The sequence below is a fragment of the Spinacia oleracea genome, chromosome 3 (assembly GCF_020520425.1).
Source record: "Spinacia oleracea cultivar Varoflay chromosome 3, BTI_SOV_V1, whole genome shotgun sequence".
NCBI lineage: Eukaryota > Viridiplantae > Streptophyta > Magnoliopsida > Caryophyllales > Amaranthaceae > Spinacia > Spinacia oleracea.
This window is the reverse complement of record NC_079489.1, coordinates 65271231-65343319: the sequence shown is the minus strand read 5'-3', so window position 1 is coordinate 65343319 and position 72089 is coordinate 65271231. Positions and strand designations below refer to the sequence as shown.

Genomic DNA, 72089 nt, shown 5'->3' with positions numbered 1-72089 from the left:
TTCGTCTAACAAGGCTCGTCCGATGCTAATTCGTACGACACGCTTCTGATTAAATTCCCGATTCCGGAATTTATTTCCGATACGAACAATATTTCATATTTCCGATTCCGGAATTAATTTCCGTTTCGAACAAATATTTAATATTTCCGTTTCCGGAATTATTTTCCGATTCCGATAATATTTCCGATTCTGACAATATTTCCGTTTCCGGCAATATTTCCAATTCCGGCAATATTTCCATTTCCGATAATATTTTCCGATACGTACCATGTTTCCGTTTCCGGCAACATCTACGACTTGGATAATATTTATATTTCCGATACGATCCATATTTCCTTTTCCGGCAATATCATCGTTTCCGGAGTATTCATTTCTTGATGTTTTGATGACAAAATTGAAATTTTGTTGATTTGCAAGAATGGTTTACACCTATTGGTTGCAAATTGGTTTTAAGGATAAAAAATATCAAACATGGAAGTGTGTCTTCACACAAAGCTAGATTAGTTGCTAAAGGTATCAAGAAAATTCATGGCGTGGATTGTGTTGAAACCTCATGCAAAATCATAATGCTCCAGTCTATAAATCAAGCAATGATTGCATATTGGTACATATGGAAATTGGATGATAAAACGTATTCCTCAATCAAATGTTGGAAGAAACTATGTACATGACATGTCATAGGATTTGTGGATCCAAATAAATACTTGAAAAGGAAAGCTAGCTTATGAAATCTAAGTACAGATTTAAGCAAGCAATTGGGAATTGGAACTATATTTTAGTGAAGCTAATAAGTATTTTAGTTTCATATAATGTACATGATTCTTATATATGTATAAGAAGTTTAGTGGGAGTACATAAAACTTAATTGGTCCTATGTGTATCACACACATATCTCTCTATTGTTAAATAACATTCAAATGCTAATGACTTAGATTTGAAATTATTCATCAATGATGGACCAAGGCGGAACTTAGTACATACTGGGTATTATGATCTATTTACTGTTAGGTTATTATACATATGACAATTCATAAATCATGCGGAAAAACCATAAAGCCAGGAAAGCATATTATTTACACATAATCATTTAGCATAGTTTAGATGCATACTCTTTGTTGCGTGCCTTCCCTAGCTGCGCCCGAACCGAACAAGAACAAGTCTTTAGGACTCCAAGTGTCGTCCCTCCGTAGATAGTCCACAGCATGTCCGGATCCGCCTTAAGCTTGACCAACTAGGATCGCCCTTAAGGTACTTAGAATTTTCGGCACTTATAGGCTATTGTATGACTGAATTTTTGCTCTCAAAAATCACTTTGAATACTTGAATACACTCTGTAAATATGTGACCCTAGGCACCTATTTATAGAGTTATGGAAAAGGATTTGGAATCCTATTAGGATACTAATTTATTTAATTATAATCCTACTAGGACTCTAATTAAATAAACTAAATCTTTTAGGATTAGATTTAATCATATGGCAAATCCCGGTAGCCTTAGGATTCGAGCAACACACTTCGAGTGATACGCTAGCACCGCACGCAGGCCTTGCGGCCCACGCACAGCGCCAGCCCACTTGTCGCAGCCCCGCGCGCGCGCCAAGGCCATTGCTGGGCCTGGCCTTGCGCTGGGCCTGGCGTGGCTGTTTGTGCGGCGCGCTTGGCTTGCTGGGCGATGGCCTGGCTTCGTGCTGGGCCTCGTCCGGCAGGCCTCGTCCGATGCTTATTCGTACGATGCGCTTCCGATTAAATTTTCCGATTCCGGAATTCATTTCCGATACGAACAATATTTAATATTTCCGATTCCGGAATTAATTTCCGTTTCGAACAAATATTTAATATTTCCGTTTCCGGAATTATTTTCCGATTCCGGTAATATTTCCGATTCTGACAATATTTCCGTTTCCGGCAATATTTCCGATTCTGGCAATATTTCCATTTCCGATAATATTTTCCGATACGTACCATGTTTCCGTTTCCGGCAACATCTACGACTTGGATAATATTTATATTTCCGATACGATCCATATTTCCGTTTCCGGCAATATCATCGTTTCCGGAGTATTCATTTCTTGCCTGTGACGATCTTAGCTCCCACTGAAACCAAGATCCGTCGGTTCCGAATATTCATAGATGGAGTATTTAATGCCATTAAATACTTGATCCGTTTACGTACTATTTGTGTGACCCTACGGGTTCAGTCAAGAGTAAGCTGTGGATTAATATCATTAATTCCACTTGAACTGAAGCGGCCTCTAGCTAGGCATTCAGCTCACTTGATCTCACTGAATTATTAACTTGTTAATTAATACTGAACCGCATTTATTAGACTTAACATAGAATGCATACTTGGACCAAGGGCATTATTTCCTTCAGTCAGGACCAGTCCGGTGACTAAGAAATGTCTATCAAGTGAACTTGAATGTAAAAAGTTGAAAATGGTCCCTGGTCGGAGTTTTCTATAAAGGTGGACACATAGAAAATGCTAGACGACTAGAATGCAAGATGACTAGTAGTTCTGTTTCTTGAACTATGTGGACATATATGGAAATGTCGCAATCATTTGCATAGATACTTACTTTGAGAAGACTATATCGGAAACACCTATGAAACTTTACTGTAAGAGATGAAAATCTTTCATAAGTAAATTTCGTTACATTATTAGACACTAATCCTCAATACCTGGGTGATTTGAGATTACTTGTTTGAGAACTGGTTACTTAGATGTTGTCAACCGTCACACCGTAAAAGGATACTATCACGGCAACGCTCGGGTAATCACCTATCAAACGAAGTCTAACCTCAAGATTACAAGATTGGGATTGTCCTCCCATAAATCGGGATGAGATGCTGAAAGTTGTACAAGGCCACTCGTAGAGCAAGAAACTGAAAAATGCATGGCCGTGCTCAGATGAATCATAGGCTATGGTTATCTGTTTATTTGATCAGTTGAACTCTGAAAGCGAGAAATACCTCTGGACATAATAAGGATGACTACTCTTACCTTATGTTCATGAGCAAGCATCAAGCGACAAAGGAATTAGGCAATGCACACTTGTCCCTAAGGACAAGTGGGAGACTGAAGGAAATAATGCCCTTGGGCCAAGTATGCATTCAATGCTAAGTCTAATAAATGCGGTTCAGTATTAATTAATTATGCCAGTTAATAATTCAGTGAGATCAAGTGAGTTGTATGCCTAGCTAGAGGCACTTCAGTTCGAGTGGAATTAATAATATTAATACACAGCTTACTCTTGACTGAACCCGTAGGGTCACACAAACAGTACCTGAACGGATCAAGTATTTAAGTGAATTAAATACTCTAATTATGACTATTCGGAAACGACGGATCTCGGTTCCAGGGGAGCAGAAATCGTCAAAAGGCAAAATATGAATACTCCGAAAATGATGATATTGCCAGAAATGAAAATATGGATCGTAACGGAAATATAAATATTATCCAAGTCGTAGATGTTGCCGGAAACGGAAACATGGTACGTATCGGAAAAAATTATCGGAAATAGAAATATTGCAGGAATCGGAAATATTGTCGGAATTGGAAATAAATTCCGGAATCGGAAATATTAAATATTTGTTCGAATCGGAAATAAAATCCGGAATCGAAAATGTTAAATATTGTTCGAATCGGAAATGAATTCCGGAATCTGAAAACGAATCGGAAATCGAACCGGAAGCGCGACGTACGAAACGATCGGCGGACGAGCTTGCTAGACGCAAGGCCCAGCACGAAGCAAGGCCCAACGCCCAGCAAAGCCCGCGCGCGTGAGCAAGTACCAAGGCAGGCCCAGCGAGCAGCGCCCAACATCATGGTCCGCGTGCTGCCAGCGCCCATCCCATTGGGCCCAGCCGAGCACCAGCGCCCCTCGTGGGCTGCGTGGCTGCGAGGCTTCGTACGACCAAAGCCTTGGTCGTTTAGGATTGCTTGCTTAATATCGTTTTCCTAATTCTACTCAAATTCAATGTTTTTGTTAAATCTGCAACCCTTAGGTGATTGATTAAACAGTAAATTCTAATGATTTAATTTAACTAGAATCCTAATGGATTTAGTTATTGGAATCCTAGTAGAATTCTAATTCCGTTATTTCCACCCTATAAATACCTGGTTCATAATCACAATTTATATGACAATTCAATAAGTATTCAAATAGATTAAGTTCAATTGGGAATTTAATAATTTGCCTAAATTAATAATTAAGCTTTCCGAATAAACATAAAACCTTAGATAATATTCTGGTTAATTGAATCTAAGGCGGATCCGAACGTGTTGTGGACTATCTACGGAGGGGCGACATTTGGACTCCTAAACTTTTTCTTGTTCGGTTCGGGAGCAGCTAGGGAAGGCACGCATCACACGTATGTATCCTAAATTATGATAATTGACTATGTGGCAATTAATTTGGATTCCTGGCTTTATGGTTTTTTCGCATGAAATATATTGTTTATATATGCCATAATAACCTAACAAAAAGAACTCTAGAAGCCAAATTGTCATGATCCGAATGTAATCTCCACGCTTGCTTGAACAACAACGAGTTATTGAGGGGTTCAATGGATCTAATACCTATGCCACCCATCAGCTTTGGCCTATTGATCACTTCCCTTCGAACCCAATGGATACCCTTTTCTTTTGACCCTGCCCACCAGAATCTACTAATAAGGGAGTCCAACTTGTTTGCAGTTGAGCAGGGAAGTTTGAGTCATGACATGTGAAGAAATGCTTAGAAGCACCGCTTGGATGAGGATTAGCTTAGCTTCTTGGGGGATATGGATACTAGACCAATTCAAGATTTTCTCTTCTACCTTGTCCACTAAAAACTGGAAGTTGCCCGCTTTCTTTCCATGAATATTAATTGGAACTCTTAAGTGACTACCCATATGGTTAACTTGGGGCATATAAAGGATGGATTTTAGGGTTACCTTATGCTCATCTAACATTGCGGGGGAAAATTTTACAAAGGACTTGTTAAGGTTTAGGTGTTGCCCTGAAATTTTCCCAAACCTCTCTAGAATTTCAGAAACCGAAGTACAAGACCCTTGATTCCCTTTAAAGAAAAGCATTGCATCATCCGCAAAAAACAAATGCGTGAAAGAAGGAGATCTCCTAGATACCCTTAAACCCCTAATCAATTTGATATCTTCCGCTAAAGTCAACATTCTTGATAGGATATCCATACAAAACAAGAAGAGGTAAGGGGAAAGAGGATCACCTTGGCGTAAACCACACTTAGGTCTGAAAGGGGGTGATGTTTTCCCATTCACCAGAGTCTTAAACGAAACCGTACTCACAAATTGAGACAATAATTGAACCCATTTATTTGGGAAACCATAGGCATGAAGAACCTTGTAGAGGAAAGTCCAATCTACTCGATTATAGGCCTTGGACATATCGAGCTTCACTACTGCCATATCTCCATTCCTTTTTGTATTTACCATATGCAGAAGCTCGTGACTTAGTAAGACATTATCTTCCATACATCGTCCCGGAATGAAGGCATGTTGATAGTTTGAGATTAGATTTGGGAGAATCTTTTTCATTCTATTCACCAGAACTTTGGAGATACATTTGTAGATTGTATTACAAAGAGTAATAGGCCTAAAATGCGAAGCCAGCTCCGAGCTTGTATTCTTTGGAATCATGACTAGCAAGGATTGGTTCCATTCCTTTAGTAAAAAAAACCAGTATGAAAGAATCGTAAGATACTCTTTGTCACCAGATCGCCTACTACCTCCCAATGAGATGAAAAGAATTTACCTGTAATTCCATCTGGCCCTGGGGATTTCGAGCAATGAATGCTAAACATGTTTTGTCTAATTTCTCAATTATTACCACAAGAAATCCGCCCCTTTCCAGGCTCGAAAACGGCTCATTCAGAATCTCTATATCCTTTTCGTTTAAGGAAGGTAGGCTTAATTGCCTCAGAGTATGATCGATGTCTACGCTATGATCATCCGCTACAATAGGGTTATAGATATCCTGTAAGGACTATGTGATCACCTCCACCACTTTCTCTTGTCCCTCTACCCATTCCCCTTCCATATTTTTAATTGAAACAATCTTATTTTTGGCTATCCTACTCTTAACCCTTCTGTACATCATAGGAGAGCTACAATCTCCTTAATCCATTTCTCCATCATACGTTGTTGCCAATACTGGAATTTCACGGAACACAATGGGAGCCATTCATTAATTTTCTCAATATACGCATTCCCTTGTGCCACATCCACCCGATTACCTGCCTTTTGAGTTAGAGAAGATGTTGTTTCCTTCCAGTTCACCCCCCAACACTTCCTGTTGGAAAGGCACCAATTCTGAAGTTTTGATCTAATATTTAGCAAATTCTTTTTAACTTTGAACATACTAGATCCTCCCCCATCAACTTCCCAAGAGTTAACTATAATTGCTTGAATCTTCTCAAATTGTAGACACCGATTCTCCACTTGATAAGGTCGCCTCACCAAATTTTGATTAGGAGAAGAATCATAACAAATTGCCGCATGATCCGACACCATTATAGGTTCATTTTTAAGCCTCCCCTTCGAAAATTCCTCAAACCATGTTGGCGAGACATAAAAAGTCAGGCCCTGGGCACTTATTGGTCCACGTAAATCTTGGTCCCGAGACTAGGACCTCCATAACATGGTTACGTAATCTCCAATCAATTAAATCATTCGCCCCCTTAATTATTGGACTGTCCCCCAATTTATCTTCTAATGTTTACTTTCAACATAAGGTAACAATTTGCCAATATCTTTTTTCTTTAAGTTCTTTATAAAAAGTTTCTCATAGTTAGTATTTTCGCAACTTTTTCTTTTCCCCTTTCCACCCTATTCCAGCTTATGCCTTACTTAAATTATTAATTTCATCAGGTAAATTTTTTGAAGATACGACGCATTTATTTTTCGTACGACAAAAGGATTTTAAGTCATTATTAAATTAATATAATTACAAAGAAATTTTAAATGTTGTTAAAAGGTTGTGAAAATTATTTCTTATTTAAATTAATCAATGCATAGTACTTTTTTCCAAATAATAATTTAGGTAATGCATATGAGAGATATGAGCTACAATTAACTTTCTACAATAAGGATTGATACCAACACAAATATTATTTTCTCCATTTTTGTAAGTTTTATTAATAAAAAAAATTTAAATTAAAAAAAGTAAAAAAAAAAACCCAAGACTCACCAGAAGATGACACATGTCATTTCTGGTGTGTATTTTAAAATACGATCGTTTAAGAAAAGTGTATCTCTTTTTAAAATACGAAGTATCAAGAAGATGAGTACAAATTTTAAAAAGTACTCCTTCCGTATGTATTTATTTAAGAGATACACTTGGCCGGGCACATGTATTAAGAAGAAGAATTGAATGAAATAAAGTAATAAAACAAATGAAGTTGGGTAGATATTTTAATAAGTAAAACAAGTGGGGACCATGTCATTGTAAGGGGTAGGGTGTAGTTATGAAATTATTTGTTTAATAAGGTGGTGGGACATATGATATATTAAATAGATTATTTAATTAGATGGTGGAGTTGATAAGTTACTAAAAGTGGCAAGTGTATATCTTAAATAAATACGACCGAAAAAGGCGAGTGTATTACAGAGGTAGTATCATACATTGTTCCAAAGAACATAGGTTCTCATTAAATCAAGTAAGCCAGAAGAAAGAAATACAATCACAAAGACAAGGAAGCTATTTATTCTCCAGCCTTGTTGCAATCTTGCCCTGATGAATCCACGCCCAAACACTATCGGTGTAGTTGCATTTCGTTAACTCAAATATTCAGATACTTGTAGCATTAACATTCTAATTTAACGCACCAGCATTCTCCGTCGTCTTTGCGTTCAGTGCACATTGAGAAACATATGGTTTGAGCTGCAAAACGGGGGGTCCAAGATCTATCAGCTAAGTGAAGGAATCTCAATGAAATCAAACTACATAGTACAAACCAGTCAGTTTAGAGTTTAGACATCATAGACCACAGCAATAAGGCTAATAGTGGCCAAAAATCAATTACAGTACCAATTTACGAGCAGAACTTGATATAAACTTGCATACAGCAATCTCAATGAAATTTCCTCGACTAAAAAAGGAAAACTACAATAGTATTTCAAAAGTGAGATCTTGTCCACCATTCAATCTATTATAAAAGAGAACCAAATTATGCATGGGCATTAATTTAAGTCCAAGTAATCACTTTATACTTCGAATATTCACATAAAGCGACCTAATGCAATCATCGACACGTTACAAACATCACTTAGAAAAGTCTGAAGTTCACACACATCTAGCCTGTGCAGATGTGTGCAGATGTGTGCAGATGTTTGTCAGGTTGTATATTTGAACCAAATTCAGTTCGATGAAGAGAACTTCAGTTGACAACCTTTCATACACAAAGTTTTGGCATTTTACCGCCCATGCTGACTTATGATGCCTAAAACTTGAAAACATATCAGAAATGTTGAAAGAATCAAACATGTCTAGATAGAAGCACGGGATTTTCAAAGATATTCCACATATATGCCTCAGGTACTGGTTCTACAGTATGTCAGTACGACTTTAAATGTTTAAAAGTGAAGAATTCTCGTCCTATAACTGCAGAAATCTAAAGCTCCCATGTTTGACCTAAATCATGCTATGTTTTATGGTCCAAAAGTTAAAAGCAGATTTTTTTCATTAAATAATTTCTCTAATCCCACCTTCCAAAAACTGTCGAAGAAATCTTGTTTTCCCTGTAAATTAACAGGGGGCATCATTTCTTTTAATAGACTTTTACAATGAAAAGCAATAGTCTACTCACAAATTGCCAAATAGAGACAAAAAGTCCCTCATCTTTCCACTCCCCTGCCCCCCTGTTCCCACAAGTTAGGCATGCAGTTGAAGGGAATCGGAAAATTCAAAGAAAAATAAGGAAGTTAGCGGTGAGGATGGGATACACTACCTTGAAATCCGTAAGATCAGGCACAACATAGATAGGCAGCTTTTCTTGCACCACAACATAGCCACCTGCAACAAAATTCATGTTACTACTCCAAACGACAGGAACCATAGACAAACAAATGACTTCCTTTTAACATTTATTTGGTCCCTTGCTAACTATAGCAGCGATGCAGCAGCTTATACAAGAAAACTTCCATTTTCTATTAAAGTAAGACTTCACAATTTTCTATATGTTCAAAAACGGTTGAAACATTTGGGAAGAAACCAAACTAGGCATGTGAAGAGAAGGGACATACCATGAACCCTAAACTTCCATTTTCAATTAAAGTAAGACTTCATAATTTCCTATATGTTCAAAAAACGGTTGAAACATTTGGGAAGAAACAAAACTAGGTATGTGAAGAAAAGGGCCATACCCTAAACCCTAAACCCTAAACTTCCATAAATGGATCGATAAATGATATTCTTGGACGCTTAAATGTGGTAAGCTAGGAGTCAAAGATGAAAACAAGTAGAACTGGAGGTCAATTAAACCTTTGTTTGTGTGGAATCCGGTAGACTTGCAATTATTTCCTTTGTAGTAGTTCCAACAAAACTAGGTATGTGAAGAGAAGGGCCACACCCTAAACCCTAAACCCTAAACTTCCATAAATGGATCGATAAATGATATTCTTGGACGCTTAAATGTGGTAAGTTAGGAGTCAAAGATGAAAACAAGTAGAACTGGAGGTCAATTAAACCTTTGTTTGTGTGGAATCCGGTAGACTTGCAATTATTTCCTTTGTAGTAGTTCCTAGGCGCCCTCTTTGGATGGAGGATATCAAGCGATGATGTACGCTTCCTACGCATTGCCCTTCCAAGCCCTAGTATCAATCCCAATGGCATATTTTCTTCCCTGACAAATTAGGATAACCAAATCAATTACTATATCTACCAAACATATCGAAGAGTCTTACAACATGCAATAGCTCATACACATAATAAATAATTGTTTTATGTTCCTCCTAGTTCCAACTACCCTCGGTTCATGCATATGTTCTAGTGTTCTACATCAAAACCCATATCCGACTTATAAAGCATGGATAATTTCAGAAAATTAAACAAATTTAGAAATGAGGCTAATTATGTATGTAGTTGAATTTAATACTTTTAGGGCCTACCTGGTATTGGAGTATTTATTACAAGGGTAAATTATAAGGGAGCAACTTACACCAGGGGACTAATTAGAGTGAGAGACTTCACTGGACTTGATTTTCATAAGGTTTGTCATGAGGGAAACAAATCAGGATCTTTCAAGTTTTTATTCCAAAAAACAACATGCATATTCTCAAACAAAATTAAAACTAAAATGAACAGAATTAGACCCAAAAGTTATCAAATTAGTCACAAACTCACAATTATGAACAGAAAAATAACTTTAAAAAAAAAACTGACAAATTTGAAGGAAAACATATGTTTAACTCAAAACATTGAACTAAAATCAAATTAAAATAAAGTAAAATCTAAATCAAGAACGAAATATCATAAAACTGAAACTGATTTATACCAAATCACAAATTCAACACAAACCAGTGTACGAATGAAATATGTAAATCAGGGGACACGAAGCTTCAAATCCAACCCACCTTTGAACAAAAATGGCTAATTTTGAAGAGAGAGAAATAGAGAGGAAGGGAGATAAGGCGTTGGGAGCTTGGGACAGTGGAGAGAGACTGTATCTTAGTTACATAATAATATCATTAATTTGCCAAAAACAACCTTTTATAACCTGAGTTTCGCGAGAAACAACCTTTTAAAAAAAATTGCGAAGACCTTAAACTAAAAAAATTGCGAAAAACAACCCAAACCCATTTTCTGACATTGACTTCATTATTCCGGCCATTGACTCGCCACGTGCAGGGCACATGTTATTACTTTTGCCTATTCACACCCAAGTTCCCTCCAAATTTCCATATTTAAGCAAATGATAACCTTAAAAAAAACTCTGGGAAACCTTCACATTCTCTCTGATATGCCAGCAATGAAGCTCAGATGAACATCCAATGAATGCTGCAAGCTTGCAAATTCTTGAACTCGAATTTAGTAAGATTTTTCATCTGAAACAATCCTGGTGGAATGCTACCAGTGAGAAAGTTATGAGACAAATCAAGAGACTCTAGGTTACTACAACTAGCTAAAATTGAAGGAATGCTCCCTTCAAGCTGGTTAGCCCAAGCATAGAACACGGTAAGCTTCGAAAGCATGCCGAGTTGCGGCGGAATCAAACCCAAAATCTGATTAGTATCCAACTGCAACTGAACCAAATTACTACAGTTTGATAAAACCGTAGGAATAGAACCAGTCACATTGTTATTACTAATAATAAACTCCTCAAGCTTAGACAAACCTCCAATTGACAAAGGAATTGAACCCGAAGTCAAATTCAAATCAACATCAACAGTCCTCAAACTAGTACAATTCCCAATCTCTTCTGGGATAGAACCCACAAGAGAATTCTGCCAAAGCAACATTTTTTCAAGCATTTACAGCTTCCCAAATTCAGGTGGGATTGACCCAGATAAACTATTCTCATACAAACGCCAATTTCAGCCAAATCGATTCAATTCAAACATTTGGGGGAAAAAACCATAACTTTCCTACATTACAATTCCACAAAATTAATACACAAAACTTACCAAAATAAAGATGTTGATAGTGGAGAATTATTGAATTGAGAAAAAATCAACCTTGGACCAGCAATTTCTACGAATTTTTTGAGCAGGAAGAGAGGAACTTGAGATTGGGGGAAGAACAGAGAAAAGAAAGAACACAGTGACTTTTTTTGGGGTTATTTTTGCTTTAGGAGGAAAATTTGGAAAACAAAACTTAGCTACTTCTGTGAATTCGCAACCAAGGTTTTTACCTTAGACAAAACCTTTCTTCATTGACCAATTTGCTGAATTCATCAATTTAGCTACTCATCGTAATTTTAGCTCATATCTGACAGAAAATGTAAATCAAAACTGAATTGAAAGCTTTACGATAATCAAGATTAAGACCAAGCCAACTAATTGAATACAGCAATCACCAACCAAAAAGAAGACACGAAGTAACAAATAGAACCCTAAAAATTCCAATTGAAAACCCCAAATTTAGAAATTGTGCCCCAATCCCACTAATGTATCCTTGTAATCGACTAAAAGAGTGCGTAAAAATATTGAAACATAGACGAAGTTGAAGATCTTACAATTTAGGAGAAGTTCTGAATTTGTTTAACAGCAATCAGGGTGCAAGGAGCAGACAGACGAGTCTGAGTGTCTGACTCAGGCAAAAGGGGTTTTGGGGGGTTTAGTGAATCAGCCCAATCAGGTAATATGGGTTTGTGATGATTTGCTCCCACTTTAATGGGCTTGGAATAATAAATTATTATTTGGGCTTGAAGTAATGTACTCTCTTGAGTATAATCTCCTTCATAAAATGAAGAGTTTATTAAGTGGTAATTTTGGATTTTCTCATTTTTTTAGATGTCCTTTAAAGTTTGTTTCATATCTTAATGTAAATTCTTCTATTTATTTTCTCCCTATCTATTTTCTCATGAGCCCACACTACCTACTCATGTGCATATTTTATACACAATTCTTAGTAACGTGAAATTTGACTTTTAGAAACGGATGGAGTAAGATATAATTGAAAGAAAGAGAAAAAATGGATCCGACTAGAGCTGATCATCATGGGCCGGCCCGACCCGAAAATTTGCGGGTTTTGGGCAGAATATTTCGGCTTGCTTTTCGGGCTCGGCCCGGCCCGACCCGAACTTTTTAAAAAATTTGCGGGCTTTGGACAACGTAAATCAACAATTTTAGTTATAAATTTGGCCCAGTCCGAAAATCCCGCTAATTTTGGCCCGAAATAGCGGGTTTTGGGGACAAAAAAATTGGCCCGAAGCTTGGCCCGGCCCGACATCATGGGCAGATTTTTATTCGCTCGGCCCGGCCCGCCATTTGATCAGGTCTAGATCCGACAAAAGATAGAAGATGATAAGTGATCAAAATTAGTGATTTGATTATTTTATAGTGAAATTACTAAATACTCCGTAAGGGAGCTGTAACAAGCCCACCACTCAGTCACAGCCCAACAACCACCAATGAGGCAACAACCAATGATGCAACAGCAAGGGATAACGGTCAGATGGGACCACGTGGAATTCTCACATACAGCAGGCGCAAGAAGACAAATTAGCACAGGCTATCCTTTTGGGGATCTGTGTATAAAAGGGAAGGGAATTTGGGGAATAGGGCATGTCATTTTTGGTTTAAGCAGACTTTGCCTGTGGGAGAGAAAGTGAGCTCTCGAAATCTCACTGTAGACTTTCATTAAATAAAACAAGAGTTTTTCCCTTCTCTAAAATTAATCCTCTAAGTGTTCTTGCTATTTCTGTGTGTGTGCTTGCTGTTTCCAGGTAGCAGATCAAAGGGAGTGTTACATTTGGTATCAGAGCAGCTCGGTCCATGTCGGGAGGTAGGCCACTGCCGCGGAACCTCGAGACGGTGGAGGAGGACAGGAATACGGAACTGGAAGCCAGGGTGGACAGGTTGGAGACTTCTTTGGAAGCCATTGTTTCGACTGCGATGAGAGATGCTATGGCCACCTTGCGACGTTCCATGACTGAGCAACTCAAGGCCGCAGCGGAAGAGGAGGCAAGGAAGAACCGCGAGCAGGCGGAGCAGATGGAAGAGAGGTTCAGTCGTTTCAGCGAGGAGATAAAAAAATTGGTGAACAATAGTAGTAGTCGTCGTAACAGAAACGGAGGTGGAAGTGACGATGACGAGGAGGTGGAAGGACAAGGATCTCACGGTGGTGGAGGTTTCCGAGGAAGGAATTGGAGGTTTCGAAAATTGGATATGCCAGTTTTCGAGGGGGCTGACCCAGATGGTTGGATCCTTAGGGCAGAGCGATATTTCAACTTTCATAGACTGAATGCGTCGGAGCAGATGGACTCGGCCATAGTAGCGATGGAGGGTGATGCCCTGCGTTTCTTTCAGTGGGAGAATCGTCGGCGGCCGGTCGAGGGGTGGTGGGATCTTAAGGATCGGATGTTGAGGGAGTTTCGTTCTTCGAAGGTGGGAACTCTCCACCAACAGTGGCTCGCAACAACTCAGACCACCACGGTGGAGGATTATCGTCGCCGTTTCATTGAGAGAGCAGCCCCATTGGAAGACGTTCCAGAAACTGTGCTGATGGGTCACTTCTTAAATGGGCTTAAGGATGATATAAGGAAGGAGATTCAAGTACTGGAACCTTACAACTTGAAGCAGGCCATGGATCTGGCCATTCGGGTTGAGGATAGGGACCGGGTTGAGAAAAAAGGAGGGTCAGCTTTGTGGAGCAATCGGTTTGGGTCGACTAAAAACAGCCCAAATACAGCCGCTTCTGCAAGTGGGCCGGCCCAATCACAAGGTAAGACCACTTATTCTGGAGGGGGTTCAACGCAAACATCGGTTGTGTCTCCCCTCAACAATTCCTTCAGATCTGGAGTAAGGAGGTTGACGGAGAGTGAACTTCAGGAAAAACGAGCCAAGGGGGTGTGTTTCCGGTGTGACGGAAAATGGGAAGCAAATCATGTGTGCAAGCGAAAGGAGTTGAGTGTGTTGTTAATGGAGGGCGAGGGCGGTGGAGAGATGGCGGACAGAGATGAGGCGGAGGAAGAAGGCGACGTCGGCGGTGGCGTGACCCGACCTGAAGTTTCGTTGTATTCGGTCGTAGGACTCACTCACCCGAAGACGATGAGGTTGCGTGGGCGAGTTCTAGGAAGCGACGTGACGGTGATGATAGATCCGGGAGCGACTCATAATTTCATATCATTAGAGGTGGTGGAAAGGCTGGGAATACCGGTGGAGGGGACAGAACAATTCGGGGTAGCATTGGGAAACGACGAGGCCGTCCATGGCTCCGGTGAGTGTCGAGCAGTTACAGTCTCCTTGGAGGGGAATATTGAGGTATGCGAGGATTTTTTACCGTTGAAATTGGGTGGTTCGGATGTAATTTTAGGGGTGCAATGGTTGGAAAAGTTGGGAGCAGTGATTACCAATTGGAAGACACAAGTGATGAAGTTTCAGTGGGGTGGAAATTCGTGTGTACTCAAAGGGGATGCGACACTCGCCCGAACCTGTATCTCTCTTAAGGCCATGATGAAGACCTTACGAAAGACCGGTCGGGGTATGATGGTGGAGTGTAACCGATTAGAAGCAGGGGAGGATGTGGCTCACGCGACTGGCGGGGACGGGGTTGAATTTCTTCGGAAATTGCTGGAACAGTATGCTGGGGTGTTTGAAATGCCGGTCGGGTTACCACCCGCCCGGGGGCATGAGCACGCCATTGTACTCAAAGAGGGAAGCAACCCAGTGGGAGTACGACCTTACCGATACCCACATTATTAGTGATCAGACCGTCAGTGAGCCCTTTTTCTAGTCCCGTATTATTAGTGAAGAAAAAGGACGGGTCATGGCGGTTTTGCGTGGACTACCGAGCTTTGAACAAAGAGACAATACTAGATAAGTATCCAATACCTGTTATTGATGAATTATTAGATGAGTTGTGTGGGTCTGTGATTTTTTCCAAACTCGATTTAAAATCGGGCTACCACCAAATTTTAGTGAGGCCAGAGGATGTCCACAAAACAGCTTTCAGGACGCATGAGGGACATTACGAATTCCTTGTGATGCCCTTCGGGCTAATGAACGCCCCGGCCACCTTTCAGTCATTGATGAATGACATTTTCAGACCATTTTTACGAAAATTTGTGTTGGTATTTTTTGATGATATACTTATTTACAGTACTTCAGAACAGGAGCATGTGGAACATATGAGGGTAGTGCTGGAAATTTTGGCTACACAGCAGCTCTATGTTAATCGAAAGAAGTGTGAGTTGGGCAAGAGGGAGGTGTCCTATTTGGGACATGTAATATCCAGTAAGGGAGTGGCTATGGACATGGAAAAGGTCCGGGCAATTATGGAGTGGGAGACACCTAAAAATCTAAGGGAGCTCCGCGGGTTTCTAGGGCTTACCGGGTACTACCGGAAGTTTGTGGCTGGATATGCGCACATTGCACAGCCTCTAACAGAGCAGTTAAAAAAAGACAACTTCGGGTGGTCAGACAAGGCTAATGAAGCTTTCCACACTCTGAAACACACCATGGCAGCAGCCCCAGTTCTGGTAATGCCTAATTTCAACAAGGTTTTTGTGCTAGAAACTGATGCGTCGGGGTATGGTTTGGGGGCGGTATTGATGCAAGAGGGTTGACCCATGGCTTTTTACAGTCGGTTGTTGGGGCAGCGAGCACAAAGCAAATCAGTTTATGAGAAAGAGCTTATGGCAGTTTGCCTTGCGATACTTAAATGGAAGCATTATTTGATGGGAAGACATTTCATAGTTCGCTCGGACCAGCAAAGTCTCCGGCACATTACACAACAAACTGAGATTGCATCTGACTATCAAAAGTGGGTGAGTAAATTAATGGGGTTTGACTTTGAGGTGCAATACAAGCCGGGAACTTCCAACCGGGTTGCGGATGCCTTATCCAGGAAGACGTGTGGCAAAGTGGAGTTAGGGGCGATGATCAGCTCACGCGTGGTGGATTGGGAGGAACTGAACCGTGAGATAGAGGCCGATGGAGTATTGGCAAAGATCAAGGAGGAATTGATGGCAGGAAGGAACACCACTGCATTTGAAGTATTGGAGGGCAGACTCACATATAAAGGAAGGCTGGTCATACCTAAGGAGTCCAAGCTAATTCCCACATTACTGAGAGAATACCATGACTCACCATTGGGGGGTCACGAGGGGGAAGCAAAGACTTATTTGAGGATGGCACAAGAGTGGTATTGGCAAGGAATGAGGAGAGTTGTGGCCGCCTACGTGAGACAATGTGATACGTGCCAACAATACAAACACTCCCAACAAACCCCAGGAGGCCTCCTCCAACCTTTACCTATACCCACTCGCATTTGGGAAGATATTTATATGGACTTTGTAGAGGGTCTTCCGTTATCTAAGGGGGTAAATTCGGTGCTTGTTGTGGTTGACCGTCTCTCAAAATATGCTCACTTTTTAGGCCTCAAGCACCCTTTTAATGCAATGAAGGTGGCAGAAATCTTTGTGAGGGAGGTTGTTCGCCTCCATGGGTTTCCGGCCTCGATAGTGTCTGACAGGGACCGAATATTCATGAGTACCTTCTGGAAGGAGCTGTTTAGAGTACAAGGAACGGAACTCAAACGAAGCACGGCTTACCATCCTAAAACGGACGGTCAGAGCGAGATAGTCAATAAGTGTCTGGAAACCTACCTAAGGTGCTTTACGGGAAGCCAACCGAAGACATGGGCAGGGTGGCTACCTTGGGCTGAATTTTCATACAACACCTCTGTACACACTTCAACTAAAATGTCTCCTTTCAAGGTGGTGTATGGGAGGGATCCACCACAACTGCTCAGGGTGGGTAAAGGGCAAACGCCTGTAGATAGCTTGGAGGAGGCACTGCAAGAGAGAGATCTGATCATTGCAGAGTTACAATTGAATCTGATTAAGGCCCAACAAAGGATGAAGATGAATGCAGATCGCAAGAGGAGAGAGGAATCATTCGAAGAAGGGGACTTGGTTTATCTTAAGCTGCAACCTTACCGCCAGAAATCATTGGCTAACAGACCCTTTGAGAAACTTTCTGCTCGTTTTTATGGTCCCTATAAGGTCATACAGAAGGTGGGAAATGTCGCCTATAAACTGCAGCTACCAGAGGATTGCAGAGTTCATCCTGTTTTCCATGTTTCGCAGCTTAAAAGAGCCATTGGAGAAGCTATTACTACCACGGCTATACCTGCACAAATTACCCCAGAAATGGAATTAGTGGCTGAACCGGAGGAAGTACTGGAGGTACGTAGTAGGAGTATGGGCAGACACATAGTGGAAGAAGTTTTGATCAAATGGAAACACTTACCACCATTTGAGGCTACCTGGGAGAAGGCCAAAGCAATTCAAGAGGAATTTCCCACTTTCCACCTTGAGGACAAGGTGGCACTTCAAGGGGAGGGAGATGTAACAAGCCCACCACTCAGTCACAGCCCAACAACCACCAATGAGGCAACAACCAATGATGCAACAGCAAGGGATAACGGTCAGATGGGACCACGTGGAATTCTCACATACAGCAGGCGCAAGAAGACAAATTAGCACAGGCTATCCTTTTGGGGATCTGTGTATAAAAGGGAAGGGAATTTGGGGAATAGGGCATGTCATTTTTGGTTTAAGCAGACTTTGCCTGTGGGAGAGAAAGTGAGCTCTCGAAATCTCACTGTAGACTTTCATTAAATAAAACAAGAGTTTTTCCCTTCTCTAAAATTAATCCTCTAAGTGTTCTTGCTATTTCTGTGTGTGTGCTTGCTGTTTCCAGGTAGCAGATCAAAGGGGGTGTTACAGAAGCGAAGGTGGTTGATTCATGGGAAACGAAGGTGGCTGAAGCCAAATCAATCTTGAGGTGAGCATGGAACTAGGCCTACGAAACATTATGATCGAAGTGACAACATTTTCATGTTAATTATTGATGATATTTTTTATTCATGTTCTATTTTTGTTTATGTCGTTTGTTCTTTTGTTAAACATAGTGGTAATAAGTTGGCAGTGACTTAGCCCACTTCCAACCTTTGGAATTCAAGACAAGAATGTGGGATGATGATTTTCTATTTTAGCTGCTTTGGCTCTTCATGAAGGTCTACTTGAAAGCAAAAACACTCAACATCACCAATTTCTTCATTGAAGGCGACACTCTCTCGATCATCAACTCAGTTAAAGGCATTTCAAAGATCCCATGAAACTTCAAAACATCATCATCGACATCACCCGTCTTCTTCAACTTTTTGATTCTTATGCCATCAAACACCGCAATTTAGAAGGTGGACCATGGTGCACATAGAGCATGGTGCACATAAAGCATGGTACACCTTAAGAACATTAGTATATAATGAAAAGAACATATGGTTACGTAAAAAGAACATGGACATATATTTTTTTATATTTTTAATAAATTGTGATTTTTTATAACAAAAAAGTAAAACATTATATTGCATGTTCTTTTGTCGAAGTGTCATGTTCTTTTGTTTATGCACATGTGTTCTTTTTGTGTACATGGTGCACCATGCTCTATGTGCACCATGGTCCATAGTCCACGGATTGATCAAACACGTCTACATAGAAGCAAATAGACTGACAAATTGAATTGCAAACATAGAACAACTAGTTTCAGATTCAATATATATTCATGTACCCCAAAGTCGGTCTTCACTTTCCATCGTAAAATGACAACTACTTAGGAATCACCCTTGAGCAGGAGTCTCCTTCTAATGTTTCTTTTTTCTTATCAGTCCAAACAAATAAAATAAAAATATTGCATGAAAATAATACTTCATGGCATCAGCAGAATCTAGAAAAATCGAATTCTTGGGTTAGACAACCTGCATAAAATACAGGTTTTTGGTTTCATAAGGGCTTGTTTTCTGAAATTATAAGTTATCAATGTCAAGAATGTCAAGAATTTTGCTTTAGTGTAGTTTGAAGTATGAGAGTTCATCAGATTCACGCAATGAGCCAAGCTTGTAAAATGAGGATGTCTATACATATACTTAGTACACAATATACATCACGATATACATTCAATCAAAATATATGTGTGTAAGACTTTGTATCAAAAGGAAGCTTTCTCCTTAAATACACAAATTTGACTGTGCGTATTCACTTATCCTGTTTAGTTTGTACACCAGTTTCTGAATGTCATCTATCACATACCAGGGACTGCGTGCTACATATTTTTCTGCAGTAAGATATCAGTCAATTTCATTTTGCTTTATTTTACCGCCTATACCATTTACAAAGAGTATGCACCAAGTAACAAATGCTGTTTTGACCTTAATTTCTCAATCCTTTTTGGCTGACAATGTTTTAATCATTCCTTTTGTGATCTTCACAAACCACATCAGATTCAAGCCTCCAAGCACAACCGGGGCTATTAGAATGAGGAAATATCCAAAGTGTGACAGCAGCTTGATCTGGAAAACAAGCAGAGTTAAAAAAAGAACGAAATGAAGGCAAATAGGCGGAAATTGAGGTGAAAAGGACAAAAGGTTTATCATTAACTGAAGTCATTTTGTGTGAATTATGCTATCTATAATCTGTATGATATGTAGCTCCCAAACTAACTCTTTATACATTGCTGCATGCCTGCATATGTATAATGGTATGCTTACTGTAATATTTGCATTCAAGCAATTCCGAAATTGTCAATCCTCATTTTAGGACAGTACCTTACAAAATCAATAAGCTCTAAAAAAAGTCTCTAGGATGGATCTGCTTTGTCAGAGTAATATATTATTTGGTAAGATACAAGTCATGCAATCTCCGTGTGACCATGTCATCAAAATATGAACCAGCTACGTGTTATTTCTATGTTGAAAGTCATCCAGTGATTCAAATAAAATCTTAAATCTATGTTATTTTCAGTGTCAGGAGGATAAGCACGCTATTAGCTGAAATACCAATAGACAGTAAAGCATGGGAGAGTATGAACATACAAGAGCTTCACTACTTTACCTGTTCATAATGCACATAGATGTGGAAGTACACGTACATAAACAAAAGAACCCTAGCAACCTGCAACAGAGCAATGCAAAAAATCAAGGAAAAAGCAATTTTGAAATGCTTAAAACCAAAGGTGCTGTCCATTAACAAATAAAGATGCCTAGACAACACTCAACAATGAATGAAGTCATCATGAACATTAAGCCACATGGCTTGAAAAAGGTGAACTACCGAAAAATAATGAATATTCAATAAAAGTTCCTTCTCTCCATTTTACTCACCAGCCAAGTTAAGAATATAGCCACTCCATTGACAACATAGGCTTTAGATTTTTTCATCCCAACTGCATCTAGATACCTTCAACAACAGGAGTTTCATATCATACTAGAGAATAGGTAAAACTGAATCTTTTCTGATTAACACACTTACAAAAATGATAATAAACTTACCATCTCAAATTGATCCCTGGTGTTGTTATCTCAGAAAGAAGAACTATATAGGTATAGAATTGCCCCGATCCGGTCAACATAGCATATGCTAGTGCTGCCATGGACAGAAGATGATGAAGCACCTGCAAAAGTCATCCATCACCCATGCAAATTCCTATAAGATCACACAACCTAAACACATTTCTCCAAGGTGAAGCATTCATAGCTTTGTTTCGCCTTAAAGTTCCACAACAATGATATATGAATAAAAGGCGGAGCACAAAATCAAGGTATAACTTACATATTCCATTCCACCCAAAGAAGGACGAAACCAAAATATCATGGCAAGATCAGAAAGGAAGTATCCAACTGAAACCTGTCGACACAGACGAGACAGGAAATAATTATGAAATTCTACTACCTCAAAATTGTTAACAATAACAGAATACATCAAGTTGACATATTACACAATACTTTCCTCCATGAGCAAATATTCACTTAGATAGAGATCCCCATTTCAACACCTTACATAACTCAGAAGTAACAAACACAATGTAATTTCAAATCTAATAATGCAGAATCACGAACTGTCAAAGAGGACTATCTGAAAGGCTAGAATTCACCCGTGTCCCAATACTATCAGCAGGGAACATTCAAACTCTGCAAAATAAAAGCACTAGTTCCTGCATCATAAATGCATAAACTTGAGGCATCAACATCATTAAGAATGCAAAAGTCAACTTAGCCCTGTTTTTTCTCTATAATGATCCAAATGGTACCAGTAATAAATAACTCAGCATTGAATTTGGTTCTCTATTAGCCAAACAAGGCCTGTAGTCCCTATCATTTACTCCATTGAGCTGAACCAACTGGAAATCCATCAAGAAGAATAAAATCCTACATTACTACTGAAGTTTTCCAGCGGCCAATCCTTAAACTTCAATCTAATGGAATAAGTTGATGAGCTTAAGCAATATAATTGAATCACACCGTTAACTAACTTCTGGAAGCTGCTATGCATATCTTATACAGAATGTTTCACCAGTGTAAAACTGTAAATCATACCAACAATCATATATCCAGATCATTCCTATTTACCAGAGACAATAATTACCATAAGTACACACGCTATGGGGGTTCCATGTCTCTGAACAAAGTGCTATAAACTCGATGAAGCATAAACCCCAAAGCTAAGGACCTTATTGATGACTCTGAATATCATGAACCTGACTTCAAGCCTACATATATTTTGATACACCCATTTGATGCAGCAGTTTATCAGTTCCAAATCTCTCTAACTATCTGAAATTCTGAATTCCCTCCTTATGGTAATCCAGCACCACTCTTCAGCTAACAGCAGACATGTATGCACAACATAGCATTTAGTTCAAAAATTAATTATTCTCCTAGTCATTATTATTTTTGCTTCCGTTCCAATTCTCTTTCTCTAGCTATCATGGGAATGATCCCATATTTTCTTCAGGAACAAATCATAGCTTATTCAAAGATCCATGACGTGCTGGTTCACTTCACTAACATATTGAGTGTCAATTATGTAACCACCTATTGGTTTGACTTACTATCAGCCCAAATTAGATAGACTGTTCATGACAATCAATACCATCCACATTAACTATGAATTATCTTTGAAAACACCTTGAAGGGTTTTATAAGAATCATCCTCTGTAGCTACTGCAAGCCTATAAAAAATGAAAAAAGTCCCAATTCCAATTGCTGGCCCTTCAATGTGATATTGTTACTATCCAATAAAAACAAGGCATGAAAAGACGCATATGTTCTCCTGTAAGCTTTACTGTAATGAATTAAGTGCAAGGGGAGGGCATAATAGGTAATAAGTAATATTAGGTAGAAGACAAATTAGGTAGGTCTAGTAGAAGGGTTATAAATAGTGGCACATTAGGTTATGGGAGGCATGTGGAGAATTTGGTAAAGCTTAGGCTTTGGAGAGTGGTGACTCAAGTCACTAAACTTGGAGATTGGTGGCCTCAAGTCACTACTTTCGTATCCCATTTTGTGTCCATTCATCTATCAACTAGATTATTGCATATTTCTACCATTAATTTTCTGCACCAAAATCTCAGTTCTTCACACTTGGTATCAGAGCGGTGCAGTTCTGGGAGGTGGTACTGATCTGATTTTCTGGAAAAAAAAAAAAAAAAAAAAGAAAAAAAAAAGAAAAAGAAAAAAGAAAAAGAAGAAGTTAAGATGGTGTTTGCAGGATCTGATCAGAAATCCCAGGAGAAGTGGGATGAAATTTTCCAGAAATGCAAGGAAGAATTCGTGAAAAACATTATGGAAGGTCTTTCTCCGATTTTCTCTTCATTTCGGCAAGAATTGAAGGAAATCAGAGAGAAGTTTACTGAACTTAGAGAAGAGATACTTAAAAGGGAGAATGAAGAATTTGAAGAGGACGGCCAGGAAGATCTGAAGTTGATTGTTGAGGGTTTGAAATCAGATCTGGTGGAAGGTAGGCAGGGCAGCAGGCAGGAGAAGTTTTCAGGTACTTATTCTGGTGAAAATCGAGGTGGTATGTCCAGTGATGGTGGTCTCCACGTTTTTATGTATGGAGTTGTTGAAGGTGAACCACCAACAGAAGGATTTGAGAAAGGCGGTGCTGGTGGTTGCGGATCAGGTGGTGGTCCAGGCTCTTTTACTAAAATATGTAGGGTTTGTGGTTGTCTGGGAAGAGAAGCAAATGGTTTCTCAAAAGGTGGATCTGGGGCAAGCGGGTCGGGTGGTGGACCCGGATATTTTTCCAATAGGAATACTGGAGATGGCTTTGTTGGGAGTATGACTGGTGGTGGAGGGTGGTGTATCAATGTCGGTGGTGGAACAACCGCTTGTGATGGAGGATTTGACAACAACCAGTGGGAGAAGATTGTGCCGCCGGAGCCTGGCGGAGGAGAGGGAGTCACCAAGGGTAATGTCGATGCTAGTGGTTCTGATGGAGGCCCGAGTGATAACAGAGGTGGTTGTTGTGTTGGCTACAGTGGTTTAGCCGGAAGTGATAATGGTGGAGAAGTTTGGGGATTTTCAGAAGTGGAGTGTTGGAGAAGCTTCACTGAGTTACTTGTTGGCTTGGAGAGGAAGCTGATTTTTGAAGATGATGATAGCAAACTGGTAAAGTGCAAAAAGAAAGACCTTAACAATGAAGTAAGGTGGGTGAAGGCACGTGCTTTGGGGGAAGGAGTTGAGAAAGTTTTAAAGGATATTAATGAAAATTTTGTGCTGCTGGGTTTACATATTCTGATCCAGGTCAGTGCAATTAAAAGGGAAGAGGGGCGGGCCAACTCAAAGTTTGGGCCTACTCATTTTAAGCCCAATTTTTTAAGTGTTGAAGACAAACCTCTAGATGGCCAGCATGGGTTTTTAGTCTTTAAATCCATTTTTGCATCACTATACACCAATCAGTCCAACCCAAACACCAATTCAAACACAACTCCCTCCAACCTATACTCTCATCATCTCTATCCAAGCCCCATTCATTCTTTCCAAAAAAAAAAAAAAAAAAAAAAAAAATTATCCTCTCAAGATCAGTTACTGAATTTCATTTCCACATCCAAGCCAATGACACTCTTAGTGACACTTATCAATATGCTACAACGCCGGTGGCTGAGTTTTGAGGATGAGAAGTTGTTGCACCGGCATTCTATGATTAAGCACCTTGAGTATGAATCAACTCTCACCAATGGGAAGTTCCAATTCATGCAGCAACTCGTTCTTAGTTTGGGCCGCAAGAAGGTGGAGATGGATCATGGTTGCCAGCGCCGGGAAGCCAATGCAAACTTCTATCCACCTTGAGGACAAGGTGGAAGTTTAGGGGGTCGGTATTGTAATGAATTAAGTGCAAGGGGAGGGCATAATAGGTAATAAGTAATATTAGGTAGAAGACAAATTAGGTAGGTCTAGTAGAAGGGTTATAAATAGTGGCACATTAGGTTATGGGAGGCATGTGGAGAATTTGGTAAAGCTTAGGCTTTGGAGAGTGGTGACTCAAGTCACTAAACTTGGAGATTGGTGGCCTCAAGTCACTACTTTCGTATCCCATTTTGTGTCCATTCATCTATCAACTAGATTATTGCATATTTCTACCATTAATTTTCTGCACCAAAATCTCAGTTCTTCACATTTACATTGAAAAGTGACTGCACAGAACAAAGCTAAAAGGCTTTCAACACTATAGAAGAATGACCTGCTTCCCAAAAAAATTCCACATAACCCTCAAATACTCAAATCCATACAGCTACGGAAAGCCATGCAAATCAAAGAGAATTATGAACATTCCCTCAACCAGCAAAGTTTGCACCTAATGATACAATAATGCACAAACATGTGGATCTTGACAGGCACTCTTCTCCGACTAAGAAAATATCAATCATCCAATTATTCCAATACCCTTGCAGGGAGTTTAAGATCTCATGTAACACTGCTCAAGCCCATATACTTGCTAGTGACTGCCATACTTTTCCGGCTAGCTACTGCTCAATTAACAAAAGGAAGTAAGGAAAAGAGAACTTCAGACATAAAACTAAAGTTCATAGAAGTGAACATATTTCAGAACTCCAAATTAAAGGAGAATCCATGTTAAGAACTTTAACACGAGCAAAAGAAAGAAGCCAGCAGATCATAATTTCTAAAAACAGAAATCTTTCTCAGATATGCTACAGTCTCCTAGGCAAAAGAAAAGAAAATCCTTCAAAGGTGAAACTAACAAAAGGATAATCATGACATACGGTGAATGTTGTGGTGTTGCCTTTCCTATCTACCTAGTCTCAGGGGTTTGGCGAGAAAGGGCTTCTCAGGTTTGTACTAAAACTCCATTTAGAAAGTTGTCAAGCTTTTGATTTTAAAACTTAACTCAACTTCGTGTTAGTAATAATAATTTCAATGGATTGACATTTATTCTATCCTAGAGAAAAGGTTTGCAGACAGCATTTGCAGTATCTGCACTGATCAATCTCCCGCTTTCCCATTTCTATTCCCTCCAAGCAAAACATCCTCCCCACTGAAGAACATATACCAGATTCCTCCAAACAAAATTTTCCTCCGTCACAAATTCTAGAAAGACCAGAATCAAAACTAGCTCCATCTCGATACTAATTACTGAGTTGCAGGGTCAAAAGACATATCAGTGAACCCCCGCCCCAAACATTGAATACATGATTAATATTAATCGTGTGCTATTAATCATTGAATCCATACACCAAGATAATAGAAAAGAAAAGAAAAGAAAAGACCAACAAAGAGTTTGATGGCCCGGGAACTACAAGATTGGAGACCGAACGTAAACGAAATATACCCCTAATATAAATGTCGACAACGTTGAACTTCGAAATAGAATAGGCCCACGTTGTAGGTCGTCAGAATAAAGATCTGACCCGAATGCCAAATAAATCGACAAAGCTGTAATAAAGATTGCATGAACAGTTGATATAGCCCTGCAAACAATCAAAACTCAAGTCAGAAAATTGGAAAGCTTGAAGGGAACTATTGATCAGCAAAGAAGCATTTGGAAAGTCACCTGTTATCCCACTCAATTTTTTTCATCTTCGGAAGGGTAGAGTAGTGTTTGAAGCAGATACCATTGATCAATTGAGACAAATTGTATACCTATTCGAAAGAGAAAAATTCAACATATGGAACAGAAAAAGGAAACACTTAACCCTTTAAAAAGCGTAATGAGCACATACCAATCTGCAGGCGAAAATACCACATACTACGGAAGTACATGGAACCCATGGATATTCAAACAGATACTCTTTCAACAGCTGAGTAGCCCAATTCTGATAGTATGTTATCATCACAGCAAAACAGAACTTCCAAGAACTTTGCCAAAGGATAAAAAGAATCCTGTATTAATGTCCAAAATATGAAAATAGACTTAGAAACTCGCAAAAGAACTATATAAGCTAGTCCCAAAATGACCATTTCAGAAATCTAATTCAATATCTAACAAATAATTTCACTAACAACTAAAGAATGTACTTTGAACAAAATACATCATCTTGTTTGACACAGCTCTTAATACAGATTTCAAATCCCACAAAAGAATTGTAGAAACTAGTCACAAGATCTGATACCACAAGCAACGACGATTACCCAGGCGAATGTATTGGATTGTCCATAATCACAAAGTGAATTATTAATAACTATCATAAACTTTTGATCCCTAACTTTTGGCAAAATCATCAAAATTCCTTAATATGTGGAACAAATTTCCCAGGCTTACAAATAACCCAAAATCTTATCAAAATGACAAGTAATACTATCATTTAATATATGTTCCTTAAAAAATACTTCATATTTTTAATTAAGCTTACAATTTTAAGCAAAACCTGATCAATTTCAAAATGTTGTAATTAAAGCACGCATCCCCAATTTCAAATTGATCAATTTCTTCATACATTGCTATTATCAACAATAAAAATCATAATAACAACAACAAGAATGACAAAAAAAGAAGAAAAATAAAACCCCAAGAACACATAAATGTCGTTTTCCAGAAAAAGTAACATACAAAAAAAGGAAAAAAAATCAAGAAAATCAACACCTTATTTAACGAACAGAAATTCTGAAAACAAATACTCCGTAAAAAATTTGCAGAAAGAAAAAGAAGATGATTACCAAAGTTAGGGAGAGAATTGGCTAAACTTCTTGAAGATTCTAGAATGTGGATTTTGGGCGTATGATTGTAAGTTTGCTCGAGGAGAGAGAATCGTGGATGGTGAATGATGTATATATATAACTAAATACCATGAAAAAATGAATGGAAGGAAGAAAGATTATGGGGGAAATAAAGAATCGAAGAAGAAGTAGAAGAAAAATTAGACTATTTGTATGATAATAAAATGAAGAAGTACGAAGCGGGGTGGTCAGTAATTATTAATCGCATTTTCGTCTGAGTTCAGTATACCTTTTAATATCTTTCTTGAGAAAGAGTACAAAGAAGGTGGATCAGTTTAGAGATGATTATAGGTCGGCCGAGCCCGAGCCGAGCCGAGCCGAGCCGAAGCGAGATGAATTAAAATTGGGTTGATTTTATAGGTTATTCACGGGTTGGGTCGGTATATCTTAAAATGTGATACAAAGTATTACGGAAGTACGGAGTAGTATTTGTCAAAGATGACTAAGAAAAAGAGCCTTAACAATGCCATAACTAGGCAAAAGAGGGGAAGTACGACCAAAAGTACAAAGACAATTCTCATCACAACTCTTAATAATGTCACAACATGGTTTATTTGGTAATTGTGGATTTGGTCCCTTCAAAGCCGGCAATCATGGCATAAAACTAATCTCCGGTTTTCCACATATATCCATCTGTCCGTTAACCCCTTTCATTGACACTCCAATTACCATTATTATGCTAATCACAAGCATTAATCTCACCATATTCTTTCCTATAATCTCCATTTCTTCTTCTTTTTAAGTACTCGTATTATGAGGGGATCGTAGTGTATTTTGAAACGGAGATGATATATTTCTTGGGTTGTATTGATAGTCTATTTATATATAGGTCCTCACACGTTACATGTGTAGCCTTTAGTTAGCTGATTTTGAATTTGTTGCGTTAAAGTTTAATTTAGACTTTTAGGGATAGTAGTTAGTTTCACAAAGAAACAAATCACGAAACTTTTACGTAAAATATGGTTTTATTATCAGTTACATTTTAGAGGGTGCAGAAAAGGTGTGTATGAACACATGGTTTGGCAAGCCTATGGCAAGGCCAATACTTCACATTACATACAGTCGTTGGGCCGGATTATCCACGACTCGCTTAAACCAGCCCGAATAATGAGTTAACTGGATCTAGCCCATTTTATAATGGCAAAGTTAAATTAGTATTTTAAGTAGTCCACTAATTTACTGTTTTGCTCTAATCTTTGGGCTTGGCCTTATTTAGAATTGGCCATATGGCTAAAAGAGCTCCGTTATAATCGGGTCTAATCAGTTTGATTTATAATCGGGTAATATTTTATGCGAGGTCATTGTGCCCATATAAATTAACTGTGCAACTTTTTGCATCTCCACTTCAATTTTTTTCAGATACCGGTCGGACCAGGTAAGTTTTGACAGTCCTAAGCAATAATCATTAATCAACATCATGGGTTTCTTTTTTTCTAATCTCGAAAACTTACCCTTGTATTCAGATGATTTCGACCAAACAACACCTAACACTATAAGAATTTGTACCATTAATGACATTGACAACCCAATAACGACGGGTCAAAAATTTCGTCGCAAAAGCCTTTTGCGACGGGGCTAACAACCAAATAAAGACGGGAAAAACCGTCGCAAATGTCTTTTATGATGGGCTAACGACGGGATTTTCCATCAACGACGACCCCCTTTTATGACGGATCTGCGACAGCAAATTCCACCACTATTGACGTTTAGCAACGGGATTTTTCGTCGTTAATGATACAATTTCTTGTACTGTAAATATGTATTTAAATAACAAAAATTCAATGAAACAATGATAACTCAAACTAAAACTCATGAAACAAAAAATTATTTGTTACTCCAAAATCAAAATTATACAATTACAAAAGAACTTCAATTTTACTTGGGACAATCTGGAAGGCCACATTTTGCAGGAAGGGCCAAGAAAAGGTCCTTGTCAATGCCATACTTACGCAAAAGAGGGGAATCAGCATAAGAACAAAGACATTTCTCAGTATCTTGTGAGATTGGTTTAAGGACACCACAACAGTCCGGGCTCGGCGGGGTCGGGTTGGGTTGCCTCACTGATGTCAGGCAAGGTAGAAATGAAGTTATGGTTATGCCACACACCGTACCAGGTTGCCCATGAGCTTCTTGCATTAGCCCACTAACTACCATTATTATGCTAATTACAACCATTATGTTTACAATATTCTTCCCCATTATTATGCTAATTACTTGTTTGTGTGTGTGTGTATGTGTTAGGTTTTGTAGAAGAACTTGTGTTTGTGTTTGGCAAATGGGTTATGTTTAAGGACTATTTATATTCTATAGTTTTTGCTCCTTTTGGTAATTTTAGATTTGTTGTTTGATTGGAGTTGGTATACTGATCATTGGATAATATCCATGTCACTTAGATATGATTTCATAAAGTTTAGCCAATGAAATAAATCTTGTTATATATGGCATAAAATAAATTTATTATGTATCTTTGATTTCATGCTGTTTTTCAACAATTGGATGATTTGTTAGCTAAATTGATTATTTAATTGATTTTTTATGTATCAACTTTTTTCGTAAGTATTATAAATTCTTACTACTTCATCCAACTAAGCTAGTTGACATTCACTAATAATACATTAATACCTTAATTGGTACCATGTATTTAGATGAAAAATTTAAAGTTTTAAACCCATACCTCAAACCCCCAAGGTATAGGGTTTATAAACCTAGGGGGTGTTATGGCCCATACATTTACTCTAGGTATCAAACAAAAGGAGAAAAACGCATCCACAAATCGAACCAAACACATGGAATTAAAAATCAAGTTCCAAACTCATACTACCTTGATATCATTCTTGATTCCAACCCCATAACTGTAACGCCCCAACCTCTAATGCAAGTAATTAAGTAGAGGATTTTACCTTATTCGGTCGGTACATTACTGTCGTAACTCCCTCTTGGGAATCACAAAGGAACATCATATATCAATCCTTAAATCTCCACATAAGTATAATTTATTTCTTTTATTTTCTTAGCAAAGTACCTTACATAATTACCCAAAAAGTATTTACTTGCACTATTATAACTTAAGCATTAACTAGGTAAAAATTGCTAAAATGAAATCTTCGTCACTAATCGTTTCCGTCGTCCCCAGCCGTACCTAAAACGCAAACAAAACGGTGAGTCGAAAACTCAGTAACGAACTACTCTAGTATCGTAACATCATTTCAACTCATTTTAGTTGATAAAACAGGGAAAATAGATTATAGTAAGACGTTTAATAAAAAAACACTTTAGATACATTAATTAGTTCATAACCTTTTTATCCTTTTAACAATATTATTCTGGTCGTCAGGACTTTACAGGAAAACGTGGTAGGACGTCTCCTACGAACAGGGGAAGTCAGTGCTTCATAATAGGGAGAGTTTGGGCTCCATATCATGTAATCCCCCGTAATTTTATACATTTTATTAATATATTTTAACGTATAGTTAGTTATATTTAAATAGAATTTACGAATTTTAGAAATAAATATATAATTAAAATATATTTATTTTATTACATTTTGAATATTTTTAACGATTTACGAAATCAAAAGTAATTTTAGAATTTTATGTTGAAAAGAAATCGAATTACGAAAATCGATTGAACTTAGAAAATGATCCTAATCGATTTTGGATTGAAATCCTAAAACTAAATTCTAATTCTAGCCCAATTGACAAAGCCCAAACAATAAAACCCAAAACTCCCCTCATCCCTTCTCTACTTTCAATTCACGTGAAAAAAAAGAGACAAAACCAAAACCCTCTCCTTGCTCAGTTTCACGTGAAGTGTTGCTGCCCCAATTATTAAGAGGTGCTCCTGGGAGCACCAAGAGGAACATACTCCCTGTCCAAAACGACAAGACAAAACAAATGAAACGCGTGGAGCAAAAGGAATTCAGAACGTGTATTTCTTAAAAAAAGAACATGGCAAATTTAAAAAATAAAACAGTAAATAAAATGCAAAAAATAAAAGCTAATACTCTATAACTGCTATGAAGTGGGGAACTGCTCCCGAAAATGGCGATCACTTTCTCCCTTCTAAAATCAATGAAGCTCATAACTGCTACGAAGTGGATAGTTATTTGCAGAAACTACAAGCTATTTAATTGGAAGTGTGTGTACATGGTTGAGATTTCATCTCCGCAAATAAAAACTCCAGATTCAAACACAAGCCAAAACCCTAAATTGAGAAAAAAAATTGGGAGCTGAACACTACAATCAGGAGCCCAGATTCTTAATCTTGAAGTATGAAAAGCAGAGACAAGATTTCAAAAACTTATTCTCGAAAGATGTAAGTGTTCCGGTGTTGTAAATATGGAAACAATGGGCTTCGAATGAAGGCCCTTTTGTATGTGTTGAAGATCTTGCTTGTTTGAATGAGTAGAGTCCGAATTCACCTGCACAAGAGCAAAGTCACTAGCCTCGGGGGTGTTTCCGAGGAAAGCCCCTCCGATGCCTGAGTAAGAACGATGCTCGGATTCTAGAGAGAAGTTCTCTAGAAGAGTAGTCTTAAGGCGATAAATTGGACGTACCTTGAGGTGTGAGCCTTGGCGGCCTATTTATAGTGTTTGCATAATAAATGCCCATAGGTCATTTATTGCTTTTGGGCCTTGGGCCTTGATGGATGGCTGACTAGCCATTGGTAGGTTTGATGCTGTTTGTTTAGAGCCATTGGGCTTTGGACTTAGTGGCCCAATTGAGAATCAATTGGGAGCCCAAACAACATGCCCCCCAGACCCGGTCCATTTAGAATTAAATGGGTGGGTTTCCAGCTGTCAGAAGTCCGAAAGTTCCCTCTCTTTTTTGAAAAGGGATGATTTGCATTGATGACAAGTGTTGGGAGTTGTATTGTGTCGTGGAGATCGTGGGTTGAGGAAGTTGATGCGCCCCTTTTCTTTTCTATAAATACGGGGTGCTTTGCTCTTTTCGAACTTTTTACTCCTTCTTTCAAACCCATTCTCTCTCTAAATTCCGGCGATCGCAGTGCAATTTTTTTCTTCAGATCTACGAAATTCGGCCAACTTTAGACTTCGGGAACTTGTGTTGTTCGTTTTATCGGCGAATTCCGCTTCGGAAAAAGGTAATTTGTTTCTGAATTCTCCTTTTTTCTTCGTTTTTCCTTCTACCCCTCAATCTCAACCCTAGACCGAGAATTCGCGGCCATGGAAAAGAATAGGGGCAAGAGCAAGTTCGTCGTTGGCTCCTCTAGTGAGAGGGAGAACGTGCCTTCGGGAAGGTTACCGAAAACTTCGAGGGGTCGGCCTTCGGAGAGGCCGGTGGAGAGGCGTTCGACTGGTTGGGATGCTTCCAAAGATGATGTTGTTGGCGGGTCTAGCGTGTCTGAACGCGCAACTTCTGGTAAGAAAGCTGGTTCTTCGGGTGTGCGCCGCTCTTACCCTGAGTTTCCAGTTCATTGGACTGAAGCTGATCCGCAGGGCAAGTATGCCCCGATTCTGCATGAGACCACTAAGATCGATGGTCCTTTGGAAAAATCGGTCAGTGGTGACTGGTTGGTGGAGGCGAAGCTGGGGAACTACCATCGGAGGGCCGAAGAGTTATACGGAATCCAGCACGCCTTGGGGTACTGGTGCGAGCTTCCCGACCAGGAGCGTCCTCGGGTGACTCATCCGCCGAGGGGGTTCATCTCTGTGTATACTCATCATTTGGAGAACGGTCTCCGCTTTCCTTTGGATCCCTTCATTTCCGAGCTCCTGGTGTCGTACAACATCAGTTTGGCCCAGCTTACCCCCAAATCTATGAGGCACATCATCGGATTTAGATGGGTGTGCGATTTTATTAACTTTCCATGTTCTGTTGCCGTGTTTCGGGATCTGCACGATCTGTCTTTCAACCACGCTTCCAAGGGGGATGGGTATGGTTGGTGGACCATCATCAACAAAAGATCCCGAAGGAAGGGGGAGCCGAACTACATTACGGCCTACCCTTACCTCAGCTCTGATCATAATTGGAAGACGGAGTGGTTGTTCGTTCGTGTGCCGACAGATCCGAAGCATCCACATTTTTACCGCCCTCCGAAGTGGTTTGTGACTCCTGATCCTGATATGCGAAGCGTGGCTGCTCCGGATTGGAACCATCACCACTACGTGGATCTCCTCCAGTGGTTTTTTGCTCGGGAGGACAACTACAAACTGCCGTCCAACTGGCTCCCGAACCTCAACTATATCTTGCGGGAGGACATTCTTGCTGTTGCCGGTCTCAGCAGGATTTTTGACAGGGGTAGGTGTCTTTCGGCTGGGACCGTGCTTTAGTAAGTTTGTCCTCCTCCTTTTTGTCTCGTTTTATTGACTTTGTTTTGTGCTTTGTTTCTGCAGAGTACGGCTTTAGCTGCGTTGATCCTGTGGTCTTGGGCATTTCTTTGGATCTGAAGACCATTCACGACTCGGCTCCTGATTACAAGTTCGGAAAAGAGAATCCTCGTAATCCTCGCTTGAAGGATTACGCGCTGTCTCCGTCGGGTGTCGCTCGGATATCTGAAGTTCGAGCTGATCCGTGGGATTCTGCCTCTTCTCCCGAAGCTGTTCCAGTGAAGGTTGTGCTCCCTGATTTGAGGACAACCTCGGATCCGGTGAGTGTTTCTATATCTTCGAAGTCTTTTGTTTGTCTTTCTTTCTGGTTGGCCGTCGGCTAACGTCTTGGTCCTGGACCATCTTTTTAGGGTCTTGGGACTGACGCTGTGCCGCGTGCCGTTCCTTCGGTTTCATCTCCGGCTCGGATAGATATCTCTTTATCTAGGAACCGGGTACTTCACGGTTTTTTCTTTATTCCTTCCTTTGTCTTCTTTCACATTTATTGACCCTTGGTCTCCTCTGTTTAGGATCAGCGCAAAAGGAAGGGTAGCACTCTTTTGAGGCCTTCCGTGCATCCGAAGAAAGCGAAGGCTTCTCAGTCCTCGGAGAAGGTATTTGTTCTGACTTGGAGCTTTTTCTAGTCCGTTCTCTCTTTTTCCGAAACTGACCTTTGAGCGTTTGCCCTGTAGGAAGCGGTTTCGGAAGTCATGCCTCCTCCCAAAAATCTCCTTCACTTCATGCCCTTGCCAGGGCAGAAGTTGAAGAGTGTGGTGGTTGCGGAACCGCCGCCCGTGGACCAACCGTTGGCTGAGGAAGATACCATCCCCTCTCCGCTGAAGCCGTCTGCTGCTTTGGGGATCGAGATCCAGGATATAACCAAGGTGATGGAGGCGATTGAAGCCGACCTTGTTCCTGGCTCGGATGTCCCTATTGTGGCCGAGCAGAAGGAGGAGTCTGCTGACGTTTCTCTCGAAAGGGAGAAAAGTCCAGATAAGGAGATGGTGGATCTCACCGAAGCTCACATAGAGGTTCCCGAAGCTGAGAAGGAGGTCCCTTCTGCTGAGGAGGAGCAACCCGAACAGGGTCTGACGAGGAAGAGGCGCCACTCGACCTTGGGCTCTACTTCGACCTCGGCCCTGGATAGACTGATCCACGCTGACCCTTGCTCGGATGTTCCGCTGAAACGGATCCCCGAGGAGGTAAGGGAGGCGATGGCTCGCTATGCTAGAGCTCGGGTTTTGGGGGAGAACCCCATGGCTCACGTGGGATCTTTGGTGGGTCCCGAAGCTGCACGGGAGAATCTTCTTCGGGCCAACCCGCAGTGGAGGGTTCCTGGAGCTGAGGAGAGAAACCCAGCTATGATGGCCCAATATTATCTGAATGAGGTAAGTGTTGGAAATTCTGTTTTGAGTTCCGTTTTTTGGTTTGTTGTTTTCTTCTTTCCTCATCTTTTCTCATCTTTTCTTCTTTCCCAGGCTGTTTTCTGGTCCTCGTTCGCTTCCGAGTGTAGCTCGGTTGAGGAGAGACAACTGAGGAGATATCAGGAGGCTTATGCTCGTGATATCCCTATCTTGGACCAGAAGGCTGGGCAGCTCTTCGCCGAGCTGGTGGAGGTCAAGCAACTGTACCTTCAGTACAGTCGTGAGGCTAGGGAGTCGGCTGAGCGGATCGGGGCCGAAGTTGGGAAGCTCACTTTCCAAGTCGAAGAGGATGCTGAAAAGATAGCTTCCTTCGACAAGGAGAGGAAAGAAATGGCCGCCAAGTTTGCGAGCGAACTTGAAGAAAAAGACAGTCTTCTCAAGGAGATGACGTCTAAATTTGAGGCGGCCATTAAGCAGAGACAGGAAGCGGAGGCGAGGCTCCAGCAGTTTGTCAAGCATCGGGAGATTATTCAGAATCAAGCTGACAAGGTGCCCGTTCTCCAGCTGAAGATCCGAGAGAAGGATGCGGCCATTCGGAAGTTGGAGCAAGAGAGAGTTGACCTCTACACTGCTGATCAGTGTAGAGAGCAATACTGGAATGGCATCCTGGGTGCTCGGCGCATGTTTGCGAAGCACATGCCTCATTTCCCTTGGAATGAGAAGGTTCCGCTCTGGATGAGGGCCCAGGATCACTTGGTGGAGTGCCAGGCCGATCGAGACGAAGCTGAAGCTGAACGTCAAGCTGCTCTTGCAGAGGCTCGGGCCCAGAAGGCGTCTTCCGAAGGTGACTCTACTGCTGGGGGTTCTTCGAAGGATGCTCCCCTAGGGGCTGCTCCTGAGACTCCCAAGAGTTAGGGATTCGGGCAGTCGTCTTCTTCAGAGTCGGTCGGTTCCAGTTGAGGACTTCCGAACATGTGCTTGCCTTTCCCCCTTTTGCCTCGGCGCTGCGTTGTACTCATTTCTTTTTGTTTTCTTTAGTACTTCGGTAGGCCGGTATTGTCTGTTGATGGCTGCCGATTTTAACTGTTTCATTTTGTTTTCAATTTTTGAGGTTTTCAATGTATTTGTACTCCCCCCAAATATTGAATAAAAAATGAATGTTTGTTACTTGGCTGCTTCTTTTCAACTTTGTACTTTCGCAATTTTAGGTCTTTGAATCCGTAGATATTTCGAGCTCCTCTTCTCTGTAGACTTGCTAAAAACCTTTTGATCTTGCGAGCTCTTTAAATCCGTAGATCTGTTGAGAGACTCTTTAACTTTGCGAGTTCTTCAAATCCGTAGATCTGCTAAGAGACTCTTTAGTTTTGCGAGTTCTTCAAATCCGTAGATCTGCTAAGAGACTCTTTAATTTTGCGAGTTCTTCAAATCCGTAGATCTGCTAAGAGACTCTTTAGTTTTGCGAGTTCTTCAAATCCGTAGATCTGCTAAGAGACTCTTTAGTTTTGCGAGTTCTTCAAATCCGTAGATCTGCTAAGAGACTCTTTAGTTTCCAGACTCTTCAAATCCGTCGATCTGCTCAGAGGTTTGGATTGTTCTTCCGATCTCTTGTGGTTCGGAAACCTGGGCAAGAGATCGCTAGTCTGCCTCTTAGTTATGCCTTCGGCGATCCGTGGATCTGAGCCGGAGTTTTATAACTTGATTCGAGCGACTGTTTGTGGCGAACAAGTTTTATTTGGTTATCGCGAATCCGAGGATTCTGGACGATTCCCTGAAGTGTATGATTTGGTCATTTCTTGCATTTTATCAAGGAATGGGCAAAGTCGACCTGTTTTTAGTCTCGGATTGATCAGATCCGAGGCTGCATATATATATATAAGGGGACAATAAATATAGAGATAAGTTTAATGAAACACATGGTGCCAATGGCTTTCCTCTTCTCATTAAACAACTTACTTGGTCTACAGACAGAGATCATACAAAATATTTTTTGAGAACATCGGTATTCCAATGGTTCTTCAAAATTGTTCCATCTAACTGTTTCAGCATAAACGTGCCTGGCCTCTTTTCGGAATGGATGATGTATGGTCCTTCCCAAGTGGCTGAGAGTTTGCCATGGATCCGTCCTTTCTGAACCGAGGCGGCGTTTCTGAGCACTAGATCACCGACTTTTAGGGGTCTGGCGTTGACTCTTCGGTTATAATGCTTGTTGACCCTCTGCAAATAGGCTGCGTTGAGTGTCCTTGCATCGTTCCGAGCTTCGTCCAGTAGATCGAGAGCTTCAGACAGAAGTTGGTTGTTGCTTTCTCCTTGGAGCCCATCATACCTGTTGTATGCCTGGATCCTCAGGCTTTCTGTTCCGATTTCCACAGGGATTACAGCTTCGGATCCATATACAAGGTGGAACGGTGTTTGCCCGGTAGCTTCTTTCTCAGTGGTCCGAAGGGACCATAGCGTTCCGGGTAGCTCTTCTAACCACTTGTTTTTGTCATCCTCGACTCTTTTCTTGAGTGCATTGAGGATGAGTTTGTTAGCAGCTTCGGCTTGTCCGTTGCTTTGTGGGTGACAGACTGCCGAGTAAGCTAGGTGTATGCCGAACTGTTTGCACCACTTTTGCAACGGGGTGTTATCGAACTGTTTCCCGTGGTCGAAGACCATCAGTCTTGGTATGCCGAACCTTGTGATGATGTTCTGCCATATGAACTTGCGGACCTGAGGTTCGGTGATGGAGGAGACAGCTTCGGCTTCGATCCATTTGCTAAAATAGTCGACTCCTACAATCAACCACTTCTTCTGGTTCGTCGATGAGGGGAAGGGACCAATGATGTCTAACCCCCACTGTGCGAATGGTAAGGGATACAGTGTTGATTGTAGGGTTTGAGCTGGTTGATGGATGGCTGGTGCGAACTTTTGGCATTTCTCGCATTTCCTTGCCATCTGCTTTGCCTCGGAAACCATAGTGGGCCACCAGTACCCAGCCCGAAGGGCTTTATGTGCCAATGTCCTGCCTCCGATGTGGTTTCCGCATATCCCGAGGTGGATTTCCCTTAGGATGTAGTCAGCGTCTGTTGGACCCACACATTTTAGCAGCGGAGCGGAGAATGATTTCCTCATGAGCTCTCCTTCAGCGCTGATGATGAACCACTTGTTGAATCTTTTCAGTTTTCTTGCCTGCAGCTTATCCTCGGGAAGTTCTCCCCTTTCTTTGTATGCAACTACTGCGTCCATCCAGCTGGGTTCGGTACGTAAGCTGCATACTGTGGTGGGTAGCAAGTCAATGCTTCTCTCTTGGTGAACTTCCACGTGGACCGACCTGTTTAGGTCGATGAGTGTTGAGCTTGCGAGTTTTGACAGTGCATCTGCTTGCGTGTTTTGTCCTCGGGGGATGAGAATGACTTCAAAGGATCTTAACTTTGACGTTAAGGACTTAATTTTTGCTAAGTAAGCTGTCATGCTGGGCCATTTGGCCTCATACTCCCCTCGGATCTGGTTGGCTACAAGCTGGGAATCAGTTTTGAGGCGAACATGCTCGGCTTCCAGGGATAAGCAAAGTTCTATCCCTGCGATTGCGGCCTCATATTCGGCCTCGTTGTTAGTTGCTTTGAAGCCGAAATTCAATGCATACTCTATGCTTTTCCCCGTCGGGGGAATTAGTACAACTCCTGCTCCTGAGCCGTTTACTGTGGAAGATCCGTCAGTGAAGACCTCCCAAGTGCTTTTCGTGTCATCCAGCATTTCTTGGTATGAGCATTCGGCCAAGAAGTCGGCCAACGCTTGTGCTTTGATTGCTGTCCTCGGCTGATATTTGATGCCGAACTCTGATAGTTCGAAGGCCCAGGCAGCCAATCTTCCTGACCTCTCTATTTTGTCGAGTACTTTCTCGAGCGGTTGGTCAGTTAGCACTGTGATCTGGTGGGAGTCGAAGTATGGCCTCAGTTTTCGTGCAGCTACCACTACTGCATATGCGACTTTCTCGATGAGCGGGTACCGGGTTTCGGCCCCTGTGAGTGTTCGGCTGGTGAAGTAGATTGGCTGTTGCTTCTTTTCTTCTTCTCGAAGAAGCACTGCGCTGACGGTTCCAGGGCTAACTGCGACATATAGGTACAGGGTTTCCCCCTCCTTTGGTCTGGCCAGTGTCGGCAGTTGAGCTAGGTGGGCTCTGAGTTGCTGAAAAGCTTCTTTTTGCTCCTGTTCCCATATCAGTTCGGGATCCACTTTCCTCGGGACCCCCTTTTTCTTGACTGGTTCTGCTTCTCCCCCGGGGAGGTTCTTTGGTTTCAGTGCTTTGAAGAAGGGGGCTCCCTTGTCCGAGGCTTTTGATATGAACCTTGTCAGTGCGGCTAACCTGCCGGTTAGCCTCTGCACATCTCTCTTGGTCTTCGGCTCGGGTAAATCCAATGCCGCTTGGACTTTGTCTGGGTTCGCATCAATTCCTCTTTCGCTCACCATGAATCCGAGGAACTTCCCTGACTTCACCCCGAAGACGCACTTTTTTGGGTTCAGCTTCATGTTGTATTTCCGCAGATTTCCGAAGGTCTCTGCCAAATCTTTGACATGGTCTTCCTCCTTGATGCTTTTTACGATGGAGTCATCCACATAGACCTCCACATTCCTCCCTTTCTGGTCGGCGAAGACGTGATCAACTAGCCTCTGGTAGGTGGCTCCGGCATTTTTCAAGCCGAAAGGCATCATTTTGTAGTTGAACACTCCTGCGCTTGTGATGAACGCTGTCTTTGCCCTGTCATCGGGGTGCATGAATACTTGGTGGTAGCCTGAAAAGGCATCCATGAAGCTGAGCAGTGCATGGCCGCTGGTGGAGTCAACCAATTGATCTATCCTTGGCAGGGGATAGCAGTCTTTGGGGCAGGCTCGGTTCAGATCTGTGAAATCTACGCACATTCGCCATGAGCCGTTCGCTTTTTTGACCATCACCACGTTGGCCAGCCACTTCGGATACATGCATGGTTCGATGAATCCGGCCTCTTGCAACTTTTTTACCTCCTCGGCGATGGCTTTGTTTTTCTCCGAGGAGTAATTTCTCTTTTTTTGCTTTATTGGCCGAGCTTCAGCGTTGACGTCCAGCTTGTGACAAATCAGCTTCGGATTTATCCCTGGCATATCTGCTGCTGACCATGCAAAGATGTCTTTGTGATCCCTGAGTAGTCGGATCAAATCGATTCGGAGCCCCGAGCTTAGGCCCTTGCCTATTCGGACGCTCCTGTCTGAATTATCTTCGAGGAAGATATTCTCCATTTCTTGATCTGGCTCAGGAGACAGGGTTTCGGGGCGAGCATCGATTTCTGCGGGAGACAGGCTGCTCGTGCTTGCTCTTCTCCTTTTTGCCTCGCTTTCCTCTCCCGTGGCTCCTTTTTCTTCCTCGGGGCCGTCCCCTAGTTTGGGTTTTCGGACAGCAGTGTGGCAGGTTCTTCTCGCCACTTCTTGATCACCTCTGATTCGTTCGGCGAATCCTGCATCCGAGACGTATATCATCAGCTGATGGTATGTGGAGGGGACTGCTTGCATCTTGTGAATCATGGTTCTTCCCATGATCACGTTGTATACGGAGTCGCAGTCCATCACCAGAAATTCGTCCCGAAGGGTTTTTGCTGCTTGGCCTTCACCCACCGTGACTGGCAGGGTGATCTTTCCTCGAGGGATAGCTGCGGATCCGTTGAATCCGATCAGAGGATAACTGACTTTCGTCAGTGCTTCCTCTGGTTCTTCGAGGATCAGCTGCTCGAAGCAGTTTCTGAAGATGATATTGACGGCACTTCCTCCGTCGATTAACACTCGATGTACGTTGTGGTTATTGAGGTCCATGGAAATGACTAGTGGATCGTCATGTTTGTACTGGACTCCGAAGCAATCATCAGCAGTGAAGGTCATGTTCGGGGGATGTGGCTGGTTGTCTCCCACCGCGCTGAAGTTGACCCGATGGGAGAGGGCTCTTAGGTGTTTCTTGCTGGCCTGGCCAGACTTCTGTCCCCCGAACACCACTAGGATGTCGTTTTTCTTGTGTCCCGTTGCTTCGTAGACCCTCTTCTGGGGTTGCTCATGTTGTTTGCCACTGGCGGCCTTTTCTTTTTCCTCCCTTCGGTCTAACAAGTACTGTTTCAGGTAGCCTCGACGAACGAGGTCCTCAATGTTGTCTTTCAGCGAGTTGCATTCCTCGGTGTGGTGACCGAAGTCATCATGAAACTCGCACCACTTGTTCTTGTTTCTCCGAGCTGGGTTGGACTTGAGCTTCCCCGGTAGTTTCCACTTTTCATCATTTCTGTTGAGGCTAAAGATCTCTTTTCGGGGCAGAGCTAGTGGAGTGTAGTTAGTGTATTTGGGTTGAAGTTCACCCCTTCTCCCGTCTTTCTTCGGGCTCATCTCTCTAGCTCCTACTTTCTCCTTCCCCTTCCTTGAGCTGCCCTCGGGCTTGCTCTGGGTATTCTTTGTGTCTCTCGGATCCGACGATCCTTTCAATCTTGCAGCGGCCTTGTTGAACTCTAAATTCTAAATGGACCGCCCGTACTACTATGAGAACAATGGCTTTTAAATTAAAAGAAAACTTCATACAATACAAGTAAAGGATATACTGTATGATTTTGTGCTTTAATTATCGGTTAAATAAATATAATGTTTGTTTGCTCACCTTCATTGATTTATCACGAGAATGAATGTATCTTATGCTTATTTTTCCAACCCGTCAATAAATACATGTTCTTTATCTAAGTTAATGTGTTCTTTTTCCAATAACTACATGTTCTTTATCCAATGTAACATATTCTAATTTCAACGTTAACCTGTTAATAAGTACATGTTCTTTATCTAAGTCACTGTATTCTTTTTACAACTAGTACATGTTCTTAACTAAACACTTTTGCATTTTTGTTTATTGTTTTTCCGTATAGCAAAAGTTGTTCTTTTATTTATGAGTATATGCACTTTTTGCACTATAATTTCATTGATTTATAAAGAGAATGAGTGTATCTTATGCTTATTTTTCCAACCCGTCAATAAATACATGTTCTTTATCTAAGTTAATGTATTCTTTTTCCAACAACTACAAGTCCTTTATCGAAGGTAATATTCTATTTTCAACCTGTTAATAAGTACATGTTCTTTATCTAAGTTAATGTATTCTTTTTCCAACAACTACATGTCCTTTATCGAAGGTAACATATTCTATTATCAACCTGTTAATAAGTACATGTTCTTTATGTAAGTCAATGTACTCTTTTTATAACTACTACATGTTCTTTATCTTAGGAATACATATTATTTTCCAACATGTCAATAAATACATTTCTTTATCTAAGTCGGTGGATTGACGCTAATAATTACATTAATAAAAACATTTCTTGTGAAAGGGAAGTTTTTTTTTACGAAATTGTTACTTTAAAGATTAACTCTATAAGATTGACCTTCAAATCACAATATAATAAAATATGAAAATCTTATATTTGTTTGCTCACCAGTTACTTTTAGTTTGTTTGTGTGATCTTTATTAATGACAATATATTCGTTGTTGTACTAGTGACGGAAACCCACCACCAACTGAAATCTATTATGCTGATCAAGAATGGGGGCAGGAAACTGAACAAGGAAAAATTCATAATACAACAGTTCTACCATCTAGAAAGGGAAAAGAGAAAAAGAAAAGGAGAACAACAGATTTAGTCATCATTGATCCTGACAATAATCCTCATATAATTAATGAAGGTAAAGCTGATGATGACGCTATAAAACTGAAGGAAATAGTGCTCTTGGTCCAAGTATGCATTCAATTTTAAGTCTAATAAATGCGGTTCAGTATTAATTAACAAGTTAATAATTCAGTGAGATCAAGTGAGCTGAATGCTTAGCTAGAGGCCGCTTCAGTTCAAGTGGAATTTATGATATTAATCCACAGCTTACTCTTGACTGAACCCGTAGGGTCACACAAATAGTACGTAAACGGATCAAGTGTTTAATGGCATTAAATACTCCATCTATAGATATTCAGAATTGACGGATCTTGGTTTCAGTGGGAGCTGAGATCGTCACAAGCAAGAAATGAATACTCCGGAAACGATGATATTGCCGGAAACGGAAATATGGATCGTATCGGAAATATAAATATTATCCAAGTCGTAGCTGTTGCCGGAAACGGAAACATGGTAAGTATCGGAAAATATTAACGGAAATGGAAATATTGCCGGAAACGGAAATATTGTCAGAATCGGAAATATTATCGGAATCGGAAAATAATTTCGGAAACGGAAATATTAAATATTTTTTCGAAACGGAAATAAATTCCGGAATCGGAAATATTAAATATTGTTCGTATCGAAAATGAATTCCGGAACCGGGAATTTAATCGGAAGCGTATCGTACAAATAAGAATCGGACGAGGCCTGCCGGAAGAAGGCCCAGCACGAAGCCGGGCCATCGCCCAGCAAGCCAAAACGCGCACCACACGCCAAGCCAAGGCAGCGCCCAGGCCCACCGCAAGGCAGGCCCAGCGCGCGCCAAGGCCATGGCTGCGTTGCGGGCCTCGTGGCGTGGGCTGAGCGCGCGCGCATAGGCGCCCCTCGGGAGCTGCCTGGCGTGTGTGTGTTTGTGTTCATGCACGATTCCTAAAGCTATTAGGATTTGGTATATGATTAAATTCCTAATCCTAAAAGGATAAATTAATTAATTAGAGTTCTTATAGGATTCTAGTTTAATTAATTCGTATCCTAGTAGGATTCCAATTCCCTTTCCATACCTCTATAAATAAGAGCTTAGGGTCATAATTTATAGGCACAATTGAAGTATTCAAAGGGTAAGTTTTTGAAAGAAAATTCAGCCATACACTTGCACTAACCTAGCCGAAAATCCTAGCACCTTAAGGGCGATTCTAGTTGGTCAATCTTGAGGCGGATCCGGACGTACTGTGGACTATCTACGGAGGGACGACACTTGGATTCCTAAAGACTTGTTCTTGTTCGGTTCGGGCGCAGTTAGGGAGGGCACGCAACAAAGTGTATGCATCTAAACTATGCTAAATGATTATGTGTAAATAATATGCTTTCCTGGCTTTATGGTTTTTCCGCATGATTTATGTTTTGTCATATGAATCATAACCTAACAAAAACTACATTTGAGGATCCCTCCTATACAATTCATGAAGCTTATCAAAGAACTCACTACAGAAGAGAAAGTTGATCACAAAAAGTCTATTGAAAGCATTGGTTTTGGGGGACTCTTGAATTTTGATTTACCTGCTCACGATTCCGTATTTTCTGCAACTTTAGTGAGCAACTTTGATGTTGATAGTCACTCCTTGCTACTACAACGTAACCAGACAATGGAGTTTGAGGTCGAAGATGTACATAGGGTGTATGGGCTTCCTATGGGTGGTGAAGATATCATAGAGCCACAGGTTGAAGACGATGATAGGAGGAGGCTTTTTCTAACTGAGTGGAGAGATTATTGGGGGATTGAAAGTGGTAGCCCAAAAAACAAGCAAATGGTGGTTAAGCTGATGACAGCGCCACTTGATGATAATTTCGTCAGGAACTTTGTGGTGTGTGCTGTTAATTGTTGTATGAGATCCACACAGAACGTCGATGTGAACTACAAGTTCTTGTACTCATGCATAGATGTGAGCAAAATTAAGAACTTGAATTGGTGCAAGTTTGTACACAAAAGTTTGATTTCTTCTGCAAAGGAATGGCATGCCAATTTGAAAGGATTTTATACTGGTCCACTTCCTTTTCTATCGGTAAGACTGTATAATGTCATATTTTTTTTCCATATATAATTTTAGTCCTTCTTGGTCTAAATGTTAAGTTCAATTATCACCAAATTTATTTTTGTTGGGGATTCACTTGTTCTTGTTTTTTTATTCTTCAGATTCTATGTTAGTTTAATTTAAAATCTATGTGCTTTAAAATATATGTTGTCAGAATTATGATTTTACTACATGTTTAAATACCTTAAACTACTTTCTATTTTCAACAGATTTGTTATTTTGATCGTTTGAGTAGACAAAGTATAGAAATTCCCAGGCAGTTTCCTCTCGTCACTGTTTGGAACAAACATCAGATTAAGGCAAGTATGGTGATAGAGGAAGAACGTGGATTCGGAAAAGGGGTAGTACTACAAAGGATAGAAGCACCAAACCAACAACCCATTCCACCACCTAACCAACACTTTCACCAAGAGACTCACTGTCAGAAGAAATGGAGGTTGTTCATAGGTTTGCAACAAATGGTGCAAATGTTTTAAGTGTTGTAAATAAATTGAAGGTATATAACTACTTTATAAAAAAATAATTTATGCGTCTGCATTATTTTTATGATAATTGTTTAGAGCTGATTAGAATTCAAGATATATAGAATGTGGGACATTTAGATTATTAATCATTTTTATCCTTTATTTTTAGAACTTTCTGAACAGATTTGGAACCTTGGCAAAGTCACTTGCAGAGAACTTCAATGAATTTAGTGTAATGATTGTTGAAGCACAAAACATATTCCTTGATAGCGACTTGGTTGAACAAATGACCTTACTTGTTGCTAGCATGTGGAGTGTTATATATGCATCATTCTAATGTGGATCAAAACAAAATCCCTTCAATCTTAAGCCAAGATAAACATTTTTTCACTGGTGAAGTATTGGCGAAAATAGCCGAGTTTGAAAGGAAGGCTTATGAGGGTTCTGGAGGAGACCAACACCCCTCATTTCCCAGCCAAGACGATATTCTCTTCACTGATGAAGCATTGGCCAAAATTGCGCAGTTCGAAAAGCAAGCTTACGAGCAGTTTGAAAGGAAGATACATAGGAGGTCAGGTTCTATGAGTCTGCCGATAGATCAACCGACAACAAGTGCACCCCCCTCAACCATTTTTGAACCTTGTTCGGCGTCTACAACAGTCATTGACGAAGAACACATAGATGTGGAGTTTCATATTGCTCTTGAAAATTCCATGATGTCTACACCTGAGAATATACAAGAAAGTTTCCATTTCCCACAAACAATGCACGTTGACAACACGATAGGAAGGTAAGTTTAAGAACAACATTTTATCTTATGTTTGTTTGGTGAAACTCTTGAAAATTTGCAAATACAGATCATATTAATTTTAGTATGTACTGCATATTTTGTTATTTAATAATGCTCTAAAATTAACAGCTTGATGTACTTTCAGAATAGTGGTATGTTCTTAATCAACTTTTCGTTTCTTCATGGTCTTTCCTAATATATGTTTGTTATCTTGTATCATGAAAATATTATTATTTTATAGAAAATCAATTATCAAATATAGCGGAAATGGGGGACGTCAAGATGATAAACGGCCCAAAAGACACCCTCAGAATTTACCCCCTTGCTTCCGTTCTCCTTTCATGGCACAATATGATAATGTTCTCAAAAACATTGATTCGTTGAATAAAATAGTTGCTGACTACGCATTTGGTGACGGTCTCGGCACGTACGCTCTTAAACCTTACTCCTCTCCTTTTGTGTTAGTTTACCTATATATTGTATTTCATTTTTTCTTTGATATAGCGAGGTACTATACAAAGATGGGCAGACAACAATCGACCGAGAACAAATTCTTAGTCTATCATATAATATTGAAATATTCAGCAATATTATCGATGCATGGGCACATATATTGAATGTTGAGAACAAGCTGCGTCGACCAGGATCACCGAGTAGACTTTTTTTCACCACATTCCCATTTGTAAGTGTTCCATCATTCATACTTAAAATGCAAACCAGTGTCCCATCATTCATATTGTTTTAGCCAATTAACGTGCCTTTTTGAGATGGGAAGACCGCATTACAGAGCCCTTCATGGGAGTCTACATTGATTCCAGTCTTGTTAGGTTATGATACATATGAACAACATAAATCATGTGGAAAAACCTTAATGCCAGGAATCATATTAATTGCACATAATCATATAATTAGTCTAGGATGCATACACTTTGTAGCGTGCCCTCCCTAGTTGCGCCCGAATTGAACAAGAACAAGTCTTTAGGACTCCAAGTGTCGTCCCTCCGTAGAAAGTCCACAGCACGTCCGGATCCGCCTTAAGATTGACAACCTATAATCGCCCTTAAGGTACTACTTATTTTCGGCTGGTATGTGGCAAGTGTTTGGCTGATTTTTGCATAAATATCTTACCTTTGAATACTTGAATTCTCGTGCATAAATTGTGAACCTAGGCACATATTTATAGAGTCATGGAAAAGGATTTAGAATCCTATTAGAATACCAATTAGTTTAATTAGAATCCCTGAACTCTATTAAATAAATTCTATCTACTAAGATTAGGATTTAATCATAGAACGAATTCCAATAGCTTTAGGATTCGTTTCGCACACAACCGCACACGAGCACGAGCACCGCACAGCCCGCGCAAGCCTCACGGCCCATGCGAGCTACACATCTCGCAGCCCATGATGCGCGCGCGCCATGCCTTGCTGGGGCTGGCCTTGCGCTGGGCCTGGCGTGGCCTTGGCAGCGTTGTGTTGGGCACTTGACTTGCTGGGCGCGGGCCTGGCTTTGTGCTGGGCCTTCGTCTTGCAAGTCTCGTCCGATGCTAATTCGTACGATTCGCTTCCGATTAAATTCCCGATTCCGGAATTCATTTCCGATACGAACAATATTTAACATTTCCGATTCCGGAATTAATTTCCGTTTCGAACAAATACTTAATATTTCCGTTTCCGGAATTATTTTCCGATTCCGATAATATTTCCGATTCTGACAATATTTCCGTTTCCGGCAATATTTCCGATTCCGGCAATATTTCCATTTCCGATAATATTTTCCGATACGTACCATGTTTCCGTTTCCGGCAACATCTACGACTTGGATAATATTTATATTTCCGATACGATCCATATTTTTGTTTCCGGCAATATCATCGTTTCCGGAGTATTCATTTACTTGCCTTTGACGATCTTAGCTCCCACTGAAACCAAGACCCGTCGATTCCGAATATCCATAGATGGAGTATTTAATGCCATTAAATATTTGATCCGTTTACGTACTATTTGTGTGACCCTACGGGTTCAGTCAAGAGTAAGCTGTGGATTAATATCATTAATTCCACTTGAACTGAAGCGGCCTCTAGCTAGGCATTCAGCTCACTTGATCTCACTGAATTATTAACTTGTTAATTAATACTAAACCGCATTTATTAGACTTAACATTAAATGTATACTTGGACCAAGGGCATTATTTCCTTCAGTCTCCCACTTGTCCTTCGGGACAAGTGTGCATTTCCTAATTCCTTTGTCGCTCGATGCTTGCTCTTGAACATAAGGTAAGAGTTTTCATCCTTATTATGTCCAGAGGTGTTTCTCGGTTTCACAGTTCAACTGATCAAATAAATAGATAATCATAGCCTATGATTCATCTGAGCACGGCCATGCATTTTACAGTTTCTAGCTCTCCGAGTGGCCTTGTACAACTTTCAGCATCTCATCCCGATTTATGGGAGGACAATCCCAATCTTGCAATCTTGAGATTAGACTTCGTTTGATAGGTGATTACCTGAGCGTTGCCTTTATAGCCTCCTTTTACGGTGCGACAGTTGACAATGTCAAAGTAAGAAGTTCTCAAACAAGTAATCTCAAATCACTCAGGTATTGAGGATTAGTGTCTAATAATTTTAATGAAATTTACTTATGACAGATTTTCATCTCTTACAATAAAGTTTCATAGGTCTGTCTGATACTAGTCTTCCCAAAGTAAGTATCTATGCAAATGATTACGACATTGCCATGTCCACATAGTTCAAGAAACAGAACTACTAGTCATCTTGCATTTTAGTCGTCTAACGTTTTCTATGCGTCCATCTTTATAGAAAACTCCGACCAGGGACCATTTTCAATCTTTTGACATTCAAGTTCACTTGATAGACATTTCTTAGTCACAGGACTGGTCCTGACAGTCTATCTTGAATATATCGTCAAATTAAAGGGACTCATCATTTAATACTAAACCAAGATTAAATGGAATATGAAAATACATTTCATATATGATAAATGTTCAACACCTAATGTTTTACAACCATGGGCCTCGAACCCATCTTTAAAACAACTAGTGGAATTCAAAACTATGCTTTGATTTCCAGTGCCACAATGTGAGTGTTGCTTCTCACTTGTTGCTTAGGTTTAGTTATCATGCTTTGCCAATCTTAATATCCTTTTCATCGAATGTTCTTTGAGATAGGATGATAAGATCTTTTGAGTATGTTTATTTTGCGATCTAGCCTTTCTTGCTACAATAGTGGTTCTACGCATTTCTCAATGAAGAACCATCAAGTCAGCAGACGTCTTTCTTGCTTCAAGAGTGGTTCTACGCATTTTGCAATGAAGAACCATAAAACCAGCAGACAGGTGCTCTACCCAAGTTCAGTGAAGAACTTTAAACAACCCTGTTTTATTGCTTCTTAGGCAACAAGTACTTTTACTTCAATTGTTTAGGTTGCTAGTGATGCTTTGTTTGGATTTACTTATCCAAGCAGTTCACAGATATGCGGAAGACTTTCCAACTATATCTTAGAACATAGAAATTATTATTTTAATTTTCCACGCAACAACTCATGGTCTCCAATCCATGTTGCCATTTCAAAACACGATGCTCTTTAGCTCGTCCTTGTCAATGGTTAACTCCAAAGGAATCTTGCTTGATCCTTTGCCAGTGTTTATGCGTGTAGCATCAATATTTAGCATATCTTTATTTCCTTGAATCAAGAACTAATCCTATGTACTTTTTCAAGTACCATAAGTTTTTCTTGATCTCAATCTAGTTGATCTTTTCTTAGATTAATAGAGATTGGTATATGTTCGTTATGCCTAAAGCCATACGATACATTTTTGGCGATCCTCATATTATATCGTACATGATAAATTCTTTTGCAGAATAATTCCCAATTGAATTCTATTCATATAGCTTTAGCTCATCTAGTTTCAGTAGATACTAAATCCAGCTAAATTCTTTGACATATAATATAGGTTAAGAATCTTACTTAGATCCTTTGATGTTTAACATAGTAAATGCTTATACATAGTTCAAACATTCTTTACTTAGATTTATTCACATGGGTCGAATATCTCCAATGGAGTCTTTCGTGTTTGATTTAGTAAATGCCATTACTTAACAATATTATAGGATCTTTGTAACTAGATCTTAATACCCAATATGTACTAAGTTTCGCCTTGGTCCGTCATTGATGAATAATTTTCAAATCTAAGTCATTAGCATTTGAATGTTATTTCACAATAGAGAGATATGTGTATGACACACATAGGACCAATTAAGTTTTATATACTCCCACTAAACTTCTTATATATCTATAAGAATCATGTACATTTTATGAAACTAAAATACTTATTAGCTTCACTAAAATACAATTCCAATTCCCAATTGCTTGCTTAAATCTGTACTTAGATTTCATAAGCTAGCATTCATTTCAAGCATTATTTGGATCCACAAATCCTATGACATGCCATGTACATAGTTTTCTTCCAACATTTGATTGAGGAATACGTTTTGTCATCCAATTTCCATATGTACCAATATGCAATCATTGCTTGAATTATAGACTTAAGCATTACGATTTTGCATGAGGTTTCAACACAATCCACACCGTGAATTTGCTTGTAACCTTTAGCAACTAATCTAGCTTTGTGTGTGAACACAATTTCATGTTTGATGGTTTTTATCCTTAAAACAAACTTGCAACCAATAGGTGTGAAACTATTCTTGCAAATCAACATAATTTCAATTTTGTCATCAAAACATTGAGTATGTTTTATGGCCTCTAACCATTTAAAACATTTGAGTCTATATATGGCCTCTAACCATTTTAGGGAATCTGGGTTTCGTCATAGCTTTCTTACAGGTCACAAACTCATTAATCTACATGATAATAGTTTGACTGCAAGTTGTAGGTTTCTTCACTATCTAATAGAAGAATCGCATAGCTTCAGTGACCTGAACTCCATGTTTCTTCACTATCTAATAGAAGAATCTCATAGTTTCAGTGACTTGAACTCTATGCCTACTTGGGTATAGAACATCAAACAATAGAATATCAATAGCCACTTGAAAGTCCTTTGAATATTCTGTTCTCCTTGAAGCACTTGTAAAGTCTTCTAAGAGATGTCTATTTTTTAAAGCCACTTCTAAAGTCCTTAAAGAATAAGCTCGGATTTTCTGAAGCACTTCGAAAAGCCTCCGGAATGTCCGTTTATGTTTGTTGTTCGCCTCAAATACTTTCGAGGTCTATTTTCTCCTACTTGTCATTTTGGAAACGAATCTCCAAAAGGACATTATTTCGAACAAACAAACATTATGTTCTCAAAAATTCGTGGTAGAAACAATACCCTTGTGTCTATTTGAATAAATCACAATGAAACATATATCTATACTTGGGCCTTAGTTTGTTGAATAACAAACACTAAGCTCCCACTGAGTTTAGCAACTCTTTAGATATATAATTATTGAAAAGATATTCTGAAATTACTTTTCAATAGCTTTGACGAATTTGGTTTAGTTTACTGGTAGTTGAGCATTTTGTTTAGAAATTATAGGAAAAGTCTTTATGAATTATCATTGATCGAATCAAGTGCTATTGACTTCGATCATTCTAACTTAGATATGCCATATCTTATGGAGCTAGATCGTGAAAATTACTACACACAATCATTAATGATCATTTTTGGTCTTAAAGTAATCACCGTCATGATCTAACCTAGATCTTTATGATTTCTTCCCAAGTGGTGATTTTATACTTCTAAATCTTTGAACTAGTCAAACAGATTCGAACTTATATCACATTGAGTAAATAAACCTATATTCATTCAAATCCAGGTGACATAATAAAGTCATAAAATATTTCTTTAGCTTTGAACTCTATTGTCTGGGCGTTCTAACAATAGTTCATATCTTTTGTTACTTTCAACAAGTAAGACTAGCTTGTCTTGAATTGATCTAGAAATCAACCAACTTTCAAAAGTCCATCAAAATAGAGCTTTAGAACGTTAACTTGTTGATATGGTCTAAGCAACAATGCCAAAGAGTAGTGGAACTCAAATCAAGGGGTTGATTTGAACCTAGTAAAGTTCTTATTGTTAAAGATTTGTTTGTTTTAATCAAGCATATTGACTCAACCCGTAAATGACCATTTCATTCAAATAAACAAACAAACATTGTTTTTGTTTTTCTTGAATGTGAGTCTTTCTGTGTTTGAAAACAGAATTTTAGGTATGCTGATTATGGAACAAAATAGCCATTAAGTTCCAGCCTTTGAAAGGACTTAAAACAAACCAGATGACCCTACAACTAATGTAGCATTGCCATGCTTCATTTCCCACTTGTAGGCCATTAGTGTAGCCTAGCTTCCATTGTTTGAGTTATTACAGAAGTAAGAACCTCAAGCGGTATATGATACCAAGGAAGTTTGATTGCTAGGTCACTTCTCTTTAAACATAAACTTATAGGTAGAAACGGAATTGTAAATTCCTTTCATTTGTTCATTTGTTCCTTTGTTCCTTTGTTTTCCTATTTCTTGTACCCTTTCTTATAGTCTTAAGAATTAAATTCTCTAGTGTTGACTTTTATTCTTTGTTAGACATTTCCAATGTTATTCAACAAATTTCTTACCATTTAATTTATGTTGAATATTTTGCTTCAACAAGATGATCTTACCAGAAGCTTCTAAAGTTCTCTAAGCATCAATCTATTCGAATGTCTAGGGACTAGACTCATTCGAGAATTAAATGGACAAAGATATTAGGTTGTTAACCATTGGTAAGGCTGAGCGTTTAAACTCAATGCTTTATGATCTCAAAACTACATTGTATTTTGAATTCACAAGCACAAATCGGTTTTCCATTGGACTTTGATATTCGAAAACAACCATAAAAGTCCCTATAAGAAACGTACATTTTAAATTGCTCATTTTCTCTCATTTCCGTGAATCGTTCTTGGATTCACTACCAATCAAGGAAATTTACTGTTACCTTTCTAAAATGATTTACTGCAGTGCAAGATATTTAATTATAAACAATAATTAAAACATACATTGAAGCATGCAAAGTCTAAACATTTATCATGAGTAATAACTTGAAAATTAAAGCAATCATGCAATTTAAACAAGTTATTGGCATTTTATTCGAATTTATTGTTCCAGCAGATGTGAATAAAATGATTCCAAGACCCTTAAATTATTGAAGAATTAAGTACATTATGTATTTTGACTCAATTCTAAAATATTTTAGGTAAGCAAAAGCCTTTTGCTAATACTCTAGAAACTACTCTTGGTTGATAGGTACGTCTAAGAACTTATTAGGTAAACCTATCGATTTTGCCACGACATAAAAGGACTCCTTACTTATATCGTTGAGTTTCACCAAAACTAACATGTACTCACAATTATTTGTGTACCTTACCCCTTTAGAATCAATAAGTAACACCTCGCTATGGCAGAAAACTATTACTAAGATTGATGTAAAGGTTATCCAAGTAAGTGTTATTTTGGCATGACACCTTTTAACTCAATTTTTTAAGTTTGGAACTTAAGGCTCTTACTATGTTGGTTAGATTTTAAGTGAACTAAAATCCTTAATCATGCAACATAATCAAGCCATAATCTCATGCATAATTAAGACATATTTAAGAGCAATAAATAACTTAAAGCATGCATAAGATAAATGTGATCTAGTATGGCCCGACTTCATCTTGAAGCTTCAACTTCAAAGTCCGTCTTGAAAATGGATTGGAAACTCCGTCTTGAATTTCACCATGGGAGGCGCCATTTTCTTCAAATAGGATCAGCTATAATTAAACTAATTACAACTATTTGATGGTACGCAGACCATATTTAAAAGCAATAAAATTTGGTACTTTAGACCAATATTACATTCAAATTAATGGTACGCACACCATATTTTCTATCCTATTTGGGTCATACTAGTCACTTTCATTAACCTGCAAAATAGTACATATACAATATATACCATTCACCCATTCATTATCATGAATGGCCCACATAGCTGGTTAGTAAAACACATTGTAATGCATCACATAAATATTTGCAGTGATTAATCAAGGGCACCAATAATCTACCAATTATTCAGTCCTTATTAATTCTAATCAAGTTATTTTAACCTTAAAGGATTGTAGACCTAATCAAGAGTTTATGGCTAAAAATGCTCCCACTTAAACCAATAACTTTATATGCTTTACTAATTTTAAACATAAAAATGTATTTCTAGTCTAAGCGGAAACATACAAGTTTAATTAAAATTTAAAGCTCATATAAAATTATAATCGAATCCATATTTAATTTATTTTTCAGTTGAATTAAATGAATTTAAATTAATTCAAGGTTTTAAGTTTAGTAAAATAATTAGTATAAATTAAAATTTATAATAATTATAATATTCAAATTTAATCAGAGAAAACAATTTAAATTATTAATTTTAAAGTAAATTAAAATTATTTCCGAGCTGAAAATTTCAAATTAAAATCAAAACGACTCAATCGTAACACGACGAGGCACTTGGGCTTGCGCCCAAGCCTCGTCGAGTGCACGAGGCATCAATGCCCCTCGACTGATCGCATAGCCATGGCACAAGCAGCAGCAGCCACGCGCAAACGCAGAAAGCTAAGCCACGCTTGCGTGCAGCATGCTAGCTCGCTTCGCAGCAGCTGCCTAGGCGATGCATCGCTCGCTGGGCGCAAGCAATCGATCACAGGCGAGGCAGCGCTCGTTGGTGCGCGGAGCAGCGCTCGCTGGGCGACCCAACTCTCGCTCTCCTGCGCGCGCGCCTCGTCTAGTTGTGCCACGCTCCCTCGCCCAGCGCCCATGCGCACAGCACACACGCCCAGGCACCATTGCCTCGCGGCGCGCACCACGCTTTGTTGCTCGCTGCATTTGTACCGCACGGGCGACGAGCTCCCTTGCTCGTCGTCTCGTGCCCGCACTATACAACACCCCTTAAGGGTAACACGTAGCGTCCTTTGTTTTGTGCGTGCAACATGTATGAGAGATTTTCATAAAAATTTAAAATTTTTAATTTAAAATTAACGACAAATTAATAAATCATATTAATTCCATAATTTTAGGGCGAAAAATCGAAAATTTATTAATCAATTAATTTCCGATTAACATGGATTCAAATCTAGGTCATAAAAATTTAAAATTTATTACAAATTAACAATTTTTATGGTGGTTTTTAATCATGGATACCTAATTAAATTGTCAATTAATTATGAAAATCAAATCAAATTCTAAATTATTCGAATTTCAACAAATTAATTACAATTACAAATTAGGTTGTATAATTAATAAGCTTAGGCATTCAAAATTGTTAAACATATACAGTAGGTCAATAAAAAATTCAAGATTTAACAACAAGAATCGCAAATATTCAATTTAACATCTTAATATTACAAACTTTTGCGTTCGAAAAACTAAAACCTCCGAAAAGTCATAGTTAGGCTTCGAATTTGGGAATTCTGAGTTCGGCCGAATAATAGTGGTTTTGTCAAAATTTTAGAATGCCTTTTACATGCGGAATTGACACAAAAATCACTCGATTTGGTTGAGTAATTAACGAAGAAACTGCCGAAAAACTGCGTACATATAATTAAATAAACGCAATTTGCAATTAATTAACAATTACGAAAATTAATCACCCCTTTTAATTCTTTGCAAATTTGTAAAATTTAACCATGTTAAGCAATTTATAGATTATGCAAATAATAAGAGGCTCGTGATACCACTGTTAGGTTATGATACATATGAACAACATAAATCATGCGGAAAAACCTTAATGTCAGGAATCATATAAATTGCACATAATCATATAATTAGTCTAGGATGCATACACTTTGTAGCGTGCCCTCCCTAGCTGCGCCCGAACCGAACAAGAACAAGTCTTTAGGACTCCAAGTGTCGTCCCTCCGTAGAAAGTTCACTGCACGTCCGGATTCGCCTTAAGATTGACCAACTAGAATCGCCCTGAAGGTACTACTTATTTTCGGCTGGTATGTGGCAAGTGTTTGGCTGATTTTTGCTTAAAAATCTTAACTTTGAATACTTGAATTCTCGTGCATAAATTGTGAACCTAGGCACATATTTATAGAGTCATGGAAAAGGATTTAGAATCCTATTAGAATACCAATTAGTTTAATTAGAATCCCTTTAGAACTCTATTAAATAAATTCTATCTACTAGGATTAGGATTTAATCATAGAACGAATTCCAATAGCTTTAGGATTCGTATCGCACACAACCGCACACGAGAACGAGCACTGCACAGCCCGCGCAAGCCTCGCGGCCCACGCGAGCTGCACAGCTCGCAGCCCATGATGCGCGCGCGCCATGCCTTGCTGGGCCTGGCCTTGCGCTGGGCCTGGCGTGGCCTTGGCAGCGTTGTGTTGGGCGCTTGACTTGCTGGGCGCGGGCCTGGCTTCATGCTGGGCCTTCGTCTAGCAAGTCTCTTCCGATGCTAATTCGTACGATGCGCTTCCGATTAAATTTCCGATTCCGGAATTCATTTCCGATACGAACAATATTTAACATTTCCGATTCCGGAATTAATTTCCGTTTCGAACAAATATTTAATATTTCCGTTTCCGGAATTATTTTCCGATTCCGATAATATTTCCGATTCTGACAATATTTCCGTTTTCGGCAATATCTCCGATTCCGGCAATATTTCCATTTCCGATAATATTTTCCGATACGTACCATGTTTCCGTTTCCGGCAACATCTACGACTTGGATAATATTTACATTTCTGATACGATCCATATTTCCGTTTCCGGCAATATCATCGTTTCCAGAGTATTCATTTACTTGCCTTTGACGATCTTAGCTCCCACTGAAACCAAGATCCGTCGATTCCGAATATCCATAGATGGAGTATTTAATGTCATTAAATACTTGATCCGTTTACGTACTATTTGTGTGACTCTACGGGTTCAGTCAAGAGTAAGCTGTGGATTAATATCATTAATTCCACTTGAACTGAAGCGACCTCTAGCTAGGCATTCAGCTCACTTGATCTCACTGAATTATTAACCTGTTAATTAATACTGAACCGCATTTATTAGACTTAACATTCAATGCATACTTGGACCAAGGGCATTGTTTCCTTCAAGTCCGACCCCCTTCCTCAATCAATAAACCGTGTTTGGATGCAACTTCAGAAGGTATATAAGCAAACAGTCTCTGACGACTAGCATGGTATGGTAAAGACCTCAGCAACAAGGCAAGTCCAACAGCTTTACCAATATGAGAAGCGGCATGATCAGCTGTAATGGAGTTAATACCTCCAAATTGCAGTGTTGTACACAAGATAGTAGACTGTGTGTCCTCTAAATATTTTTCTAGGTCTTCAACAGTCTTTAAGATTTATGAGGTTCCCTTTGTGCATCTTTTATACGAGCTAATACTCTATAACTGCTATGAAGTATAAAACAGTCAATTGGCTAAAACAGTATAAAATAGTGTCCCATTTATATATTCCTTCCATGTCTATTAATAATGTTAATTTTGTGAACCTTACTAGGTGTTGTTGTGCACCGATGAATACGTCCAAGAAGAGGATCCAACTAGTAGAAGGGTTGAAGAATTTGTCCAAAGGTTAGAAATTGAACTGAAGCATTACAAAATTGACAACATTATACCCTTCAAATTGGTAAGTCCCAATTTAAAGTTAATGGTTCTATTTTTTAGACTGATTTTATTTTCCAATATACACGAATGTTCGACCTTCTTTAGTTGCATGTTATTTAGCTCAAGTAACTATGTTATTTACAGATATTCTTCCCAGTAGTATATGAACGACACTGCTATGTATTTTGCATCAATTTCATCGAGGGAACCGTTGACCTGATTGATTACACGTATTTGGAAAACGACAAAGATTTAAAGAGCAAATATTCCAATTTTCCTGATATGATGGTAATGTCAAATTTACTACACCCCATGGTACACACTACACATGGATGATATTTAATTAGTTTTTTGTGTGTATGTCAACAGTTAAGTGCTTTTAGGGCATTCCTGCATACCACGAGTTTTACACAATTTAAAAAATATGACAAGTTTAAGCTAAGATGCCTGAATTTGAGTTGGAGGAGTAACAAAAATCACGAGGATTGTGGTATGTTCTTGCTCAAACACATGGGGACCTATCATGGGAAAAAGGACACAGAATGGAATTGTGGTCTAGAATTGGACAATGTAAGGACACAAAATCAATTATTTCTCACATGTAGTGACTCTGGTTCCTTTACATAATTTTTTAAAACAAATGCTACTTGTTTTATTTTTACAGATTGTCCAACTTAGGCAATTAAGGGTTGAATATTGTGGGAGAATACTAATGCACAAGGGAAACAACATACATGCAGAAGTTGTGGCAAAAGCAAAGAAAAAGGCGAAGCAAAAGCAAGTGATCAATTGACTAAACGAATTTGAGCTTCAAAACTGCCAATATTTGATACTTTTAGCGAGAATTTAGCTTCAAATTACTTTTGAATTATATTAGATTGCATGTACTTTTGAAATGCACTAAATGTTCTTTTGGATTTTAGTCATGTAATTTTTTTTAATGTTCTTTTTCATAATTGTTAGTCCTCTTTCTTTTCAAGACATTGTTGGCATTATGAAGTACTACATACATAGTAATGGGTACTCCGTATTAAATTCGGAAAATACGACAGCATCACACATTGCTTATTTTTAAAGCTAATATTGTATTCAGTGACACTAATAACTTGGCTCAAAATAAATTTGTCTTAATTTAGAATTATGTGAATTGTAAAGCATGATATTTTCTAATCGTTCTTTTAATAAAGATCCTATCCTTTTTACATTTCATTTTATCACAATGTAGCTTAGATGAACGATCTTTTTACGTCGTCGCAAATGACTACTTATAACATTTATTTAATGAAAAGGGAAAATACCCAAAAGAACACAACTTTCTAACTAAAGTAAACTTTTCAATACTGATAAAATGAACATTTTTTATATAAACTTGGTTGTATTATTAAAGCCCACAATTACATTCTGTATACAAGCATTGCTATAATAATGCTAATGGTTTCGTTACAGCATGAACATAACTATCAGAATGAAATTTACAACCAAGCTACGAACTCGTCCTGCCTTGTAAGTCCTCGTTTTGCCAGTGAATCAGCCACCTCGTACTGATAAAATGAACATAAAAAGTTGTACGAGGATTTAAATTACAAACCTAAAAATCTACTAGCGTTTATACTCAACAAGAAACAATAAAGTAAATAAAATAATTACACAAATTATGAACTTGTAAACGGTATGTAGTTTACACCAAAATAGTCGTCGGGTACAAAAACCTCTAATCCTAAATCATGTGACATCAGGTGAAATAAATTACCACCAGGAGGAATTTCATTTTCACCCTGGAAAAAACAAAAGAACATTTAGAGTAATACAAATAAAAAAAGTATACATTAATTACTTATATACGTAGTAATAACACCTTAAAACATGACTTCCCCACTAAACTAATGATTCTCTCACTAAAACCCCGTATTAAACAAATCTTCTTTTATACTCATATATCTTTGTGTTCTTCTTATATCACAAATATCCAATTCATCTACTCCCTTTGTCCCTAAAAGATTGTCCAAACAAATTTTTTTACTTGAGAGATGATCATATGACATTAAAAAAAAATTATTCTTTACAAAAGAGAATGATTTAAATAAGATACAAAAACCTGCACTGAAGCTTGTGCCTTTGCCTTAGTTTTATCAGAAAATTTCGCTTGCCTCTTCTTCCACCCCTTTACTTTATTGCATTGTTTTTCCATTGTACTTTTCAGCCTGTCATTCCTCACATACTTCTCTTTTCTTTTAGTTGGATTTTTAACATAATCAGCAGAAGGAGTTGAGCTTTCTTCATGTTCAGGTTCTTCGGATAAATCAATGGAACCAATCAAATTCTCCACTTCTTTCTTCATGTCATCATAAGCAGAGTCAACCACTTTTCGGGAAACTACATCATTTTGACTTGAGTTTACTATACGGATGAAGTTCCTTATAGTGTGAGTCCTCCAAACACATGGCGACACATCTTTAGCCTCATTTGTAGCATCATCATCAACACTTGTGTACATCACAGCTTTAGTCCATCTACTCACTAAATAACTAGGTGGGACAGTTTCTACGCAATGTATATGAAATATACGTAAGCTATGTGCACATAAAAGCTCACTTTCAGTAAAACCCTTGCAAGTGAAATCGACTATATTCTCTTCCAAGTTAAAGGTAACAACATGCCTAATAAAATCTTGATCTAGTCTCCAAACATGATAAACAAGAATAGGAGGTTCGTAGCTTACAATTTTGTGGTTGCATGCCGCACCTTTAATAAAATTGTCCTCAAACATCAAGTAGAGCTCAATGGTGTACAACTCTTTGGCATGAATAAGCAACTTGACACTAGCAAATGCCAAATGTCTGTTCCCAACCTTACATTGGTAATCTTCTCCACTTTCTTTACTCCTCCACTTATCTGCTACATCAAGAAACTCCCTGTAAAAATCACATAAACCTTGGGTTTTGTGAAGTCTTCTTGAAACGGATTTGTTCGTCGTCTCACTCCTTTGGGAAGATAAAATACCTCTTGAAAAATACTTCTTTGAGTAGGCTGGACACCGTTTCTCTTTGTCAGAGTATAGTCCTGTAGCCATTTATTTGTTGAGCAATTATACTTATCCTCCATCCTAAAGTGAACAACAATGGTAGAGCATATTAAATATTTCAAGTTTAGGATCAGTTGGACATAGATAAAAATGGTAGCATTGATCAGTTTATTCGATGTAAATCTGAATGTGTGGACTAAAAGAAATTCAAAAAGTGTATTACTAAAAAAAATAGAACTTGGCAATTATATATTACGGTAATTAAAATGAAAAAAATAAAAGTTTCTCTCCAAATGCTATGAAGTGGGGCAGTGCTCCTAGAAAATGACGCTCACTTTCTCTTCTAACATCAATAAAGCTCATTAAAAAAATTGGGAGCTAAAAGCTACAATTAGAAACTTAGATTCTAAATTTTGGAGTACGAATATCAGTTGGACATATATTATAATGGTAACATCAATTGTTATCTAAAAGTACTACATGATAAAATAAAGTATTAGACATAGATATAGGAGAATTAAGAAGCAAGATATTATCGATCAGTAAGTAAAATGTATAAGTTATATACCTTTTCCAATAATGCTCGAATTCAGCCACTGTATCCGTGTATTTGAGCACATAATTAAATAGTTTCTTAAATCCATCCAATGCTCTAAGAGCTCTAATGTTCTGCTTTGCATTTTTGCCGATATGCCATGTGCACAAACGATGTCTAACAGATGGAAAAACAATCCTTATTGCTGCGGCCAAAGCTTTTGATCAATCAGTTATAATAGTTACAGGTGCTCTCCCTCCAATAGATTTCAAAATGGTGTGAAAAAGCCAAACAAAGGAGCCGGTCTTCTCATTATATATAAATCCAACACCAAACATAATATTTTTGGAGTGGTGATTCATGCCAACAAAAGGACCACATATCATATCATACTTGTTGGTACGATACGTAGTATCATGTACCAAGAGGTCTCCAAAAATATCATAACCCCTCCTCATTCTACCATCTCGCCATAAGAAGTTAACGATATGTCCTCCATCATCGACCTCAAAGTCGTAATAAAAATCACATTCTTCGGCTTCCCTTTGCCTAAACATCTTTATCAGTTGGTTAGTATCACATCCTTCAATTTTCCCTTCCTTTTGTTTATGTAAGGCATTATAAGCATCCCATGGTATGAAACCAAGTGTATCCCTCCCACCAACTTCTTTAATCATATGTCGGATAGCATCTGCCACTGGAATGCCACTTTCTTTCAAAGAACTAATAAAAGACAATTGTTGAGATGTAACTTCTCTATGTGATCTTAGCCATTGTCTTTTATCTTTACTGACCATATCATGATTATGCACCATGCCATGCTTAACACATATATAAACACCTAATTTATCAACATCAAATTGTCTAAATGCTTTACAACCAGTACGAGTGTCTAACTTGTTGTAAACCTTTGGCTCAACACTTTTACCTTTAAAACCCTCATAGGAACACACAAACTGCCTCATAAAAATTGTAACTTGATCAGATCTTTTCCTAAACTTGCCCTTACGAACACTAAACCCTTTTTGATATGCATAGTTGTTATAAATTTCATATGCTTCCTTATCACTTTTCACTTCAATTCCCAATAAATCCGATGAATTTGCCTCTTGCCCAACATCCAAATCAATGTCCACTATAATTAAAACAAAAAAATTATAAAAATAAACCCAACAACATACATATACGAAGTATATATACCCCACACTTAGAATATTGTTTTTCTTCTATGTAAGCATATTCTTACATAAACAACTACGTAGTACATGTTCTTTATCTAGGTAACCTGTTCTTTTTCCAACACCTCAATTAATATACTTTATATGTTCTTTATCTAAGTCATTATATTCTTTTACCAACAATTACATGTTCTTTATCCTAGGTAACATATTATTTTTCAACCCGTTAATAATTGCATGTTCTTTATCTAAGTCATTGTATTCTTTTTACAAATACTACGTGTTCTTCACGTTAGGCATCATAATATATTTTTATGACGGAATGAGAATTGAAGTAAGCCAAACATAAGAGTTATATGATCTAGATATTTAAACTAGGTGTTTTTCATCGAACAAAAACTATTTTAAACGAAGTCATAGTCATAGTATCTAACAAATACTTTTTCATTTTTGTTTATTGTTTTTCCGTATAGCAAAAGTCTTTTATTTATGAGTAGATGAACTTTTTACGGTATAATTTCATTGATTTATCAAGAGAATGAGCTAGTGTATCTTATGCTTATTTTTCCAACCCGTCAATAATACATGTTCTTTATCTAAGGTAATGTATTCTTTTTCCAACAACTACATGTTCTTTATCCAAGATAACATATTCTATTTTTAACCTATTAATAAGTACATATTCTTTATCTAAGTCAGTGTATTCTTTTTACAACTACTACATGTTCTTTATCTTAGGCATACATATTGTTTTCCAACATGTCAATAAATACATTTCTTTATCTAAAGTCAGTGAATTGACGTTAATAATTACATTAAAAAACATTGCTTGTGAAAGTTAAGTTTTTTTACGAAATTGTTACTTCAAAGGTTAACTCTATAATATTGAACTTCAAATCACAATATAATAAAATATGAAAATCTTATTTTAAGATGAACTGCAAATAAAAATATAAAAATCTTACTTTCATCAATTTGGTTATTGTCTGTGACATCATGAGCAACCTTATCACTATGAGCATCTTCGTCATGAGCAGCCTTATCATCATGAGCCTCTTCATCGTCACGTGTAGCCATCAATAATTACAGAAAGTGAAATTAGTAAGCACAAAACTACTCCATAAGTAACTTGGTATTGCTTAGAATAATACGGAGTAATACATAAAAAATTAAGAAGGAAAAAAGATAAAGGAAAAGAGACAAATCTGACAGTTTTGATAAAAAATCAGAAACCACAGTATTTGAAAACATCAAAAACCACGAAATAACTGACTTCCCTTTTCCACCTGACTTTATTTATTTTATTTTATTATTTGTAATTAAACTAGGCCGTTTTTGGATGGAGAGTACAATGATGACAGTGCTCCCGGGAGCATGATAAAATTTGCGGTTGCTACCCCTCTCCTTGTTTCAGCGCCGTCGTCAACCACCATCGCCTGACCGCCGCCTGCACCACCCTCGCTGTCGGCGTCTCCTCCTTCATTCGGTAATCCTCCCTCCTCTCTTATCTCTTTCGTTAATCCTTCCCTTCTATCCCTATTTCGTTCCTCCTCCTTAACCGTTACTTTGGTTTTCGCACAGCAACCACCGTGAGTCTTCCTCGCCGCCAACACAGCCGCCGTGAAGTGCACGGTAGTCTCCTCTCTTCTTTTCTCAGTCGTTTTTCTTTTTCTTTTTCTCATTCGTTTTCTTTTTCTCACGTTATTCGTTTCTTGCCCTCCTCCTCTTTCGGTTTTTGCACAGCCGCCACCAAGCCGCGCAACCACTCCCTCGCTGCCGCCGAGCAGTTCTTCCGCCACCGTTCGCACCTCACTGCCACCTCCGTCATCCCTTCCTTGTTGGTTAATTCTTGAAAACCTAAAGCTAATCTAATTTTAATTATATGTTATTAATTTAATCTATGTTGGATTGAATTAAATTTATGACTTTTATGACTTGTTTATGAATTTCAAATTGTAACGCTGCATAATTAAATTATTGATTTTCAGAATTCACAAATTGATTGAAACGAGATTTTGAATTAATTAAAGCGGGAATTTAAAGTTTTAATGGTTTTAAATTATAGTAAGAATGATTAGGAATGATTAAAACTATTATTTTTATGCTCTAAGCATGATAATTTGATATTGGCAAAGTTTTTAAACGAGTTTATATTGCTGAAAATATAAGTATGATATTTGCGAAAAGTTTTCAACGAATTTCAAACATCGAATTCAATAATTATTATGCTAGGAAATCAAATACTCAAGTTTTGATATTGGGGAAGGTTCTAAATATGTTTAGGGTGTATTTAGAATGCTTTATTTTGGTTGAGAATGATTAGGAATTGATTGGGAATATTTGTTGGTTGTTTTAGGCGGAGAATTCTCTTTAGGCGACTTTTGAAAGTGTTAAAGTGACCTATCAGTTTCTTTACAAAAGGTACGTACATACCTGTGTGCTTGGAGATGTGTGTTATTTGTTGAAACCATGTTGAAATTGTTGATGAACTTGGTTATGTTGAAATTTACATGTTTAATATTGTTGGATGGACATGTTGGACATATTTCGTTATGAGAATTATAACATGTTAGCAGTGAAATGCTAAAAGGGAACAACGATCAATCGATCTGAATATATATATATATATATATATATATATATATATATATATATATATATATATATATATATATATATATATATATATATATATATATATATATATATATATATATATATTCAGATCGATTGATCGTTGTTCCCTTTTAGCATTTCACTACTTTATGAGGGTCGAGGACCTTGTTTAGTAAGTTGAACCTTATACCCATATCGTGGGGTTGATCTTTATTAAAGGAAAGGTTGAGTTAATTGGAATAAGTCTTGATTGATACCTTTGTGATCACTTACTTATTTCCAAGATAAAAACAGTTGTAAGTAATGGTTGATTGTATGACTTATGTGATTGTTGAGTCATAACAAAGTATTAATCTGTAAATCATGTAAAGTGAAACTGAGTAGCATTATCTTTAGACTGTGCACGTCTGAAGTGACGGACAATCAGGAGTTGGGGTCATGGGTCGCCTATGCCTTTTTCCGGGGCCGGATTGATCACCGGTTCTATTTCAGTCAAAAGTTCCTCGATATCGTAGGTCATTGGGGTTACGGAGTCGCGCCCGTACCTCGTCTTCCTTAGTGAAGGCTTCTAGTAGCAACTCGGTCCATTGACTATTTCAATTAAAATAATGTTAATGATACAAAGGTTTAGTTCAGTCAAATATAGTTTTCAAGTCAATATGTTTTGGTTATCCTTACTTATGTTTTGTTAGTATCATGTTAGGTTTGTTCGTTTAATAGAATCATGTTAGGATTATTATTGGTTTGGTATGAAGTACTCAGCTTTGATGATTACGTGCTTTGTTTGTGTGTGTTGATCATGGCTATGCCTTATTGATTCTGTGATGACCCATTTTGGTGAGCAGTCTCTAAGGATCAATAAGTGTGGCCCATCTGCAGGTTTGAAGATGATGCATCATTGGGAACGGGATTAGAGAGCTTGTATTTATTTTGTTTTGCTAAGTAACTTGGGTTTGTTAATTTGGACTTTAAACTTGTCGTACTATTTACCTTCCCTTATTTTCGTTGATTGGTTTTTGGGATTAAATCTGTAATCGATTATTTATAAACCTAAATTTAGTTTTATGTTTTTCGCTGCAAAATTCTGAATAAGCCGTTACGTTTTCACACGGGCGATAATACTTTGATAATTCTCTATAGTTATATTTATAAAAAGGGTTATTTTAGAAAAAAGAGAATTGTCGGGGTGTTACAAAGTGGTATCTAGAAGCTTATGGTTTTAATTCAATAATTTTTAGGCGCCTAAACTAGCTATTTTCCTAAAACGAATTTCCTAGAATTGAGCTCCTCCTTTTTATATCATTCAAAAATGCGTACTTTTTTTTGTGGGACCAAATTCATTTTATTTTGTTTGAAATCAGATTAATATTTCTTATTTAAGTTCGAAATTAACTTATTTATTTGAAACTTTTCGTTTATGTGAATTAAGTACGTTCTTTTCTTTTCGAATTTAATTAAATATATTCGAAATATATATATTGTGAGGGGGTCGAAAAAGCACGAGGCTAATGCGTGACCTCGTCCCTCGTGGGTGTGACGATTCTTTTTATCCAATCAAGTGTAATTGGATTTCCTGTGAGTTTACACCCAATTGACTAGTAATATAGGAGTCGCCATTCAGTTTTTAACGACAATGAGAAAAACTGACAAAATCCGGTTATCGTGACATAAAGGGAGTGCAATTATGTTTGACCACGCCGGCCGTAGGTTCCCTTGTGATCCCTGGTGTGGGGATCTCTCAACATACACCCGCAAGGTAGAGATTGAGGGTTCGGGGGACTGTAACTACCGAGAGGAGTACTCGCTCGTCGATAACTCCAGAGGCAGGATATCCTTACTAGCTCAGCATAAATAATTGAAGGGACATGCGTTAACTATTAAACTAATCTGAGTTGATTTTAGCAATATGCAACATATAATACTAGATCGATCGCGATTATCTGATTTAAATAGCATTAAGGGACCTAGCATGATAATCCAATTTCCCAAAAATATTATATTTGTTAGGCGTGGTAGAACAAGCAGATTTAGTTAGTTTAATAGTTCATAAAAAGGGCGAGAAAAGCAATTAAATCATAGAAAAGGGACACATTACGACGCACCCTTGAGAGGTGCGTCACGGTTCTCAGAAAACTAACCACTTTGACGTTGCTATTTCTCCTTTTTATTTAACGAATCTCAAATTATGGGACATGATACGTTCTGTTCGATTTACGGATCGATTGCGACAGAACGCGTGAACAATTTCGCAGCGTGAGGCTTAGGCTAGGGGTTGGAGTCAATACTCAGAATATGAATTGTGTGTTGTGATTTCACGTCGAACTTGGGCTATATTTATAGAAAAGAGTTTGTGGAAAGATAGAATTGCAGATCTCTAATCCACAAAGAATTAGGAAAAAACACGTACCCAGGTAATTCCAGCGCCCAGGCCTGGGCGCCGAAGATTTCGGCGCCCAGAGCCATCCGTTGAAAATAGGGTCTGGGCTGTTTTCTTAGTCAGATTCGGATTCCTGAAATCCGTAGTGTTTGAGACTTAATCGAGTCTTTTGGTGCGTATCAATTTCATGACGGAATGCGTCTAGGCCCGTTACGAACTCTAGGCTCGTTAGGATTTTAATTAATACGTAACTCTAATTTACGAATCATATTAGGAATAGGATTCTCGCAGTTTTCTATCTCATTTAGGATTTATGTTGGAGTGCAACACCTAATTCTGACAGGTTTCTATCTTTTATAACTTGCCACTTTTAGAAGCTACCCTTTACGGCAGTTACTATTTTTAGCAGTTTTCCATTAATAGCAGGTTTCTATAAATAGCAGGTTTCGGGTGAAACGAGAAGGGTGATTGAGATTCGTTGTTTTTATAGGAGATGCGTTGTCAAGTGGAGATTTATGTTTTCATCATCGAACCTTCCCTTTCGGGAATGGGGACAAAAGTAGGTGTCTACAGGTTAGCCCCCACTTTGACTGAGTCTTGGAGTAGACGATGGTCAAAGTATTAGACGGAGTGCGTCACACAAGCCATGGTGACCTGTTTTTTGCGAGGGTCTCGCGAGCCCCCGAGTGATAACATTTGACTTAAGGGTCATCACTTTGAAGTGTCGACATATCCCTCACGTGTCATTAGGATTTGTCAACTGATAGGATAGAAACTTCCTCACTTTGTCATTGGAAGGATCTAAAGGTGCTTAGAAACTCCCTCACTTTGTCATTGGGAGTAGCTACAGATGTTTTCGAAATCAAAGCTGTAAAGTGTAATTGGGCCTGGCCAAGTCCAATCACGAGGTAAAAATGTTTTTAAAGATTCTCATTTTTAGGGTTAGCTAAACGAGAAAACCCCCTTGTTTTTATGGGACGTAAAACGAAGGAAAATCCAGCACATCGTTCTCTTTTTTTGAAAAAAACGGAAAACCAATCTTTGAATTTTTTGTGGAAAAAGGAAAGCTACTCACATCGTTCTTTTTTGGAAAAAACGGAAAACCAAAAGCTACTCACATCGTTTTTGGGAAAAACGAAAAACCAAAAGATACTCACATCGTTTTTGGGAAAAACGGAAAACCAAAAAGAGTTATCGCTGCAGCGACTAAGGACCTGCGCGGTTAGTTACGCAGACCCCGACGGCTAAAGATGGCGAGCCTGTCCGCTAAGGGTGGACACCCCGTCCGATAGAAGTGGACGAATCTGTTTCGAAATTTGTTTGTGTTTAATTTTTTGAAGATAAGGACCTACGTGGTTTGCACCGTAGACCCCGCCGGCTGAAGATGGCGAGCCTATTTCATTTTGTTTTTGAAGATTCTATTTTTCAAAAACTGAGGACCTGCGCGGCTAGTGACGCAGACCCCGCCCGCTGCGGGTGGGCGAGCCCTGTCCGCTGAGGGTGGACGCCCCTGAATTCGTTTTTCAATTTGGGTCTCGCGTGGTTCGTGACGCGATCCTGCCCTCTAAGATGGGCAAGTTTCCTACTTTTTTCATCGTGATTTCTTTTTTGAGAATTTCTTTTATTCATTCTTGCAAGAGCGAATTCTTTCGAGGGATGCTCGGATTTAGTTGTAACCTGAACGTGGGTTGACAACGGGTTTAGACGGACCTTTGTCTTGCGACCGTCTGCTTTTGTGGTTTTGAGCTAGTCTTTACGGCTCGATTTTTGCCACTACTTGGTCTTTTGATCAGAGGACCATGCACAAGTGTCAATGACGATCTTTTTCTGAGGTCGAACCTGTTTTTTTTTAGATATCCAAACATGAGATGGTGTATGGCGTAGTCCGGGAATGTGACTTTGATTGTGCGCTCCTTGTTGGAGTATATTTTTTTCGCGAGCCCCCAAGCATTGGGGCTCGTCAGTCATTTTTCGCATCTTGTAATCATGTTTGGGGTCATGCTCGTATGCGCGAGCGACCTTTTATAGTAGTGTGCTATTTTAGCGAAGCTGTGGAGTGCGACTTCGGTTTTCAGGCGACATCCGGTTTTAGCTTGGCCCGGATTAATCCTTTGAAAGACAAACATTTTTTTATTTGGGAAACCAACGACTTAACGACACACATTTTTGGTGCTTAGAAGAATGACCATGATATTTAGTTTGATTTGAAAAGTGTACATAAGTATTTTCTGAGAGAAGTCTAAGTTTCGACCAAGTTTTAATGTTTATTTGGGAACTAAAGGTGCTTTGTCTTGATCCTACTTGCAATAGGGCCTCGTGTCTAGCAACACGGTTTTAAGTCCTTTCCTGTTCCGTGTTTTGTGAAATCGGGGCCTTGGGCTGCATTTCCGGCGCCCAAGGCTAGGCGTTAAACATTTCGGCGCCCAGCCATGGGCGCTGGAAGTCTTTTCCTGGTGATATTTGACTTTCGGATTTCCTAACACGTTTCCGAATGGGATCAGGATGTCACTGGGTGCGTTCAGCTATATATAGGGGCTAGATACGTCCCTATTTTCCACCACTCCCAATTTCCTTCTCTCTTTTTTTGCTGTGTTTTAATTACTTATTGCTTTTGCCATGTCGATCCCTACTTTCTCACTCCAACGGACTGTTAGGCGTTGGCTACGAGCCCTTACCCCCACAGAAAAGGCTTTGTTAAAAGAATACCACTTAGAGGCACTTTTAGGCTTACAACAAATTAACATTGATTATAACTTTCTGCATGCTGCCCTAAGCTTTTGGGACTCCAATCATCATGTTTTTGCCTTTCGGGGCAACGAAATATGTCCTTTGCCAGATGAATTTGCTGCGATCCTTGGTTATCCTACTAATGCTACTCCTGCTACCCCTGGCACTATTGAAGAGGGTAAAATAACCATAGGGGCTTTCCTAGGACTAGATGATAACATGTTTGCTGAAATTGTTGTAGGTGACGAGGTTAACTTGGCAAAACTTGTAAAACATCACTTTAGGCCTAGTAAGAATATGACCGAACAGAAATTGAATATTCGAGCCCTTGTATTTTTCTTGTTGAATCACTATTTGCTGTCGAATAACAATGGCGCGTTCGGTGACATAAGGTTGATCCCCTTGATTAGCCAAATGGAAAGTTGCTATTCTATTATGCCGTTGGTTGTTGCCGAGACTTTGCTGAGTGCGGATGAGCTGAAGAAGGATGCCAAATCTGAACATTTTAAGGGAAGCCCCCTATTACTGCAGGTAATCGATTTTTCCTTGCGCACGTATACACGTTTTTTTTTGCGTACACAATGAGTTTCAGCGCCCAGGGCTGGGCGCTGGAATTTTCGGCGCCTGGTCCTAGGCGTTGAAACTGCGCACCAGGAACCGTTTTCTTTTATTATTTTTGGATCGTGCCCGTTTTTTGCAGATTTGGCTCGTAGAACGGCTTAGACTTTTGGAAGCTCCAGCCGATCCTAAACATTATCGCCTTATAGCCTTGGGTAACCGAAAATACTTGCACCAAGGCCAGGACGAGGCCGAATGGACCTCCTTTTTTACTTATGGCATTTGTTCTATTAAGTGGGTGGTACCATGGTGGGGTTTGACTACTATGACAGGGGGTTCTGATGTATCGGTTTATGTTTCTTTGTTGGGGCTATCTCGTCCCATTTATATTTTCCCTTACCGAGTCATGCGTCAATATGGTTTAAGGCAGACTATCCCTTTTTCTGATACGGTACCACCTAAGGTAGCGGCCTTTTCACAAGCACGGGTTCTAGCGTGGGCTAAGTATTATGATGGTCTCCCGCGTTGGGCCGTAGCTACAAATGGCTTTGTGGGTCTTTCTGAAAACTACAAGTTGTGGATGAGCTCCGATGATAAAGATGTGAGGACCGAGGCTCGAAATGGGGAGCCGACCGAGCTTTTGATACCTCGTATTCGTGTTAAGTATGAGGGTCCTGATTCTGCCAAACCTCGTACCTATAGTATTAAGAGTGTGAAAGCTCGTCCTGATCGAAAGCGAAAGGAAGTTCCTCCCCGTTCCAGTTTTAGGCCTAAAAAGATGCCTAACATGAAGGGGCCTGCTGTTGTTAAAAGAAATGCAAGCTCTCGCGGAGATCGTCGCCGGAACAATGTATGGGTTAGGAGGGCTCAGCCGCCTGTAGAAACAGTGGCTAGTCTAGTTGATGATAATAATCCTTCTCCCACCATTGTCTGTGCCCTTGAGGCTGAGCGGGCTATAACTGAGAATGTTTCTGAAGCCTTGGCATCTTTGGAAGTTAGTGTCCAGGAGCCGGTTCTTATGGAGATT

The 72089-nt window shown here is 39.1% G+C and overlaps 4 protein-coding genes across 10 annotated transcripts; all 4 read right to left on the bottom strand.

Moving 5' to 3' along the window:
• Positions 1–7560: 7560 nt before the first annotated feature.
• Positions 7561–12345, bottom strand: LOC110783564 (uncharacterized). Of its 4 annotated transcripts, none has more exons than XM_021987914.2 (4): positions 12188–12345; positions 9702–9856; positions 8963–9027; positions 7561–7896 (listed from the first exon to the last, which is right to left on the bottom strand). In XM_021987914.2, the coding sequence occupies exons 2-4, from the start codon at positions 9844–9846 to the stop codon at positions 7828–7830; spliced, it is 279 nt and encodes a 92-aa protein (XP_021843606.1). In that variant the 5' UTR covers positions 9847–9856; positions 12188–12345; the 3' UTR covers positions 7561–7827. The 4 variants fall into 4 exon arrangements, with proteins under 4 accessions (XP_021843606.1, XP_056696371.1, XP_021843607.1 ...); XM_056840393.1 differs by lacking the exon at positions 12188–12345 and adding an exon at positions 11864–11946; XM_021987915.2 differs by lacking the exon at positions 12188–12345 and adding an exon at positions 11637–11842.
• Positions 12346–19576: 7231 nt separating this feature from the next.
• On the bottom strand, positions 19577–28467 carry LOC110793049 (uncharacterized). Of its 4 annotated transcripts, XM_021997878.2 has the most exons (10): positions 27631–28467; positions 26697–26856; positions 26528–26616; positions 26306–26444; positions 21287–21361; positions 21007–21128; positions 20839–20914; positions 20570–20629; positions 19888–20028; positions 19577–19793 (listed from the first exon to the last, which is right to left on the bottom strand). In XM_021997878.2, exons 2-9 carry the CDS (start codon positions 26805–26807, stop codon positions 19897–19899), a joined length of 804 nt encoding a protein of 267 aa, XP_021853570.1. In that variant the 5' UTR covers positions 26808–26856; positions 27631–28467; the 3' UTR covers positions 19577–19793; positions 19888–19896. The 4 variants fall into 4 exon arrangements, with proteins under 4 accessions (XP_021853570.1, XP_056696370.1, XP_021853569.1 ...); XM_056840392.1 differs by having other exon boundaries at positions 19577–20028; positions 27557–28467; XM_021997877.2 differs by having other exon boundaries at positions 19577–20028; positions 26697–26832.
• A 31234-nt stretch (positions 28468–59701) lies between these two features.
• On the bottom strand, positions 59702–61119 carry LOC110783541 (protein FAR1-RELATED SEQUENCE 5-like). Its single transcript, XM_021987889.1, has 2 exons — positions 60145–61119; positions 59702–59824 (listed from the first exon to the last, which is right to left on the bottom strand). Exons 1-2 carry the CDS (start codon positions 61117–61119, stop codon positions 59702–59704), a joined length of 1098 nt encoding a protein of 365 aa, XP_021843581.1.
• A 711-nt stretch (positions 61120–61830) lies between these two features.
• Positions 61831–63861, bottom strand: LOC110783540 (protein FAR1-RELATED SEQUENCE 5-like). The gene is made up of 2 exons (XM_021987888.1): positions 63750–63861; positions 61831–62741 (listed from the first exon to the last, which is right to left on the bottom strand). Exons 1-2 carry the CDS (start codon positions 63859–63861, stop codon positions 61831–61833), a joined length of 1023 nt encoding a protein of 340 aa, XP_021843580.1.
• Between the last annotated feature and the right edge of the window lie 8228 nt (positions 63862–72089).

What these genes read in the sequence shown, in the direction of transcription:
- LOC110783540 (XM_021987888.1), bottom strand. Translation starts at nt 63,861, where the DNA reads ATGGCTACACGTGACGATGAAGAGGCTCATGATGATAAGGCTGCTCAT. An exon ending in CAATAACCAAATTGATGAAA is followed by an intron (nt 62,742 to 63,749) that starts GTAAGATTTTTA and finishes TTTTAATTATAG; the next exon opens with TGGACATTGATTTGGATGTT.
- LOC110783541 (XM_021987889.1), bottom strand. Translation starts at nt 61,119, where the DNA reads ATGGCTACAGGACTATACTCTGACAAAGAGAAACGGTGTCCAGCCTAC. An exon ending in AGGCACAAGCTTCAGTGCAG is followed by an intron (nt 59,825 to 60,144) that starts GTTTTTGTATCT and finishes TGTTTTTTCCAG; the next exon opens with GGTGAAAATGAAATTCCTCC.
- LOC110783564 (XM_021987914.2), bottom strand. Translation starts at nt 9,846, where the DNA reads ATGCCATTGGGATTGATACTAGGGCTTGGAAGGGCAATGCGTAGGAAG. An exon ending in CGGATTCCACACAAACAAAG is followed by an intron (nt 9,028 to 9,701) that starts GTTTAATTGACC and finishes ATTTTGTTGCAG; the next exon opens with GTGGCTATGTTGTGGTGCAA. An exon ending in CTGATCTTACGGATTTCAAG is followed by an intron (nt 7,897 to 8,962) that starts GTAGTGTATCCC and finishes CCCGTTTTGCAG; the next exon opens with CTCAAACCATATGTTTCTCA.
- LOC110793049 (XM_056840392.1), bottom strand. Translation starts at nt 26,807, where the DNA reads ATGATAACATACTATCAGAATTGGGCTACTCAGCTGTTGAAAGAGTAT. An exon ending in GTATTTTCGCCTGCAGATTG is followed by an intron (nt 26,617 to 26,696) that starts GTATGTGCTCAT and finishes TCTTTCGAATAG; the next exon opens with GTATACAATTTGTCTCAATT. An exon ending in CCAGGGATCAATTTGAGATG is followed by an intron (nt 20,915 to 21,006) that starts GTAAGTTTATTA and finishes CTGTTGTTGAAG; the next exon opens with GTATCTAGATGCAGTTGGGA.